The sequence below is a fragment of the Vulpes lagopus genome, chromosome 14 (genome assembly GCF_018345385.1).
Source record: "Vulpes lagopus strain Blue_001 chromosome 14, ASM1834538v1, whole genome shotgun sequence".
NCBI lineage: Eukaryota > Metazoa > Chordata > Mammalia > Carnivora > Canidae > Vulpes > Vulpes lagopus.
In genome coordinates, this window is record NC_054837.1 from 7,377,186 (window position 1) to 7,444,771 (window position 67,586).

Below are 67,586 nucleotides of genomic sequence, written 5' to 3' on the forward strand. Positions count from 1 at the left end.
AATGTCGTTTGGAACTCACCATAAAGCTGACTCGAGCCTAAAGCTGATGAGCAATATCTCAAGGAGAAATCTTTTTTTTTTTTTTTCCCAAGGAGAAAGCTTATTTCCCGTTTCAGATTTCCGTAGGTCCAATGCCTTCCTGGAAGTGGAATTACTTGGGGGAAAGGCTCCATTTCCCAGCTTCTGTTAACAGACCGAGACTCCTTTCCCCGGAGGTGCATCAAAGGCTGAGGGGCTCCTTTCCCTGCCCCCCACCAGTACTGAGGGCGGTGTTCATTTACATACCATCCTTGCTAATACTGTTATCCTACATTAAAAAAAACAATTCATGTCGGATTCATAGTGACATAAAATCTTTAGAAGTGTGTGTAAAGGGGAGCGTGGGTGACTCGAGGGTCGAACATCTGACTTCCTTCCCCTCTGGCCAGTCATGATCTCCGGGTCCTGGGGTCAGCCCCGTTCAGCGGGTGGGGTGGGGTGTGGTCCTTCTTGTCCCTCTTTGTCTGCTCCTTCCCCGTTTGTGTTCTCTCTGTCTCTCAAATAAATAAAATCTTTTTTTTTTTAAAGTGCAAGTAAAATTATGGAACACTTTAAAATTCCAAGATAAAAGCTGAACAAATCTACTTGTGCCCACTTCTCATTAATTCAATTAGTGAAAGGGAGGCCGGGCTGACACATCCTGAAAGTCACTGCATCGGAGTTTTGGTGGCAAACGCTGAAACCAGTTCCGATGACTTCATCAGAAGAGAGACGTCTTGGAGGGGCAGCAGGTAGGAGACCCAGGTTCATCACACAGGCAGGGGAACTTGGTAGTTGGCATCCAAACATGTCACAGCACCTGGGACGCCATTGGTATCGCCACTGGGTTTGTCCAAATGTCACTTCTGGCACCTCTGCCCAGGGCCGCAAAACCACCCCGTATATAATGACGATACTTTTTCCAGAATGTCTGTTGTGTGAGTCATAGACTCTGGCTTCAAGGGCCTGGATGGGAATCTCCGATGGGATGGACTTAGGTCACACGACAGCGCCATCGATGCGGGAGAATGGAGACAGGGAGCCTTGGGCCATTCTGGCTTTTATGAGAGTTTGGAGTCCGGGTAGGAAGACTTGGGTCAATGACCACTCTGAATATTTATGTAAACTTGTTTGTTTCATCATATTTTGTTAGAAATCTGGTTAATCTTAATCACAACTGATTTTTTTTTTAGGTTGTCTGATAGGTCATGGGATGTCTAGTCCAGAACAGCAGACTCAAGAGTGAATCACATCTTCAAAAGTCAGCGGTGGGGGGGGGGGGGTACAGGAGTGGGGGAGACTGTGGAAAACCCAGGAGCATCATCCCAGGGTAAAGGGGACAGCAGCGACCCGGCTCTGGCTGACCGTTACTAGAACCCGCCGTGAGGGATCCCTGGGTGGCGCAGCGGTTTGGCGCCTGCCTTTGGCCCAGGGCGCGATCCTGGAGTCCCGAGATTGAGTCCCACGTCGGGCTCCCGGTGCATGGAGCCTGCTTCTCCCTCTGCCTGTGTCTCTGCCTCTCTCTCTCTCTCTCTCTGTGACTATCATAAATAAATTAAAAAAATTTAAAAAAAAATAAAAATAGAACCCGCCTTGAGCCGAGGGTTACAGCTTGTTCAACGTTCCAGAACGTGCGGAAAGTCTGAGTTTCTGTGAAATCCTCTGATTTTAAAATTTGGAACTGAATCCGAAATCAGAAGAGCAATGACACCGTTGCTTTTCAAAAATGAGGGCTGCAGGCCGCCTCCAGGAGTTTTTTAATTTTATTTTTATTTATTTATTTTTAAACCTTTGCATTTTAAAAATTGAAACGGGGGGGGGGGGGGACGCCGGGGTGGGGCGGTGGAGCCTCGGCCTTTGGCCCAGGGTGTGACCCGGGTCCCTCCATGGGGCCTGCTCCTCCCTCCGCCTGGGTCTCTGCCTCTCTCTGTGTGTCTCATGAATAAATAAGTAAAAATATTTTTTAAGACATTTAAAAAGAAATGCAAACGCGGAGACGAGGCCTAGGAGGTGGCCGTGCTGGGCCCTGGCCACTCAGCCAGGGCAGCCCCGCCGCTCCCAGGGCTTGACCCGAGGAGCCAGGAGGAGCCGCGCCGCGGGGGCCCAGGGGGCGGGGCTGGGGCGGGGCGGGGGGGGGGTGCAGAGGGTCCTGGAGGCGCCCGGGGTCGGGGGGTGCAGCGGGAGCTGGAGGCGCCCCGGGTGCTGGGGGCGGGGCAGGGGCGGGGGGAGCAGAGGGTCCTGGAGGCGCCCGGGGTCGGGGGGGGGGTGCAGCGGGGGCTGGAGGCGCCCCGGGTGCTGGGGGCGGGGCTGGGGCGGGGGGAGCAGAGGGTCCTGGAGGCGCCCGGGGTCGGGGGGGTGCAGCGGGGGCTGGAGGCGCCCCGGGTGCTGGGGGCGGGGCTGGGGCGGGGGGAGCAGAGGGTCCTGGAGGCGCCCGGGGTCGGGGGGGTGCAGCGGGGGCTGGAGGCGCCCCGGGTGCTGGGGGCGGGGCTGGGGCGGGGGGAGCAGAGGGTCCTGGAGGCGCCCGGGGTCGGGGGTGCAGCAGGGGGCTGGAGGCGCCCCGGGTGCTGGGGGCGGGGCTGGAGGCGCCCCGGGTGCTGGGGGCGGGGCTGGGGCGGGGGGAGCAGAGGGTCCTGGAGGCGCCCGGGGTCGGGCGGGGGGGGGTGCAGCGGGGGCTGGAGGCGCCCCGGGTGCTGGGGGCGGGGCTGGGGCGGGGCGGGGGGGGGTGCAGAGGGTCCTGGAGGCGCCCGGGGTCGGGGGTGCAGCGGGGGCTGGAGGTGCCCCGGGTGCTGGGGGCGGGGCTGGGGCGGGGGGAGCAGAGGGTCCTGGAGGCGCCCGGGGTCGGGGGGGGGTGCAGCGGGGGCTGGAGGCGCCCCGGGTGCTGGGGGCGGGGCTGGGGCGGGGGGAGCAGAGGGTCCTGGAGGCGCCCGGGGTCGGGGGGTGCAGCGGGGGCTGGAGGCGCCCTGGGTGCTGGGGGCGGGGCTGGGGCGGGGCGGGGGGGAGCAGAGGGTCCTGGAGGCGCCCGGGGTCGGGGGTGCAGCGGGGGCTGGAGGCGCCCCGGGTGCTGGGGGCGGGGCTGGGGCGGGGCGGGGGGAGCAGAGGGTCCTGGAGGCGCCCGGGGTCGGGGGTGCAGCGGGGGCTGGAGGCGCCCCGGGTGCTGGGGGCGGGGCTGGGGCGGGGCGGGGGGAGCAGAGGGTCCTGGAGGCGCCCGGGGTCGGGGGTGCAGCGGGGGCTGGAGGCGCCCCGGGTGCTGGGGGCGGGGCTGGAGGCGCCGGGGTCGGGGGGCGGGGGTCAGGCCCGCGCAGCCACAGCCCCTCCCCGCCGCCCGCCGCGAGCTCTGGGGCCCCGCCCGGCCGGGTTCGGGGCTGGGGGGCGGGGCGGTCCTGCAGGAGGCCGGGCGCGGGCTGCACGGCCCGGATGCGGGCGCCCCCGGGGCAGCGCCGCCGCGGGGAGGAGCCGGCGGGGGTGAGCGCGCGGGAGCGGGCGGGGGGTCGCGGGGACCCCTCGGCGGGGGGCGGGGGGCGGAGGGCGGGGGGCGGGGCCCCTCCCGGGCCGGGGCGCGCGGTGACCGGGTCAGGCCGACGCTCCGCGGCGGGGGGGCTCCCCGGCCCCGGCCCCGGCCCCCGGCGCAGCGTCCCCGACCCGGTGGGGCCCCCGCGGGCGGGCGTCGCTCTGTGCCCCCCGGAGGCCCCGGCGCCATCCACGCGTCCGAGGCGGAGCCGGAGAGGCCAGGGCGGGGGGTGCGCAGCCAAGCACCCAGGAAACGAGCGGGGCGAGCCGGGGGGGGCTCCCGGGACCGGGCCGAGGTCGGCAGCGCAGGCCCCGCGGGGCGCGGGCCCAGGTCGGGGTGCGGGGCGGGGGGCGGGGCCGCCGCGTGGGCCTGGGTCAGCCCAAGGTCACCAGGGCAGGCCTGCGCGGAGCCCCCTGGACGCCGCCTCCTGCCCCGCGGGGCCGCCCGCTCCGGGCCCCTCGCTCCCCCGGCGCCCCCCCAGGGTCCGTGTCCCTGCGTGGGCCTCGGAGGACGAGGCTCCCGTCCCCCTCCCCCTCCCGGGCCGGCGGCGGGCGGCGGTCGGCGGCAGGTCCCGGGGCGCTGGCGGGGCTGGCGACCCGCTAGGTAGACGTTGTTACAACAGCCGCCCCCTTTTCACTCTTTTACTTTCCGTGCATGGGACTCGGCTGAGCAGGGCTTGGTCACAGCCCCGTAGGGACACTTCCCAGGCCTGCCTGACGGCCACGATCAGGAAGTCAGGTCGACTTGACAGGGGGAAAGAAAAACAAAAAGGAGAAAAGCCTAGTAGACCTTGCTCACAACAGGAGGGGGAGGAGGAGTGTGAGAGGCACCCGGGATCCCCCCACCCCCCACGAAGGTACATTCACCAGCAAGACACATCTTCATCCTCTGGCTTCATGACTCTGTGCGACACCAGCGCTCTGTACTCCAGCCTGTGCGGGATTTGCAAGTACCAGGGTGGGGAGGATGACAAATGAGTCAGTGTCATCCTCGGGAGTATTGGAGTCAGCGTGAGGTCCCTGGGGCTAGACGGTCACAGCTGCCCAGCCAGTGCTGGGGACTCTGAAGTGTGCACCGTCCTGGTTTGGCTTGACCACCCTCCAGTGCGGCTCGTTCCTCGCCCCAACGTGCTACAAGGTACCCGTCACTTCCTCCAACCGGAGCCCGACCCACCCAGGACGACCTCATCACCTCATCGGCCCCAGGCACGTCAGGACCCTGCCGGGACAAAGGCAGCGGTAGGCACCACATGGGCACCTGTCACCGTGCCCATTCCAGCCACCCGCACACGGCCGGGCAGCAGGACACATGAGCAACATTCAGAAGCCCGGAGCTGAGCCAGAACATCAGAACATCCAGCTCGGGAATGATCTGGATGTAGCCACACGGACACCGTTTTGCGTTCACAGGCAGGTCAGGTGAACTTCCAGTACAGTCGTGCACCCCCGCGCCGAGTGGGGAGCCAGGTAAGCGTCTGGCGGACTGCTAAGTCCTCCCAGCACGTGGTATCTGGCTTTCAAAAATTTTAAATGAAGTCCGTGTTGTTTGTCCGTGGATGCGGTTGCTCTAGGGACCTTAGATCCGACCGCGGGTTACTTGGTGGCTTACGGTTATCAACAGCAGCGCCTCGGTGTAAGTGCAGTGATTCATATCCGCCTTGGTTTGCTCCAGTCTTTTTTTTTTTTTTTTCCCCAAAGATTTTATTTATTGATTCATGAGAGACACAGAGAGAGAGGCAGGGACCCAGGCAGAGGGAGAAGCAGGCTCCCTGCGGGGACCCCAGGGTCACACCCTGAGCCCAAGGCAGATGCTCCACCCCAGAGGCCCCCCCACTCCCGCGGCGCCGCTCTACTTAGCCATTTAAGGTACTCATGGAAGTGGGTGCGGTATCTGAGCTCAACTATTAAGGCTGTTAGACCTTTTTTTTCTTTTCTTCTTCTTCTTCTTCTTCTTTTTTTTTTTTTTTAACAACGTCAGTTTCCATCCCCAGTCCCTAGACATTTGCCCTGTGGCTCATGATCTAGTTTCAGGGTCAAAGGTCAGAACGCTGCCTGAAATGTCCCCGGATGTTAGCCTTCTAGTGCACATCAAGAATGTGCATTTTCTCTGACGTCCTTTCCCGTGTGTCTTTCACTCAAGCTTGTTTCATTCTGAGCAAAAAAAATCAGATGAGATCCTGAAGCGTCTAAAATATTCTGCTGGGCTGTGTGCGAAGTAAATATGTCAAATAAAACATCGCTCATCACCATTTGGAGGTAACGTAGGCGCCGCTCTTGGCGCAGCCGTGGCCGGTGAGCTCCTTCTGGACCCACAGGCGCTGCAGCCCCACCCCTGGGCGGCCTGTTTGTCCCCCGCCCCGAGGGCCCCCGCGTGGCCCGGGAGGGGGTTTCAGGAGGTGAGGCGGCCAATTGCCGGGAGGTTCCTTGAGAGGTGTGGGCTGATGGTGGCATTGCAGGGGACGACGGTGGCCTTGCACGGGATGGTCTGGCAGGTGGAGGATGGAGGCGAGGGAGGGCGGTGGGACGTCGCGTCGCAGAGTGACAGGCCTGCATCCCGGCGACACTGGCGAGGGAACCACCCCGACCTGCCTCGGTGCCCGGCAGGAACTCGCCATCGCTGTCCCCCGGCCAGCTCGCAGACGCCTGGCAGAGGCCTAGGAAGAAAGGGTGGCCCTTGGACATGTGGCAGAGCCGGACGCTGTGTAAAACCGTCACGCGTGCCACCTCACGGGCCGCCGAGCGCCAAGAAGCTCGAGTCCCTCCTGCAGCCGATGGCCATGTGTCCTCGGGCAGCTCGTGGGCACCTCCGAGCCCGGGCCTCTTCATTTCTTGGCTGGGTGTCCCCAGCCTCGGGGCAGGGCTCAGTGGGCGCACAGGGAAGGGCGTCTCGGGGTTCCCGGTGCCGCTGGGTGCTGTCGGTGCTCTCACCGTGGCCCCTAGAGCGATGGCACGTGGTGGGCATCCCCGACAGATGAAGAACCTGCAGACCCGAGTGCCAGGCCACCTAGGGTGGCCGTGGGCTGTGGGCAGACGGCAGCCCGGCCCTGGCCCCCCATGCGGCCGGCACACGGGCTGGGCCTGCACACAGGCTGGGTCCACACACGGGCTGGGCGTGCACACGGGCCGGGCCTGCGGGCTCCGGCGTCCTGTCACTCCCCCCCTGGAGTCGGCCGTGTCTGCGCAGCATTGCTCTGGGGACCGCCCCCAAAGCCCCCGCCAGCTGTCCTGGGCGTCCGGGTGTTGTGCGGGGAGCTCCCGGTCACAAGGCTCCCGGTCACGTGTTCCCACGTGGGCTTGGGAAGCAGCTGGACTGCGGTTGGCGTGGGCACTGGTGCATCTCGGCCCCCGGGCTCCTGCTGGGGGGGGTGCTGCACACGAGGCCTCCGCAGTGCCAGGGAGCGGTGTGCGTGTGCGTGTGCGCGGACATGGTGTGACGCGTGTCGCATGCTGACCGTCCTCTGACACGCTCACCTGTCCGGGCCTCGGGACAGAGGGGCCAGGCTGCGCGCTGCTCCATGTCTATGGGGCGGAGCCGTCCGTGCCGCCCGCCCGTGTCCACCCCAGTGCCGTGCGCCCTCCCTTCCTGGCCACAGTGGCCTTACGAGGACGTGTCCTAGCTGTCGTTCCCACGGTGCCCGGCGCTCAGACCGCCATCGTGGTCACGGACTGAGCCTCGCGGGGCCTCTCCCTCTCCAATTAAAAGAAAATAACCATTTTTATTCAGAATTTTTTCTGGACTTAGAGCCGAGCGATTTTAGCTATTTTTAGACTCGTGGAAGGAACACCGTTTAGTGGTAAGAGGCCCGTTCTAACGGGGGAGGCAGCCAGACGGCGGGTGGGTGGGCGGGTGGGTCGGCAGGTGGCCCGGACCGCTGCCGCTCGACGCCCGCTCCCCTGAACCGCCGGGCTCTCAGGCCTGTTCTCAGAGCGGCTCCCAGGCAGCGCCTGGTGCTGCGCGCGGTCCTGCCTGCTCGCGGACGGAGTGACGGGGTGACAGGCGCTGCTTCGGGAAAAGCCCTCACGCCTCAAATCTCACCTGTCCCCACACCGCGCTGCGCGGCCTCATGTTCCGTATCAGTCACACGGTCCCATTTCACAGGCGTTCAGTTCCTCTTAAAGAGCTGTGGGGTCTCTTGTTTTTGTTTTTTTGATTTTGTGAGTTTAAACCCGACTTAAGAAAACGGCCGGGCTTCCCCGTAGGCTCCGGACGCGGCCTCCCGGGCGCCCGGGCCGCCCGCCCACCGCAGGGCAGGAGCCACGGGGCCTCGGTGTCTCTCCACACTCCCGCCCCCGCTTCTGGCCCCTCGTGCATCGCTGGGCCACAGGCCACGCCAGCCCATCGGTCCCTCCCCTGCAGCCTGGGCTCGTCCCCACGGCCCCCAGGACGCCAGCGAGGCAGGAGCCAAACGTCTCCTAAATCAAACGGGAAACCTTGTTAAGGTTGAAGGAATTTGGGCGCCTAGGAGCTCAGCAGCTGAGCATATCCCTGCGGCCCAGGGCGTGACCCCGGGGTCCCGGGATCGAGTCTCACGTCGGGCTCCCCGCATGGAGCCTGCTTCTCCCTCTGCCTGCGTCTCTGCCTCTCTCCGTGGGTCTCTTAAAAGAATAAAATAAAAGCATGTCAGACTTCTAAAAAAATACATGGAATTTCTGTATATACTTTATCCTCCTCCTCGAAATATTAAGTTTACATGATCACAGTAGTTATCAAAATCGGGAGAGTAATACCATCCCCTTGTTATTGTCCGAGGCACAGATCTTATTCGCATTTATTTCCCCAGCGTCCTTCCGATCCAGGATTGGATCCCCTGCAGGACTGTGCCTGGCATTCAGTTGTCTCATCTATTTTATTTTATTTTATTTTATTTTATTTTATTTTATTTTATTTTATTTATTATTTTTTAAAGATTTTATTTATTTACTCATGAGAGACCCAGAGAGAGAGGCAGAGACGTAGGCAGAGGGAGAAGCAGCTCCCTGCGGGGGAGCCTGATGTGGGACTCGATCCCGGGCCCCGGGGTCATGGCCTGGGTTGAAGGCAGCCGCTCCCCCCCACCCCCCAGCCTCCCAGGGGCCCTCAGTGGTGTCTTTGAATCTGAAACAGCCCCTCCCTGTCTTCCATCATCTCGACACTTGAGAAGAGCAGTAGCCATTGGCTTTATGGAACGCCCTCCACCCGTGTGGCCTGACGTTTCTTCATTTGCGTGTGAGCGCGTGCGCAGCGGCAGGCGGGTGTGGACCGGGCGGCGGGCACACGGAGCTGTCTCCAGGGCTCACCAGGTTTTGTGCGATTGACGAGCGGTTGGCGCTGTTCGGGAGGAGGGGACCTTTCCTCGGCGCAGGTCGCAAGTGCCACCCTGATGTGGTGACTCCGTGCCAGCGTCAGCGCTGGGGTTCCACTGCTTGCTTTTGCTCCGGAACCCCGGGAGGTCCGCTCAGCTTCCAAGGTTTGGGGCTCTCCCGCACACACCCAGTAGCTGTGTGTCCTCCTCCAGGCTTCGTGTCGCAGAGTTGTGAGTTACATAAGAAGCTCAGGGTAATTGAGGCTTCACCTGGTGCAAAGGGAAACTGTAGCCGTGTCTAAACTCCTCGCAGAAACGTGAATTCCACACAGATTCAAAACTATCCAGCTGCGGGCACCTGGGGGCTCCGTCGGTGAAGCGTCTGCCTTCGGCTCCTGTCATGCTCTCGCGGTCCCGGGTTCGAGCCCGGTGTCGGGCTCCCAGCTCAGCGGGAAGTCTGCTTCTCCCTCTGCCTCTGCCTGCAGCTCCCTCTGCTTGTGGGCTCTGTCAGATAAATAAATGACATCTTAAAAAATATATATACCCAACCACAAAACTACTGGAAGAAGAGATTGGTGGACACATTAAGAAATATTTCTGGCATTAGTGAGTTTGAAGACCTTTTATAAAAATGATGAAAAAACTCAGATACCATAAAGAAAAGATGGAACCATCTTACAGGCTGAAATGTAAACATTTTGTACAAAACTTAAACATCCTTCAACCCAAATGCCACCTAAACTAAGAAATGTCGGATGGAGGAGGGAAACACAAAATGCACCATTTTCAGACGCACCATTTTCAGACGCAACAATCATCTTTCGATGCTAAAATTAGGGGCCAAGGTGTATTTGCAGGTTCCTGAAGTAACTCACAAAGGAAAAATATAGAATCTTTACAAGGAAGGGGCCTGGCAGCCGTGATTTAAACAAGAGATCAAAGTTGACGTCACCAGTGATGAGGCAAAAGCTGCCTCCCTGTGCACTGAGGAGGACACGCTTGTTTCTGAAGGTTTGCTTTTTTTTTTTCCAGAAAAAGAATGCATAGCTATTTCTGTTTCCTGTATTTTGTCTTAGTAGCAGTTACCACGCATCTCTGCCTCACCCTGCCCCTTGCAGGATGTTTGTGTTGGAAGATCCATTAGGATCTGTCTCTCTGGTCACTGTTGCGCCGCTAGCGCCTAGCACAGGCCGTTGGTTCATAAATAACGTCGTACACATAAACCGACGACTGGATTTACTGGGAGCCAGCAGTATTTGCAGGAAAGATGTAGTTAGCCTTGGGGCATCCCAGGTGCAAGATCGCAGTTGGGTGTCCCGGTGGAAGCGGATGGAAGAGATTTGAAGACACGGTGCTGAGGCTCAGATGGAGCGTCAGTCTGAGTCATGACAAGACGTGTCCCGGGGAAGGAATAAAGGTGTTAACACACCTTTAGGTGTGTTTCCTGCAGGACAGGCAGAGTTGAGATGCAGGGTGACGACGGGTGTCAGGGGACAGACACCTCTGCTTTGCAGAGCCCACGGCAGGAGCTTGTCCCACGGCAGAAAATATGCAGCTGATCCAGGCCAGGCTTTCAGGAGGTTGCTCGTAACTGCCTTGGAGCAGTGTGGCCGATGTCCTGAGCCTCGGGTCTGGGTGTGCGTCCAGAACTGCTGGGCGGCCTGATGAGAATAGAGACCTGCGCCGTGTTCTTCCCAGAAGTTCAGACTGATGGGATCCAGAAGTCTGTTTTCTTGTGACAACCACTCTCCTGCTCTACCAAGGAGTTGTGGTGGAGGTGGTCGAGGAACCACACTTGGAGGCAGCCCCGCGTCAGAGCAGGGGTGTCGGCCGCGGGCCTGGAGACCGGAAAGGGTGAGAGCTGAGCACACAGGCCCAGCAGCAGCCCGGCCCCAGCAGCTGAGGCCGTGTGCATGCGGGGCTCCCTGAGCACTGTCAGAGGGGTGGCCAGGCTGGGCTGAGGAAGGACACGGCCTATTTTGCGTTGGCCTCCTGCCTCGATGATGTTTTCTCGTGCAAAGCCAAAACCGCGAGAGCTGCCGTGCGGGGGACGCGTGGAACGGCTGTGGTTCCTGTGGTCAGGGAGCATCGGAGACGTGCTCCTCCATTTCTCCAAAAGGAGAACTTTTGCTTTTGAGTAGTCATGCCGGGCTCAGGGCATCTTGGTCATGGCCCGTCCTCAGGAAATTCATGAAAATGAAATCAAGTTGATTAATAATGCCCGAGCACTGACCTTGCATCTCTGAGCTTCAGGCAACTGGCAGGCAAGAAGATGATGTTATTTTAAAAATTTATTCTGACTCACTGTGCCTCGTGGAATTAGGTAACTCCTGGATTGTATTTTGTTACAAACTTATTGCAGCAAAAAAGGGAAGTATGTTAAAATATACATTAAAGCTGAGTGGCTTACGGGTGGCTTCTTTTCTTTTCTTTTTTTGGGGGGAGGTGGCTTATTTTTAGAAGGCATCATTTCCAGGAAATTTTAGTACCTCTCTAACAGAATAACAAAATCAACATGCTCATGTGGATTTAAGATGACAAAATAATTGTGCACAAATGTGAATTTCTCCCCAAGAGCTCAAATTCATTCTCTTAAGTGTTTTATGATGTGTATCAATCAGACCGTCTCATTAAGGAAAAAAAAATATGGAATCCTAAATTAGCACATTTGTGATCACATGAAATGCTCTTTGAGCACTGAGGGGGACTCTTGATGGGATGAGCACAGGCGGTCAGTCCACAGCCAGCCAGTCATTCTGCATAAAATATAAGTGAAGGGAATGAACGCCCTTTTATCTTTTTGGGAGAGAGAAGATTGTGGATCAGATAGCTGTTATGCTGAACTGAAATGTCATTTCTTCCTTTTATCTGCTTAAGTACATTTACTGGCAAATCATAGAACATAGACAACAAGGAACAATCCTCAAGAAGTGAGGAGGATTAAGAGTCTCACTCAGTTGATTAAGCATCTGCCTTCGGCTCAGGTCATGATCTCAGGGTTCCGGGATTGAGCCCCACGTCGGGCTCCCTACTCAGCGGGGCGGCTGCTTCTCCGTCCTACCCCCACTCACACTGTCTCTCAAGTAAACAGAATCTTAAAAAAAAAAAAAGTAGCTAAAAATGAACTGGTATCTTAATTCTAAATATGGTGAGAGTAATGAAATAATAAAAATAAGGACAGAAGTTAATAAAAATAAGGTTGCACGATGAACCAACCGAAAGTTGATTCTTTGAAAAACATTTTCCAAAAAAGAAAAAAGAAAAACGTTACCAAAGTAGCTAAATTTCTGACAATGTTAACCCAGGAAGAAAGAGGAAAACCCATAAATAGCATTAGGAATGAATAGGGAGGCATAACTACAGACCCACTATTTACTTATTTAAAAATCTACTTATTTGAGAACAAGTGGGGGAGTGGGGAGGACGGGGCACACAGAGAGAGCATCTCAAGCAGGCCCCCCCCCCCCAGCATGAGCCTCATCCGAGCCCGTGACCCTGGGATTACAACCTGAGCTGAAACCAAGGGTTTGACGCCTCACTGGCTGAGCCACACAGGCGCCCCGGGACCCGTGAATAATTGAGAACGTCTGAAGAGAGCTCTGATTGTCTGCATTTGAAAAACAGATAAAATGAGACACAATTAGAAAACTTGAGCTAACTAAAATGGGCTGTAGGAGAAAGCAGAAAACCGGAATATTCCAATGACCCTTAAAGCATCCAGCCAATACGTGACGTTTCTCCCCAGCCGCCCAGCCCCCCACGCCGCCAGCCACCTCCCTGCGTGTTGACATGTGACGTCTGCATCCTGTCATTCTTATCCAAGCACCAAGACTGGCCTTGCCCTGATTTCAGCATCAACTATCAAATGCTGCTTGAGCCGATGCCAGGGATCCTCTGCCCCTACTTCGGAGTCCCCGCCTCGCCACTTGCTCGGGTTGCTCACCTGTTCTGGGCCCGGGCTTCCTCACCGGGGCACGCGGATGGTGCTGTGGCCCGTCGCTGACGCCGAGCATTGGGCTCTGGGTTACACAGCGTCCTTTCTCCTTGCCTGCCCTTCTCCGCCCCTGTGCAAGGGGAAGAGGCTGCCGTCCTGCAGTTTGTGCTTGGAGCCCAGGTGGGAGCCCCGGTGCTGGGACCCTGCACCTCTGGGCTCCGTGGGCCCGACTGGCTCAGGCCTTGGAGCCTGGGTGGGAGCCCGATGCGGGACTTGATCCCGGGACCTGGGGACACGGCCTAGGCCTGAGGTGGACACTGCACCCCGGAGCCCCCCCAGGCACCCCTGACGCTCCCTTTTCACTCCAGGGTGGCATCTAGAGCTGCTGCCACCCTGCCCTCCAGGGCCATGAGCGATACTTGGACCTCCCTTTGGGACCCCAGGCTCCAATTCAAGAGGAATCATGCTCTTGGGCCGTTACCCTGGGGAATGTGAGGTGTCGGCTGGGAGGCGGACCTGCCCCATCCCCCCAGTGGGACCCGCCTGTGCCGTCGCCTGGGCCCCGCTGGGGGTGCTCAGGGCTTCCACGGCTCCTGCCTGGCTCGCCTCTGCGGGTGGTGCTCACAGCTCAACCAACAACCCAGCCGCCCCGTCCCCCTTAGAAGTTGGTGTAGGCAGGAGCGAGCTGGGTATCGGCGGCCACGTGGGGAGGGGCCGGGGCAGCAGCAGAGAAAGCCCCTCGGGAGCTGCGGCGCCAGCTCAGGGTTGGGGCGGCACTGGGTGCGGTGAGGTCACAGCCAGGTGCCCCCCGGGGTGCGGGGAGGTAGGGGCGGCTTCAGGTGGCCCTGGGCGCTCCTGTGAAACGCTTGCCAGGGTTGGAGCCGCTGCAAGGGGCACCCTGTGTCCGTGCAGACCGTGAGCCTGGAAGAGCGCGGCAGGTACCCACGGCAGGTGGACGGGCGGGCAGGTGGATGGGGCGGCCGCGACTGCGGGACAGGCGCGGCCTTGAAGGCTGTGTCACCCTGCCTCTGCCCGAGCCTGGAGCCTGCACTTCCAGAGGAGCCAAGGTGTGACTGCAGGTGGTGGCTGCAGGTGGTGGCGGCACTGCCCCTCGCCCCAGGGGTCCTCCCCGCCCTCCGCATCTTCCCCGCCCTCCGCATCCTCCCCGCCCTCCCCATCCTCCCCACCCTCCTCATCCTCCCTGATCTTCTCCGTCCTCCCTGGCTCCTCCTCGTCCTCCCCTGCACCTGGCGCCCATCGTGCAGATGGCCCAGCGGAGCACCAGGCAAGGGGGCCTGCGGGGGCCCTGCTTGCTGGTCCTGGGTGGGGCAGGACGGGGATCCCGCTGCCCTGATGGACCCGGCCTCGAGGGGGGGAGGGGGGCATCTGCGCGGTGTGGACTGAGCTAAGCCAGCGGGACGCTGCCTTTCTCTTCTTGCTTGGCCGAGGCCTCCTGACAGGCGCCCCTGCCTGCCTGCTCCTGCCCCCCCCCCCCCCCCCCCCCCCCCCCCCCCCGTCTTCCCCTCTCTCAGTTTCCCCTTCTCTAACCCTCCCCCTATCCCCCTCCCCCTCCCCCCACCTGTGGAGCCCCCAGGGGGCCCCATATGGTTCCAACAACAGCTGAGACTCTCATCACCTCAGGTGTGCAAGGGACTTTCCCGGGCACCCCACTCCGCCTGCTGACCCACTTGAGTTCTCGGGAGGCTCTGAGTCATTCCTGCCACCGTCACCTGCACTTACTACCTGCGGGTTTGTAGCTGGGTCCTCCGCTTGGCGTTCACCTGGGAGACAGATGTAGGGGCTCATCGGGGCTGTTCCGACTCCTGGGGGCCAGGGGGATGCATCCGTGATCCTGCAGCTGAGCTATGTCCACAGCTGAGTCTGTAGGGCCGGCAGGGGAGCTGCTGGGCCCCCACAGCTTTCACCTGATTGGGCCAGGCCCACCCCGAGCTCTCTGTGGCTGGAGTCGGTGCGCTGGTTAGACATCCTCCTACATCCACACGACCCCTCATCTGGAGCGTTGCCCCAACATGTGGGCGAGGTCCCTCGGTGACAAGTCGGCTGCCTCTCGTCCACACTCAGAGGGAAGGTGCCACACCTTGGGGACCCAGAGGCAGGGCTCCACCTGCTGGCTCCAGGCTCCCGGCCCCCAGGGCCCGGCCTTTGTCCCTTGGAGCCACGTCCTGAGTGCAGGAGCTCAGCAGCGTGCCAGCAGGCCGCGTGTCCCCTGGCCGCTCCTGAAGGTCCGGGAAGAGGGTCCATGGCCGCCTGCGGCTCCGTCCCGGGCTCCATCCTGGGCTCCGTCCCGGGCTCCAGCCTGTGCTCCGGCCTCGGCTCCCGTCCTGGGCTCCATCCTTGGCGCAAGGCCCCCACGGCCGAGCACTCAGGGCGCACGGTCCCTGCCGTTTGTGTTCTGCTGTCAGATGCTCAGAAAGTAACTGTGGCTCTGCTTGTCTCTGTGCAGATGAAGTGACCGGGACACAGCGCGAGTGGGTCCTCTGCGGCCGACGACATGGACCAGCCATTCACCGTGGCCTCCCTGGTACGTGGCGTCCGCTGTGGCCCCTGTGGGGCCTAAAGCCCCAGCGACCAATCGGCAGGTGCGAACCGAGGCGGTGGCGGCGCGGCGTCCACCCTGCGCATGGTCCTCTGCCAAGTGGCTCCTAAGCCGGCTTAGCCCAGATGAAAATAACTCGTTTTGATCCACAAGAGCGTGAGCCTGCAGTGGACCGGGCCGCCCTCGGGTGCCGTCCTCCGTCCCGGCCGTGGGCGCCTGCAGTGCAGGCTGTGCGGCCGGCTTCTGACCCCGCGGCCCAGGGCTCCGGGGCGTGGCAGGACCGTGTGCACACTCGTGTGTCGTGCTTCCCTTTATGCCCATCATGCCCGCGCACTGGCCGTACAAGGAGCAGGAGCCCGAGGGCGCCAGGCCGGGGGCTCAGGGACGTGCAGGTGGCCCAGTCGCCTTGGGGAGGTGGCCCAGTTCTGCACACAGCACAGCCGAGCAGTATGTGGGACGCCCTCAGCCCATTGGGGCCCGATGGACGCACGTGGGCCTGACCGTCACCCCCTCGATGGTCGGCGGGATCAGGGACCGCAGAACAAACAGGCCCTGGCCCATGGCATCCTCCAGGATGCTCGGTTGCCCCAGACGCTGGCAGCCAAGCCCCATCGCACCCCTGTTGCACTCTCACCCTGTGGCCAGGGGCTGTAGGGCTACGGGGTCCCTCCCACCCGCAGGGAGGGCACATCCTCCAGCGGCCGGCAGGTTTCTAGGGTGTCTCGTAGGGACATCAAATGTTCACGGCAGGCTGCCATGAAGGGAGCATGAAGGCCTCTCCCCGGGAGATTTTGTATTTTCCTCGAGATCCGACGGAGACACTAGGCTCTTTCCCAGTTTCCTTCTGAAATCGCTTCTGAGTCTGGGAAGCTAGGACCAGTCAGTCTTGAGGTGCCCGCAGGAAACGGAAATCTTACTTTTACTTCCAGGGAGAAAGAGAACCTGGTTCTCTTGCACGTCTTGCACGTCTCCGTGTGTCCCTCCGTGCTCAGCGCCTGTGCTGCAGGGACGGTCCTGGGGAGCAGGGCTGGGTGGGCGCTGTGCACAAATAGCCACCGTTCGGAGCAGGCCGTGCAGTAGTGAAAAGTGAGCAAACCACTTGTGTGTGTCCCGGGGGCTGGAAACCCCCTTTGGAAAATGTGCTTACTTCCAGAGTTAGAGTTTTTTTTAAATTTCCGATCATTTTCTGATGTCACTGGGGCCCTGCGATCGGTCGAACCGCGAGGGGCAGGCAGTGGCCCAGGCCGCGTGCAGCCCCCCAGCGCCCGCAGCTGCACCCCTGCTTGGGGCAGCATCTGGGCCAAAGCCTGTGGGGGTGCGGCAGGTTGGCTACTCGGAAGCGTGCCCCGAGCTGGGGTGGTGCCAGAGGAGGAGCTGCTGTGGGTGCTGCGGCCAGCACCACCCCCCCCCCGCCCTGCACCGGGCCTCAGTTGCTTCCAGGTGCCGGAGTGGGGATCCGGGGGTGCCTTGGTGTCGGTGATGGAGCCCTGGAGGCTCCAGGTTGCCCGTGGCCGCGAGGGGTCGCAGGATGCCTTCAGGGGAGGCAGCGGGACGCTGGGGCCGCCTGGGGTGGGGACCGGCAGGGGTCCTGGTCACGCCTCCGCAGGGGTCCCTCCCCGCCACCGCAGGGGCCACCGAGAGAAGCAGCTGTCGGGTCTCTGGTTCTGTCGCTAGGGGGTCGCCACTCGGGTGCAGGGCCGGCTCATGACAGGCTGGGGGGTGTCCCCCGGCCCCCGTGCCGCCCCGTGGGTGAGCGCAGCCGGTCCCCGGCCTGAGGGTAGCGTGTGGCCGCCCGCCCCCCGCAGGGCTCAGGCCTTGCCGCACGGACCACGAGCCTGAGGTGCCCGCCAGGCGGCCATCGGCAGCAGGAGACAGAAAGCTGTCGGGCCTCGGCCTTCCCGGAGGCCGGCCTCTGCGCTGAGCGGGTACCCCGGGGTGCACATTGTGTTCTCCCCGGATGTGTGCAGGTGCTATTTTCATGCACAAAACACAAGCGTGTGACCTCGCGTCACTGGTTCTGCGGGTGGATCCCGTGCGTTGTCCCCGGCCAGGGCCTGGCACACTGTGCCCGTTGCGGCTGTGAGCACTCGGGCGCTCGCAGAGCCTTTTTTTTTTTTAAATTTTTTAATTTATTTATGATAGTCACAGAGAGAGAGAGAGGCAGAGACATAGGCAGAAGGAGAAGCAGGCTCCATGCACCGGGAGCCCGACGTGGGATTCGATTCTGGGTCTCCAGGATCGCACCCTTGGCCAAAGGCAAGCGCCAAACCACTGCGCCACCCAGGGATCCCTCGCAGAGCCTTTTTATGTTAAAAAGAAATCGGAGGGGGGCGGCCGGGCGGCTCGGGGTCTGCCCTGGGCTCAGGGCGTGACCCCGGGGTCCTGGGATCGAGTCCTGCCTCGGGCCCCCCGCTTGGGGGGGACCCGGCTTCTCCTAGGCTCCCGCCCTGCTTGTGCCCTCCATCCCTTGCTCTCTGTTAAGTAAATAGATAAAATCTTTAAAAAGCAAAACAAAACAAAAACAAAAACAAAAACAAAAACAAAACAACAAAATATGAATAGGAGGTGGCCCTCTGCCCAGAAAGGCTGCTCTAAGACTGAGGGGGGGGCTCAGTGGCCGAGGCCGCAGGGGTCCCCAGGGCACCTGTTGTGCGAGGGACGCCCATCCCTGGAGACCCTGAAGGAGACCTCGGCTTGGAGGTGCCCTGGGCCCCGCGCAGGCGACAGCCACCCCCCCGCCCCCCGCCCTCTTCTCCCGGCCCAGGGGGCTCACCTGTGAGGACACGCGTGGCCACGCCCGCGCCCCAGGGGGACACACCGCAGCACCTGCGCCTCCCCTCGGGGTCCCGCCCTGCGCGTCCCTGGGCTCAGCAGGCGCATCCCCAGGGTCCTGGGCTCAGCAGGCACGTCCTGAGAGGCGCGGGGTCGCCGTGCCGCGCCGCCTGCTGGGGCTCAGGGCCTCTGGCCTTGCCTTGCAGAGGAGGCTGGCGGCCCTGCCCGACCACACGGACGTGTCGCTGAGCCCAGAGGAGCGCGTCCGCGCCCTGAGCAAGCTCGGCGGCAACATCGCCATCACGGAGGACATCGCCCCGCGCCGCTACTTCCGGTCCGGGGTGGAGATGGAGAGGATGGCGTCTGTGTACCTGGAGGAGGGGAACCTGGAAAACGCCTTTGTCCTGTACAATAAATTCATAACGTAAGTCTGGCCTGAGAAGCCTCGCCCAGGGCCGCGTCGGGGGCAGGCGCCTTGCTGGGGCCGGGGACGTGCTGGACAACCCCGAGCCTGACCCCGCAGCCACGACCTGCAGACGCGCTGAGTGGCGGGGTTTATGCTGCCGGGTACTGTGTGCAGGGCCCCGCGGCTTCCCTGGGCTCAGGGACCGCCGTCCCCTCGCTCGGCCAGAGAAGTGGCTTCCAGGGCCCTGCCCTTGGCGGCCTCCCGGGGAAGCTTGTGGCGTGCTGCTCTGCGCGCGGGAGCGGGAGCGTCGTGGGCAAGAGCTTATCCAGATGCAGCCACGGTGCCCGGGCCGCCGCAGACCCTGTATCCGCGCTTGTAGGGCTGGCGCCGGGCCGCGTCCCACCACGGGGCGATTCCGGGCAGGGAGCAGCGCTCAGCTGCACTCTAAGTCAGTGGGTTTTTAAAGATTTATTTAGGGGCACCCGGGGGCTCAGGGGTGGAGCGTCTGCCTGGGGCCCAGGGTGTGCCCGGGGGGCTCGGGCGGGGGGGGGTGGTGGTGAAGGGGGGTTGGTGTTGGGCTCAGCGGTTGAGCATCTGTCTTGAGCTCCAGCCATGACCCCCGGGTCCCAGGATTGAGTCCCACGTCAGGCCCCCCCAGGGAGCCTGCTTCCCCGTCTGCCTTGGGCTCCAGCCATGACCCCCAGGTCCCGGGATTGAATCTTGCGTCGGGTCCCCGGAGCCTGCTTCCCGTCTGCCTAGGTCTCTGCCTCACTTCGCCTGAGAACACACAGAGGGGGATGGTTGGCAGCGCTCGCCTGCCTGGGCAACCCCTGGCTTCTAGGGAGCCCACAGGTTGTGTGAAATGGGAAGCAGTTGGGCATCCCTGATGATACGCATTTCCAAGAACCTGAGTTTCTGAGCCCTAAGTGACTGATTGCCCGGGTCTGGTTCCCTTCTGCTGGCGTTTTTGCACATGTTCCCGGGGGATCTAAGCAAGAGGACACCAGTGACAGAGGCATCCCCATTAGTTGAGCAGAGATGGCGTCCGCGGCCCATCGTGATCCATCAAGGAAGGACTCCTCAGGCCCTGAACAGATGTCTACTGAGCGCAGATTGTGGGCTGGACGCTCTTCTACGGGTTAGGGCTGCTCAGTAAGGACCACACCCCAGAATCCCTGCACCTGGGGATGCAAATCTTCATTTCACGGGGATGTGATCCATGTGGTTTGCTCTAAGGATTTCCCTTTACCTCTGCTGTCCTTTGTTCCTTGAAAAGGTGATGAAAAGTAGTGGGCTCCTAATTAGCACCTCGTAATCCACTAGGGACTCTGGCCATCGCGTCCCTTAGTGGGCTTCCCGTTAAGGATCCGACACAGACCCCAGGCCGCTCCTGCTTCATCAGGGGTCCAAGTCTTTTTCAGTGGTGAGGACAGATGACCTTGGTCTTCCCGACTCTTGACATTTCTACAAATCCTCTGTGTTGCCAGCGGCACACGTGCGCGGGGCGCTCTTGGGGGCATCAGGGGGTGCCCAGGACCTGACAAGGGCCAGGGCGTGGGGAGCATCCTGACCCTCTTAGCGCTTCATCCGCTGAGCTTGCCCCCCTGTGACACCAAGATCACACCCACCCCAGCCCTTGGTGGAAAGGCTGATGGAACGAATGTAGGTGAAACAGTAATGAGTCAAGGATGTTCTTTTTGAAAAGGAGTGTCATTCTGTTAGAAACTGTCACGGATGGGATGCCTGGCGGCTCAGTCAGTTGAGTGTCGGACTCTTGATTTAGGCGCAGATCGTGACCTCAGGGTTGTGAGTTCGAGGGCTCCGCGCTCAGCAGGGAGTCTGCTTCTCTTCCTCCTCGCTCCCCGGCCCTTCCCCTTGCTCATGAGCAGCCCCCCTCTTAAAATAAATGAAGTCTAAAAAAAAAAACCCTAAAAACAAAAAAAATTAAACTATCATTGAGCTCTTTTCTTTTTTTTTAAAGTATTATTTATTCATGAGAGACAGGCAGAGACCCAGGCAGACGGAGAGGCAGGCTCCATGCAGGAGCCCAATGTGGGACTCGATCTCAGGACCCCGGGGTCACGCCCTGGGCTGAAGGCAGACCCCCCACCGCTGAGCCCCCTGAGGCGCCCATCATGGAGCTTTTCCCCCCACATAATGCTGAGGATTTGTTCTCTTTGTGTAGCTTGTTCGTGGAAAAGCTTCCCAGCCATCGAGATTACCAGGAATGTTCGATCCCCGAGAAGCAGGATATTATGAAGGTAGGTGGGGTTGATGCTCCCCCGGGGGATCAAATGCTGCACGAGGCTCCCTTATTGATCTCCTCCTCCTCCTCCTCCTCCTACTCCCCCTCCTCTTCCTCCCCTCCTTCCTCCCATCCTCTGGGGAGTTGGAGCACAGAAAATTCATTCCATTAGCCAAGATGTTTCGATTTCTTCCTGGGCCTTTAATCACTGAACGGAGCCAGTGTGGGATGTCTGATTGAATCCTGGACAGGGTTGGGGGAGAGAGAAAAGAAAAAATCAAGAATGTGCTCAGTGGCTTTGTGGCGTGAAGAAGGAATCACTGGCTGTTCTCCCCAGAGGCGGCGAGGAAGGTGGTCCCAGGCCCCAGATCTGTCTGACAGTCACTGTGGCTGGGGTGGACTCTTCCATACGGTCCTGAGCCCAAAAAGGGTTTGAAAATCGGTGTTGATTATTAAGGCGGCCCCGAAGTTCTAGTTCTTGTCCCGTAGAACCCCCAAAAGCAGGGTGTTTATGAAGGTCCCGTGGGGGACTGGCCGAAGGCGGATTACGTATTTGAGGGGTGGCCTAAAGGTCTCAAGGAGAAGGAAGATGGTAGTTGAAAAGTCACGTATTCACCGTCCACATTGGCCACTGATGGAGCTTCAGGTATTTTTAGCTGAGACTATAGCCTTTTAAATAATATTTTAAAAATGTTTCCCACCTGTCTGTCTTTAGTTTGGGTCGCTCTTACACGGGGTAAGACAGTGGGCGCAAAGCCCGTCACAGCACGAAATCTTAGCGCCCAACAACACGTGGCCTACAGGTAGTGGGAGACGGGCTCTCACCAGCGTGTCCGGCCTGGGTCTGCTGGCAGGAGCTCAGATTCTGTCAAACGGTAGATGCTTTTCTGAAGGGCCACCCATCGCCAGGCCTCGTGTAGCATTTCCACTGAGTTCCCTCGTTCGTTCAAGCCCACAGGGGCCCCCAAGCCGACTCTCCTGCTCTCAGTTAGTTTTATTCTTATTTTTGCCCATAGGATAAAGCTCTCCCAAAGCGCATGGTTCATGCTTGTGGAGTGAAGGGGGGCGGGCGGGTGACGAAAGATTAAGAGAAGGGAAGTGTTAGCGGAAGAGCCTGGCCAGAGTCAGAGGACTTGGATCCTGATGGTAAAGGCAGTCGCTGCTGTGCAGGACCTCGCGTCTCCGTGGGCCTCCGTTCCCTCCTGAGAAGGAGGGTGGTGTTTGAATGAATCCGATTTTCTCGGAGAAGGCGTTTGGGATCCGGATCCCCCGCCCTTCCCCTAAGCCTGTCGATTAAGGGGACCTGGGAAGCAGCCCGGGGTATGTGGATCCTCAGGGGCATCCGTGCCTCCTCACGGACAAGCCTGGCGGCCGGGCCCCCGGGGCGCCTCTGTCCCTCCTGGTGCCCCGCCGACCGCACACCGTGAGTGTGCGGCCACAGACCCACTACCCGGGGACAGGTGCCACGCGGACTGCCTGCTGGCCTCGCAGAAGGGGCGTCGCTCTCCCCGGCCTCTCCTGGGTCGTGTGCCGGAGCCACGGCAGACGGGCTCTGTTCCCACCATCACCTCCGGTTACTCGTGTCCCGATGTCTAACGCACGTGCCAGCTGTTTTTCTTTCTCAGCTGATGACCTGAGAGACTGTACCAAGGATCCTGCTAACCAATGTGTGTACATATATTTTTAAAAGAAACTGAAGGAGATTGCATTCCCGAGGACAGATGAATTGAAAAAGGACCTTTTAAAGAAATATAACGTAGAGTACCAAGAATATTTGCAAAGCAAAGTAAGTTCAACTGGTATAATTGTTTCTTGACTGTTTTCTGTGCGAATATTTTTTGAATTTCATTTTCATGTGAGTTTGGCAAGTGTCGTGTGCATTTAAATTAAAAATTAAAGACGCAGTGATGTAAGAGCAATAAAAAATTCATGTCGACGTGCAGGTTAAGCACTTGCACCAAACATGGCGTAATTTTATTTCCCTGCAATATCTGATCATGTGATGCATTAGAAAATAAATTTCCTACAGTGATTTAAATGGAGCCTTTGACCAACTCTTGCCACTGGGACTGTGGGGCGGGCGGCCGCTCTTTGGTGGTGACTGGAGGCGGCAGAGGCAGGGGAACGGGAGGTGGTTTCCAATGCATCTTATTATTTTGGCCTTGGAAATGCCAAGGTTGCCTTGAGAGGGAATAACCGCTGACCCTATGAGATGTGGTCGTAGCACCAATGGCTGGTGGCTTCTGGGTCGTCACCACAGAAAGAGGGACAGTGACAGTGAGGTCTCGGGTTGAGAGGCCTTGGAGAAGCCATCGGCCCGTCTCTAGGACCTCCAGTTTAATGCTTGAGCTCCTCCCGTGTTTGCCATCGTTGTGTAGGTGGCTCTGCTTTTTGTTCCATTGCACGCTTGTGTGCTTTGGACTTGTCACTCGTGCTGTCACCTTGGCTCAGTGTCATGAACTGCGAACACGGCCCGGGAGCATCGCTGCGAGTCAGCTGGGAGTGCAGGGCTCGGCCGCAGGGCAGAGAGGGCGTCCCTCGGGTGCGGAGGGTGAGGACTTGGGTCGACTTGCCCCGTGAAGAGAGGAGGATGTTCTCGGAGGCTTAGGCAAGGCGACCGCGCAGAGAGAAGGGCCCGGGCCGGTCTCCCTTCACGCTGGCGAGCGCAAGGTCATCCCTGCAGGGTCCTGGGCAGGAGGGCCTGGCCAGCCCTAATGCTGCCCGTGTGTCACAGTGGCCAGCAGGATCCCCGGGGCTCCCTCGGGAGGCGTCTCGCAGAGACGGAGCACAGCCCAGGCAGCAGGCGTCCCCCGGGGCTTGTTGGACCCCTGCACCTGCTGAGTCGGGCCCAGCCCTTCCGACCAGACTGCAGTGGCTCGGGGCCGCCAGGTGCTGCGCGGGGGTGCCTGCCCCCCTCAAGCTAGTTTTCATCAGAACCACCTGAGGAGCTAATTGAAGATTCCTAGTCTCTGACCAGATACTGCCTGGAGGGGTTTGGACCCCGTGATGTCCTTGGGAGCCCCAGGGAGCGGAGGGCTGGGCGGCCGCGGCTCGGGGATCTGGGCGGCCTGGCCTGCTGCCCTGAACAGGCGGACGGCGTTGGCCGTGACGCTCGCGTCCCCACGGGCACATCGCAGCGTCTGCCTCTCCGCTGCCAGCCTGGAACCGGCTGGTCCCAGTTTGGTGGCATTGCCTTGGAAACTAACTCTTGTTCGGCAACCGTGTTTTCCAGAACAAGTATAAGGCCGAAATCCTGAAACAACTGGAGCATCAAAGCCTGATCGAGGCCGAAAGGAAGCGGGTGGCCCAGATGCGGCAGCAGCAGCTGGAATCGGAGCAGTTCCTTTTCTTCGAGGACCAGCTCAAGAAGCAAGAATTAGCTCGGGGCCAGATGCGGAGCCAGGAAGGCCCGGCGCCGCCGGAGCAGATCGACGGGGGCGCTGTGTCCTGCTTCTCTGCGCAGCACGACGAGTCCCTGCTCGGTGCCTTCGCAGACCTGCCCGCTCCCAGCCGCGCCACCAGCTGTGCTGGCCACTCTCCACCTGTGACCCGGGCCCTGAAGCCCGCCGCCACCCTGAGCGCCGTGCAGAGTAAGTGACCGTCCCCGGGCGGCCCCTCCTGGGACCCGAGCGCGCAGCGGTGTCGTTGCCCCTTGGCGCAGCCCTCGGGTCGCGGCCTGCAGCGTCCGGTACAGAGACGGGGGAGGGGGGAGGGGCATTGCAAGCCTTCAGTTTCTGGCCTGTGTTCAACCCCGAGCCGCGGGAGCGTTAGAGGCGAACACCCGCAGGCAAGGTGCTGGGCAGGTTGCGTGACCTTCGCTTAAACCCGCAAAGCCAGTGCCCAGGCTGCCGTGCGCGGGGGCTGTGGCCAGCAGGTGGCCTGCGGGGGCCCGGCTTCGCCCCCCTTCCCAGAGCCCAGCAGTGGCCGCCCCACCCGAGACGTGGCCGGATGGCGTTTGCTTCCGGTCACCTGAGGAGTCAGGAGAGGCAGCCGCTTAACGTGTTCCCCTCCTGCTAATCGCTGCTAAGATCAGCGCCCCTAGTACCCACCCCGGCGTCCGCGGAGACGCGGGGTCACAGGGGAGCCGAGCGGGGAACGTCCGCCGCGGCCCGAGGTCTGTGCCGCTGTCTGTGGCCCCTGCAGCTGCCCCGCGGGGGCAGAGTGGGCCCGGCTTGCGCCACCCGCGTGGTCATGCCCGGGCCCCGCCGTCCTCGCTGAGCTCGCCTCTCGGGCTGCGGAAGCACAGGGAGCACCCGCCCGGGACGCCACGTCCCTGTATTTCCCTTGGCCCGGTCGCGCTGACGCAGCTCTGGTGGCCGGGACGCGGGAATGTGTCTTTAGCTCTTTCTGCCTTTGCTCTCTCGTAGACTTAGTGGTTGAAGGCCTGCGGCGTGTAGTTTTACCGAGAGACCTTTGCCACAAATTTCTGCTGCTGGCGGAATCTAATACAGTGAGAGGAATAGAAACCTGTGGAATTCTCTGTGGAAAACTGGTACGGCCTGTGTTCCTGTCCCCCTGCCCAGCACACACGCGGGGGCGCCACTGACGGGTGACGAGCACAGCAGGGTAGAATCACCCCGAGGGCCGCACACATGACGACGTGGCCGACGTAGTCCACTGACAGCTGTCGTCGCTAACGGACTGACGCTTCCAGGACACGGGACGCAGAAGCCAGTCGTAAATGCATCAAGCCACGTATTAAGTCTCGGTCTAGAAAAATGAGGGACCCGGGGCGCCTGCGTGGTGCAGCCCGTTGAGCGTCCGAGTCTTGGTTTCAGCTCAGGTCATGATGTCAAGGTCATGGGATCCAGCAGGGAGTCTACTTAGGGTCTCTCCCTCTGCCTCTGTCCTGCACCCTGCTCACTCGCGCGCTCTCTCTAAAATAAGTAAATACAATCTCTAAAATAAAGAACAATGATGGACGTCAGGTCTTCGGATTCCCTAGACCACATCCCTGCCGCAGCTGTCCCTGTGATGGACGGTCACGTCGTTAACTCTGCAGGCGTTGTCTGGCCTTCCTTTCGCAGAAACACGCGGAGTAAGACCAGGGTTTGGCTGTTTTCCTTAGTTTCAGGCGGTAGTTTCGGCCAGCTGACCTCTCAGCACAGGCCCTATTTACGTTACGGAGAATTTTATCTGAAATATGTGATGAAAGATAATGTGAATATAGAAGGACAAGCAACAGAAGACACATTGGATCTGCACCTGCAAGGAAGGCGAGTCATGTCTTGTGGAAAGTGCCCTTCGTGGAGTCACTTGGGTCCGGGCACGTTTTCCCCCTAAACACTGATCCGGGGAACTGTGGCTTAACCGACCGTTTCACTGAGCACACGTCCTCCCTGCCGCACTCCCGCTCCTCCCTGGTCCTCCAGGAGACGGGGTGACAGCAGCTGCACACCTGCTGCATCCTCACCGCCACCTGGTTCACCTCCCCAGCGGCGTGCGGTGGTTGCTCCCTCAAGACATGGGTCCTACCTGGTTGGCTTGATGGTGCATCGCTGTCCGCGCGCCACTCCCTCCATCACACAGCTGCGCCCAAAGCAGCTGTCGGCAGCCGTAGCCTCACGTGGCCGTGGCCTCGGCCCTGCAGTGCCCCGGGGGCGCCTCTGAAGGAGCGGCCGGGTGCCTCCTGTCGGCGGGGCTGGCCTGCTCGTGGGAGGACGGGGTGGCCCGGCCACTGGGGACTGGGCGCGGCTCTCCTCTGGGACGTTGGGGCGATCCCGAGATGGGCCGTTCACCCGGGCCGGAAGGCATAAAGTCAGCCAGGACGGGGTGACAAGTGTGGAGGGGAGAGCCGCAGTGGAGGCCGCAGGACGTGCACCCCGTCTGCAGGAGAGCCCCGGCCCCGAGGGAAGGTGGCGCGGGGGTGGATAGCCCGCCCGGCATGAGCACCCCCCGCCTGAGCCCCCGCCGCCCCTTCCCCTGAAGGCAGTAATGTGGGGGCTTTCCTTTTTCTCTAAATGCAAACCCAAAACATTACCTTAATGGTGGAGAACTAAGTCCCTGTGAGTCCACCCAGTAGCAGAAGAGATTTGGGGAAGGATGTGAAGTTACGTACAGTCACATATGAACGAGACCTTCGACCCCCGCACACCGCAGAGTGCCCCCAGCACAGCCACGGACTCCCCATAGCATCCCCCCTCCAAATGCACCTGCTGTTTTGTTGTGATCTCTGAGTTTTTCCATCGCAAATGTAACATATCAAGACATTGTTTGTTGACTGACCTCTCACGGACCAGCCTGGGACGCTCACTCCTGTCTACGTTTTCCATCGTGGGAATAGGTTACGGGCCCCCGAGAACGGCCCCCGGACTTCTGGCAGGTTAGCCACTGTGACATGTGAGGCTGATTCTCAGGGTCCGCGGCGGGGGGCTGCGGGCGGCGGGTCGTCTCTCGTCTCACCGCGAAGCGCCCTGCTTCCAGCTCAGCCTGTGGGGTCTTACCATTTTTCTCTCTCAGATGCTGGTTATTCTTTTCGCTACTTGTTTTTCAGACGCACAATGAATTCACCATCACGCATGTGATCGTGCCAAAGCAGTCCGCGGGGCCGGACTACTGCGACGTGGAGAACGTGGAGGAACTATTCAGTGTGCAGGACCAACACGGCCTCCTCACGCTGGGCTGGATCCATGTACGTGGGGCCTCGGGGTTCGGTGTCTTTTCCACAGGTGTGGGGGGGCGGGGGCTGCGTTCCTCCTCGAGGAAATGGAGCTTCCTTGGAATCGTTTCTTCTTTCTGGTTGTTTCAAGTGCCATGAGTGTCCCCACAGCGTCGGGCCGGGTCTGCTGCCGAGTCCGATTGGGCAGCGCTCTGCTCTGCTCTTTTCCCTCACCGTCCAGTGTCGAGACAGAGAAACAGTTGGAAATTGGGTGACCCCCTTCAATGATTTTATGTGGCCTGACGGGGACCATGTCAGGTTTTTAATGGACTTGATGAGACACTCTTTGATATTCTCTTTCTCTTTACCGTGGGCCAACAGTGCGTTGTTCTAAGAGAACTTCCAAAACATTTTTTTTGGTATTTTATTAATTTATTCATGAGAAAGAGAGGCAGAGGGAGGAGCAGTCTCCCCACGCGGCAGGGAGCCCATGCGGGACTCAATCTCAGGACCTGAGATCACGACCTGAGCTGAAGGCAGACGCTCCCCCCACGGAGCCTCCCAGGTGCCCCAGAAAAAGTTTCTTTTAAGCAGATATTTTTATATACCAAACAGGGGCCATGCATCCTTCTGCTTCTCCCCCGCGGGCCAGGGAGGAAGGTACCACTGTGTAAACAGCCGTGGTGGAGCAATCCTGGGTTCCAGCACCTACCAGGCCATCGTAGGCGTGAGAAAGGGCTTATGAATTTTTTTTTTAAAGATTTATTCATTCATGAGAGACCCAGAGAGAGGCAGAGACCCAGGCAGAGGCAGAAGGAGTCTCCCTGCGGGGAGCCCGATGTGGGACTCGATCCTGGGCCCCCAGGGTCACACCCTGAGCTGAAGGCAGACGCTCAGCCACAGAGCCCCCCAGGTGCCCCGAAAGGGCTTATGAATGAAAACACCCGCGTTCAGATCTTAGCTCTGCTCAGAATTCATTACAGGAACGTGGGCCCGTTAGGTAAGCGGTCCGCGGAACAGCCGCCACGGTAACCAGCTTACCCCGGCCTGTGTTAGAGGAGAGGAGTCCGTGAATTCCATGGCATGATTCCTAGGTGAACACAGCACTTTCCTCGTGTCCTAAGAGTCAAATGAGATAACGCGTGGGGTGACCCGCTCAGAGCCCGGCCCGCCATCGCAGCCAGTGGCATCTGCGGCCATCAGTGTCCGGGGCACGGCCATGCCTTGGTCCTTCTATCCGTGGGGGTAGCGGCTGCATCGCTCTCCATGGAGGAGCGCTTTTTCTGGGGTGCATGTGACTGCTCCTGGCAGAAAGGAGGGGCTCGGGCATGCGCCGCGTGCATTCAGTCTGTGAGCCCCGGGGCCGCTGAGCACTGTGTATGTCCGACAGTCACTTGCTGCCGCCCGGAGCTCTGGAGACCTCTGCGCAGTTTGTACAACCCCCCCCCTCCCCCCCGCCGATGGCATTGATGGCTCCACGTGGTGACAGCAGGTTTGCACAGGTCAGCAGGCGGGCAGACCCTCGTCCTCACAGCCTCACGAATGCTCTGGGTTAGAAAAGGTGGGATAATCCCGGTCCTCAGTTGGCCTGTGTCTTTGTAGACCAAGAGCACCAGATACTCCTTCCCCACAGAACACTTCTCATCCGTAAAGAGATGTCAACACCTCTTCCCTTCGTTCTCCTAAATCTCTTAAGTCCAGTGAGTGGTAAGAGCTCGCGTTCCCCCAGCAGGCCGTCGCTAAGCGTAAGGCACGAAGCTGTCTTACGGCTCCACACCCTGTAGTTGGCGATGGCGATGCTGGGCGCCGGGCGGCTCAGCCGGTTAAGCCGCAAACCCTTGGTTCTGACTCAGGTCACGATCTCGAGTCATGCGATCGGGCCCTGCGTGGGACTGCACTCAGCGGGGAGTCTGCTTGAGACCCCCTCCTTCTCCCCGACCGCCTGCCTCCATAAAAATGACAATATTAAAATAACGGGAGGAGGGGCAAGACGGCGGAAGAGTAGGGTACCCAAGTCACCTGTCCCCACCAAATTACCTAGATAACCTTCAAATCATCCTGAAAATCTACGAATTCGGCCTGAGATTTAAAGAGAGACCAGCTGGAACGCTACAGTGAGAAGAGTTCGCGCTTCTTTCAAGGTAGGAAGACGGGGAAAAAGAAATAAACACACAAAAGGCCTCCAAGCCTTTTGGGCTTGGAGGGGCCCCGCGAGGAGCCGGGCTGAGGCCGGGGCGAGTGTCCCCAGGACAGGAGAGCCCCGTCCCGGAGGAGCAGGAGCTGCACCAACCTTCCCGGGCGGAAAGGGGCCCGCAGGGAGTTGTAGCAGGACTCAGGAGGGCGGGGATGCCCTTGGGCTCCCGGGGACACTAACAGGCACCTGCGCCCCGGGAGATGCCCCCAGCTCCCTAAGGGCTGCAGCGCGCACGGCGGGACCCGGAGCAGCTCGGAGGGGCTCAGGCGGCGGGTCCGAGGAGGGGGCTGCGGGGCGGGAGCGCGAATCCACCAGCGCAGGCCCCGGAGCACAGGGCGCCGGGACACAACCCAGGATCAGGCCTCCCCCGGGACAGGCAGAGGCCGGGAGTGCCCAGGACAGCGAGGACGCTCCTGCCCCGAGCTGAGCAGATCAGCGGCTCCGCCCCGGAGCCTCCAGGCCCTGCAGACGGAGAGCCCCGGAGCTACTGCGGGAGCTGACTCCAGGGCTGCAGAGCTGCCCCCGCCACTGGGGCTGTTCCTCCTGGGGCCTCATGGGGTCAACAACCCCCACTGAGTCCTGCACCAGGCAGGGGCAGAGCAGCTCCCCCAAGTGCTAACACCTGAGAATCAGCACAGCGGGGCCCCTCCCCCAGAAGACCAGCGAGACGGACCAGTTCCAGGGGAAGACAAGGGACTTAAAGTATTCAGAATCGGAAGATACTCCCCCGTGTTTTTTGTTTTTGTTTTTGTTTTGTGTTTTTTTTCTTTCTTTCTTTTTGATTTCAGATTGCTTCCCCCACCCCCCTTTTTTTCACATTCCTTTCTTTTTCTTTCTCTTTTTCTTCTCGTTTTTCTTTTTTTCTTCTTTCTCTTTTTTCTTTTTCTCTTTTCTTTCCTTCTCTCTCTCTCTTTTTCTCCTTTTCCCAATACAACTTGTTTTTGGCCACTCTGCACTGAGCAAAATGACTAGAAGGAAAACCTCACCTCAAAAGAAAGAATCAGAAACAGCCCTCTCTCCCACAGAGTTACAAAATCTGGATTACAATTCAATGTCAGAAAGCCAATTCAGAAGCACTATTATACAGCTACTGGTGGCTCTAGAAAAAAGCATAAAGGACTCAAGAGACTTCATGAATGCAGAATTTAGATCCAATCGGGCAGAAATTAAAAATCAATCGAAAGAGATGCAATCCAGACTAGAAGTCCTAACGACGAGGGTTAACGAGGTGGAAGAACGAGTGACTGACATAGAAGACAAGTTGATGGCAAAGAGGGAAACTGAGGAAAAAAGAGACAGGCAATTAAGAGACCATGAAGACAGATTAAGGGAAATAAATGACAGCCTGAGGAAGAAAAACCTACGTTTAATTGGGGTTCCCGAGGGCACCAAAAGGGACAGAGGGCCAGAATATGTATTTGAACAAATCCTAGCTGAAAACTTCCTAATCTGGGAAGGGAAACAGGCATTCAGATCCAGGAAATAGAGATCCCCCCCCCCTAAAATCAATAAAAACCGTTCAACACCTCGACATCTAATAGAGAAGTTTGCAAATTCCAAAGATAAGGAGAAGACCCTTAAAGCAGCAAGAGACAAAAAGTCCCTGACTTTTATGGGGAGGAGTATTAGGGTAACAGCAGACCTCTCCACAGAGACCTGGCAGGCCAGAAAGAGCTGGCAGGATATATTCAGGGTCCTAAATGAGAAGAACATGCAGCCAAGAATACTTTATCCAGCAAGACTCATTCAGAATGGAAGGAGAGATAAAGAGCTTCCAAGACAGACAGGAACTGAAAGAATATGTAACCTCCAAACCAGCTCTGCAAGAAATTTTAAGGGGGACTCTTAAAATTCCCCTTTAAGAAGAAGTTCAGTGGAACAATCCACAAAAACAAGGACTGAATAGATATGATGACACTAAACTCCTATCTGTCAATAGTAACTCTGAACATGAACGGGCTTAATGACCCCAACAAAAGGCGCAGGGTTTCAGACTGGATAAAAAAGCAGGACCCATCTATTTGCTGTCTACAAGAGACTCATTTTAGACAGAAGGACACCTACAACCTGAAAATAAAAGGTTGGAGAACCATTTACCATTCAAATGGTCCTCAAAAGAAAGCAGGGGTTGCCATCCTTATATCAGATAAATTAAAATTTACCCCGAAGACTATAGTGAGAGATGAAGAGGGACACTATCTCATACTCAAGGGATCTATCCAACAAGAGGACTTAACAATCCTCAATATATATGCCCCGAATGTGGGAGCTGCCAAATATTTAAACCAATTAATAACCAAACTGAAGAAATACTTAGATAATAATAGACTTATACTTGGTGACTTCAATCTAGCTCTTTCTATACTAGATAGGTCTTCTAAGCACAACATCTCCAAAGAAACGAGAGCTTTAAATGATACACTGGACCAGATGGATTTCACAGATATCTACAGAACTTTACATCCAGACTCAACTAAATACACATTCTTCTCAAGTGCACATGGAACTTTCTCCAGAATAGACCACATACTGGGTCACAAATCGGGTCTGAACTGATACCAAAAGATCGGGATAGTCCCCTGTATATTCTCAGACCATAATGCCTTGAAATTAGAACTAAATCACAACAAGAAGTTTGGAAGGACCACAAACACGTGGAGGTTAAGGACCATCCTGCTAAAAGATGAAAAGGTCAACCAGGACATTAAGGAAGAATTAAAAAGATTCATGGAAACTAATGAGAATGAAGATAGAACCGTTCAAAATCTTTGGGATGCAGCAAAAGCAGTCCTGAGGGGGAAATACATCACCATACAAGCATCCATTCAAAACCTGGAAAGAACTCAAATTCAAAAGTTCACCTTACACATAAAGGAGCTAGAGTAAAAGCAGCAAATGGACCCCACGCCCAGTAGAAGAAGAGAGTTAATTAAAATTCGAGCAGAACTCATCGAAATCGAGACCAAAAGAACTGCGGAACAGATTAACAGAAACAGGAGTTGGTTCTTTGAAAGAATTAATAAGATAGATAAACCATTAGCCAACCTTATTAAAAAGAAGAGAGAGAAGACTCAAATTAATAAAATCATGAATGAGAAAGGAGAGATCACTACCAACACCAAGGAAATACAAACTATTTTAAAAACATATTATGAACAGCTGTACGCCAATAAATTAGGAAATCTAGAAGACATGGACGCATTCCTGGAAAGCCACAAACTACCAAAACTGGAGCAGGAAGAAATAGAAAACCTGAACAGGCCAATAACCAGGGAGGAAATTGAAGCAGTCATCAAAAACCTCCCAAGACACAAGAGTCCAGGGCCAGATGGCTTCCCAGGGGAATTCTATCAAACGTTTAAAGAAGAAATCATACCTATTCTACTAAAGCTGTTTGGAAAGATACAAAGAGATGGAGTACTTCCAAATTCGTTCTATGAGGCCAGCATCACCTTAATTCCGAAACCAGGCAAAGACCCCACCAAAAAGGAGAATTACAGACCAATATCCCTGATGAACATGGATGCAAAAATTCTCAACAAGATACTAACCAATAGGATCCAACAACACATTAAGAAAATTATTCACCACGACCAAGTAGGATTTATCCCCGGGACACAAGGCTGGTTCAACACTCCTAAAACAATCAATGTGATTCATCATATCAGCAAGAGAAAAACCAAGAACCATATGATCCTCTCATTAGATGCAGAGAAAGCATTTGACAAAATACAGCATCCATTCCTGATCAAAACCCTTCAGAGTGTTGGGATAGAGGGAACTTTCCTCGATATCTTAAAAGCCATTTACGAAAAGCCCACAGCAAATATTCTCAATGGGGAAGCACTGGGAGCCTTTCCCCTAAGATCAGGAACAAGACAGGGATGTCCACTCTCACCACTGCTGTTCAACATAGTTCTGGAAGTCCTCGCCTCAGCAATCAGACAACAAAAAGACATTAAAGGCATTCAAATTGGCAAAGAAGAGGTCAAACTCTCCCTCTTCGCCGATGACATGATACTCTACATAGAAAACCCAAAAGCCTCCACCCCAAGATTGCTAGAACTCATACAGCAATTTGGTAGCGTGGCAGGATACAAAATCAATGCCCAGAAATCAATGGCATTTCTATACACTAACAATGAGACTGAAGAAAGAGAAATGAAGGAGTCAATCCCATTTACAATTGCACCCAAAAGCATAAGATACCTAGGAATAAACCTAACCAAAGAGGTAAAAGATCTATACCCTAAAAACTATAGAACACTTCTGAAAGAAATTGAGGAAGACACAAAGAGATGGAAAAATCTTCCATGCTCATGGATTGGCAGAATTAATATTGTGAAAATGTCAGTGTTACCCAGGGCAATTTACACGTTTAATGCAATCCCTATCAAAATACCATGGACTTTCTTCAGAGAGTTAGAACAAATTATTTTAAGATTTGTGTGGAATCAGAAAAGACCCCGAATAGCCAGGGGAATTTTAAAAAAGAAAACCATAGCTGGGGGCATCACAATGCCAGATTTCAGGTTGTACTACAAAGCTGTGGTCATCAAGACAGTGTGGTCCTGGCAGAAAAACAGACACATAGATCAATGGAACAGAATAGAGAACCCAGAAGTGGGCCCTGAAATGTACGGTCATCTAATATTCGATAAAGGAGGAAAGACTATCCATTGGAAGAAAGACAGTCTCTTCAATAAATGGTGCTGGGAAAATTGGACATCCACATGCAGAAGAATGAAACTGGACCACTCTCTTTCACCATACACAAAGATAAACTCAAAATGGATGAGAGATCTAAATGTGAGACAAGATTCCATCAAAATCCTAGAGGAGAACACAGGCAACACCCTTTGAACTTGGCCACAGTAACTTCTTGCATGATACATCCACGAAGGCAAAAGAAACAAAAGCAAAAATGAACTATTGGGACTTCATCAAGATAAGAAACTTTTGCTCAGCAAAGGATACAGTCAACAAAACTCAAAGACAACCTACAGAATGGGAGAAGATATTTGCAAATGACATATCAGATAAAGGGCTAGTTTCCAAAATCTATAAAGAATTTATTAAACTCAACACCAAAGAAACAAACAATTCAATCACGAAATGGGCAAAAGACAAGAGAAATCTCACAGAGGAAGACATGGACATGGCCAACATGCACATGAGAAAATGCTCTGCATCACTTGCCATCAGGGAAATACAAATCAAAACCACAATGAGATACCACCTCACCCCAGTGAGAATGGGGAAAATTAACAAGGCAGGAAACAACAAATGTTGGAGAGGATGCGGAGAAAAGGGAACCCTCTTACACTGTTGGTGGGAATGTGAACTGGTGCAGCCGCTCTGGAAAACCGTGTGGAGGTTCCTCAAAGAGTTAAAAATTGACCTGCCCTACGACCCAGCAATTGCACTGTTGGGGATTTACCCCAAAGATTCAGATGCAATGAAACGTCGGGACACCTGCACCCCGATGTTTCTATCAGCAATGGCCACAATAGCCAAACTGTGGAAGGAGCCTCGGTGTCCATCGAAAGATGAATGGATAAAGAAGATGTGGTTTATGTATACAATGGAATATTACTCAGCAATTAGAAACGACAAATACCCACCATTTGCTTCAACGTGGATGGAACTGGAGGGTATTATGCTGAGTGAAATAAGTCAATCGGAGAAGGACAAACAGTGTATGTTCTCATTCATTTGGGGAATATAAATAATAGTGAAAGGGAATATAAAGGAAGGGAAAAGAAATGTGTGGGAAATATCAGGAAGGGAGACAGAACATAAAGACTCCTAACTCGGGGAAACGAACTAGGGGTGGTGGAAGGGGAGGAGGGCAGGGGGTGGGGGTGACTGGGTGACGGGCACTTCGGGGGACACTTGACGGGATGAGCACTGGGTGTTATTCTGTATGTTGGAAAATTGAACACCAATAAAAATTAATTTATAAAAAAAATATTAAAATAACGGCAGCAAAGACAGTGACAGATGCAGCAGACGATCTGGTTCCTTTCTGTGTTAGGCACTGTCCTGAGGATTTTACGTGGATGACCATATTTAATTTTAATGCAGCGACCTGATGAGGAAATAATAATTAAATAATAATTTCCTCGCTGTCCTTGAGCAGCGAGGAAATGGGCATGTGGGGTTAAGTGGCCTTCTCAGCCTCACACAGCCAGCGAGCAACAGGCACAGGACCCAGACACTGCTTGCCAAGACCTGGGTTTCCTGATTAAACCGGACTCTTTCCTTTTTCAAGAGTAATTGGGGCTGACTGTGAATTCTAAGTTCATGATGGGTGCACGTGCGTTTCACACTCGTGTGAGCCTCCGATCGGTGTCTCGGAAGCACAAGTCTGCATATGGCCCCAAAGCTGGAAGATACACTTCCCAATGCAGACCCCGTCCTTGTCACCGTCCGAGTGTGCACTTGCTGGGGGAATGAGCCCCGACAGTCTCCAGGCGCCCCGAGGCTTCTGCTTTCCTGCTTGTAGGGAATGACGGCCCACGGATGGCGCACAGTGCGGGGTGGTAACCCTGCGAAAGGCCTTCCTCTCGCGGCTGTGGGTTTGCCGACAGTCGCTCTGGATTTCCGACCCCAGCTGTGCCGCTGAGTGGCTGTGTGAGCACGATGGGCAACTGACCTCAAGGCGCCGGGCCCCTGTGGGAGACGACGGGGTGCTGGGGCGACTCCCCTGGCTCCTGGCGTGGCGACCTGGTGTCCCTAGTAAGCAGGAAGCACATGGGCACGAGCCAGGGCTCCCCTCCCCGATCGTGGTCGTTCCATGGGGGCGTGAAGCATTTGTAAAAGTCCGATTTGATGAGTGACGGTCAAGAAGGACCAGGCCAGTCCCTGGAGACTTCTTGCAGGGTGGTGTGGCCTGGGCCGCAACGACCACCCGATAAGGCCCTCCTCTTTCCTGTTGGCAGACGCATCCCACGCAGACTGTCTTCTTGTCCAGCGTGGACCTGCACACCCACTGCTCCTACCAGCTCATGCTGCCCGAGGCAATTGCCATCGTCTGCTCCCCAAAGCACAAGGAGTAAGTGCCGACCACGCCCGGGGGGCCGGGGGCAACCCACGGCAGGTGCCGGCAGGCGGGGCGTGGGCTCTTGGCCCGGGACGCAGGGTCGCCGCCCCCACCTGCAGCTCTGCAGGCTTGATGTCACTTAAGGTCCTTTCTGCAGAATGCCCGGTGCTCCTGGGAGCGTGACCGCCAGCTGTATAAATGGGGTTATTTCGGTGTTGAGAAGAGTCCCAGCCTTAGCTGGTGACCTCCAGAGCCTGTCCACAGGGTTGGAGACAGTGACTGCTAAGGACAGATTACGAGCCGAGGAGTGAGACAACTCCGGGTGGACCTTGGCTGCGGCCCCGCATGCGCGAGGCCAGCAGGACACCTGCCCCTGGAGCCCCAGGCCCCTCGGGCCCACCCGTCAGGAGGGGTGGGAAGGAGCCGCTGCAGGGGGTCGGGGTGGAGGGCTGTGCCCAGGTCTGGCAGCCGCTGCCACTCACGCTTGTGCTGCTGCTTTGAACGGTGTGTGCATGATTACAAACAGGAGCTGTAGGTGCCGCCTGGGGTCTCCTCCCACAGGGCCTGCTTCTTCTCTGGCCTCACGGGACAGTTCGGGTCCGCGGCCCCCACCCCGAGGCCCATTGGGCGCCTGCAGCTGGTGTCAGCCCCTGGGAACCCCCCATCTGCACCCCTGTGGTAAAGTCGGCCTAAAAGACCACTGTGAGGGCACGCAGGTGGCTAAGGTGGTGAAGCGCCCCAGTCGCGTTTTCAGCTCAGGTCACGACCTCAGGGTCGTGGGACCCAGCCCCGCATGGGGGTCTGCGCTGGGCGTGGGACCTGCCTACGATTCCACCCCCCGCAGCCCAACGATCTCTGACTTTGTCCCTTTTGTTTGCACCCGGAAACAGCACTGGCATTTTCAGGCTCACCAACGCCGGCATGCTTGAGGTCTCCACTTGTAAAAAGAAGGGCTTTCACCCACACACCAAGGACCCCAGGCTGTTCAGCGTGAGTACACTGTGCTGGCTGTTGGTCACACTTACTTATCACCTCTTCCTTTATTTATTGTCCTTACGGATCCGGGGAGGGTGCACTACGGCCTAAAACGCTGCACTGCTTCGCCCGGAGCTTCCTGACCCTGAGAGGTCATCGGTCTTTGTAGTTACTCCAGATTTCTTGCCCTGTTACTGCACGTGCAACGCCAGTATCCCTGCAGCCGGTCAGTCGTGCACGAGCCCCCTTTCCATTTATGTATCGTCCTGACGCTTCACGAGCTAGTTTCCTCAGACCCCGGGAGGAAACAGTGAAAGAAAATGAGATGACTGTCCCATGGATCCTTCTGCTCCGTGTGGCCAGATTAATGTTTCCGTAACAGTTCAGTGAAAACTGCGACCACACGTCTGGGCTGGCTTCCTTCAGCCCCAGAGGGACACCCGACTACATCTTTTCTAACTGCTCGCGTGGTGCTTCTCCAGCCGTAACATCAGAGAAACATTAAAGTCAGAATCTACCTAAAATGACAGTTACTTGGCAACCTCTGTACGTGTGTGTTTGTTGGAAGTGAATGAACACAATTTTATTTGTTCTGATCGGAAACATTTTCAAAAATTAGGAACATTTTAAATTAGGAAATTCATATTCCCTTTTGCAGAGAATCGTGTTAAACGTTCTGACGTAAAACCAATTCTTTTTCTTCCCTAGGTCTGCAAACATGTGTCGATAAAAGACATAAAAATAACCATGCTGGATCTAAGGTGATGTGTTCTGAAGACGAGCACCATTAGCACCGGATACTGGTCCCTGGACCTGAGGTTGCAGGATTTTCATAAGACGTTTCCTGAAATGACTGATATTTTATATTTATACATTTTAGATCAGAATGTTTGATATTTATTGTTCTTGCGCATTTTGAAGTTTTTCCTTTCAAGTTGCTCTGTCTGCAGGGTGATCACAGTGGTGTGAACTTCAGTACACAATAAACGATGCTGCAAACAGTGTATCTGCTAGTCCTAGAAATGTCTACGCATGTCTTCAGAGCTTTTGATGCTTCCCTGAATTTTGTTTTCCCCTCGTTCCTATAAAACATGATCTAAACAAGAAGTTCTGAGTGCCAGGCGGTCTCCGAGCCCGGCCCTCTGTTTCTGCCACCCTTCCCTGCAGTCGAAGATGAACTGTTTCCACCTGTGAGAGGAAACGTGGCTGCAGCCAGTGGAGACGTCCTGCGTTGAGTGTTGGCAGGTCCGGCTCAGAGTTGCGTCTGTGGTGGACCCCAGGGGACAGAGAAGAGCGAGCCTCTGCTTAGGAAGCAGGTGCCAGACGCCTGGGGTAGCACGTGATGCCTTAACCTGATGAGACGAAAAGCAGAGACGCCTGAGAGAAGGATTCAAAAAGCTCAGATAAGAGCGTACGGCCTGTTGCCGTGAGAGTCGGGGTGACAGGGAGAAGAAATGAACGAGGGAAGGAGCTCCTACCTTGCAGCCCAAATGATTAACAGATTAATTTGAAAGGGGCACCTGCAGTGGAAAGGGTCTGTCTATGAAGCAGGGCATGGGGACTACAGAAAAATACTTTCAAGCTGAATAAGGGAACATAAATACGACGTTAGGTTTTATCGAGGCATGGGTGGGGACTCGTGACTGGTGTCTGGATAATAAAAGCATTTACCTGGATCAAAAAATACGGATTTTTTGATCAAACAGAAGAACGGGAGGTTTGTGTACTATGTTGGCACGTTGGAGGAGTAGGAAAAACCTAGGAGTGGTGACCGCGGGGGACAGAATGTGACAGCATCGGAGGTGGGACGATTAAAGAGGTGATTCAGGTCAACGGAGGCCACCGGGCCCTGACCCAATGTGACAGGTGTCCTGTGAGAGAGGGATGAAGACATAGACGCAGAGGGCCGACCGGGTGGACAGGGGCAGAGGACGCCCCCTCCTGAGGCAAGATGCTTCCGAAGAAACCAGACCCTTGATCTCAGACTTCCAGCCTTCAGAAAACCGGTTTCTGTCGTCTACACCACTCAGCGGTGGTAGTGTATCGCGGCAGTGCAGCGGCCCCACACAGCACCTTGTAAATATTTGCTGAAGGTGCTGCTGGTTTTCTGGAAAGGACTCTCTTGGTTGCCAGGCAGGGGTCACCTTCTTCCCCGCGGGCCTTGGCCCTCGCAGGACAGCAGGGCAGGGCGTCCGTGGTCATTCTCGGCTCCTGCAGCGGCTCCTGGATGCTGTTGCCGCTCCCGTGGCTGGTTCCGTTCCTCTCCCAACCTCGTTCCACGCTGTGGACACGCAGGTCACGACAGAAGCTGTACTATCACGACTGTGGGGACCGGGCCTGGGGTCATGGTTGGGAAACCAGCCACGGTGATCCCAAAACGTGGAGAGCAGATGTCATGTGCCTGGCATGTTGTGACGGGATCACGTCGTGAGAGAAAGTTTCCTGTCCAGAGGATGCTTGAGAAACGTCGAGTGCTTGGCGTTGATCGAGGGAGGGAGGGAACATGCGGCTCCATGTTCCTCATAGAGGCATCTGCTGTGTTCTCTGTTCCAAAGACAGCAGAGTCTCCTTCCTTTAAGGAATGCGCATCCTCTTCTAGGGCCTGTGCTCCTGCTCCTTGGGGACGGCTGCGTCAGGGGTCCCAGAGATTCATCACACTCATGTCCAAGGAGCCTCCTCAGTGAGGGAAGGCATATCCCAGTGGGTTGCCCTGATCAAAACACCAGACACGGGTGCTGAGACGACAGGTCCTCGTTTTCCACAGTTCTGGAGGCCTAGGGTCAGGCCAGCACGTTTGGGGGCTGTGTGGGGGCTGGCTGCCGGGTTTACAGATGGCCACGTCCTCATGAGGTAGAGAAAGCTCGTCTCCCCAGAGAAGGACACTCATCCCACCATCAGGGATCCCCCCTCGTGGTGCAATTGCCCCAAAGGCCCCACCTCCACAGTCCGTCACACTGGGGACTGGATTTCAACATGTGGAATCGGGGAGGGGGGGTGGCGTACAGGCACCCACATCACAAGGCAGGTGCCAACAAGCAAATACCGTATCCGTTTGTCATGCTTTATGGAAGTGCTGTTGTACACGCCCTGAAAGCCCATGATCACACGTCGGTGAGAATATGAAAGCTGTTACTCTCCTCCCCGTGATCTGGTGCTGAAGTGCCTTCAAGTGGATTGACGGGCTTCCCCACTGAGAAGGTAGTTTCCCAACAGTCACCAGTAGGAAGTCATACTGGGTACTGGTTGCCAAGAAAAAAAATCAAGAAAGGGTTTTTTTTTTTGGGGGGGGGGTCTTTAAAGCCATATATTTTATATTTATGTTTTATCCGTATGATTTTAATTTTATACTGTTCTTAAAATTAAAAGGATTTCATAAAGTCCATATTCCTGTGTATGTTTGAATAATCAGAGAGAAGCTAAAGAAGTGGAAATGGTGGCGAGAATCCAGGGGAGAGAATTTCACTATTTAGCGAGGAAGGTACCAGGATCCGGGCGTAGCTGGGGCCGCGCAGAGGGCAAGGGAAGGGCCCAGGAGGTGCGCCTTGCGGACCGCCGCACCGAGCGTGCTTGCAGCCCGTCCCTGGCCGTTGTCTGGGCCCAGGGCCCTTCTGACTCCGGGGAGCAGCGTCTGCGCCAGGCAGGGTCACCCGCTCCGCCGCCCGGGCGCTGCTCACCTCGCGGTCGCCGGGGCCCGGAGGTGCCCTAATCCCGAGTCGTGGGGTGTGGGAAGTTCTGCGCCGTGACTCCACAGAGAAGCACCGACACGCTGCCCCGAAGACGCAGCTTAAGGTTCTCCGTCACCGAAGGGCTGACGGAGGAGACACGGAGCAGAAGACGCGCCCTGTGCCCGCGCGGCTGCTCGGCCCGGAGACGCGGTGCAGGTGCAGGTGCAAGCCGGCCGCGGGGTCCTTGGGGCTTTCCGCCAGGCAGCGCGGCACCTTCCCTGCTTGAAGGTCCGTGTCGGGAGCTGCTGCGACGGGGCAGCGACCGCGGGGCGGCGGCGGGACAGTGTGCAGACAGCTCCTCGGCCTCGGCCCCACCCGGGCGCGCCCACCGCCGCCGCCGCCCTGCTCCGCTCCCGAGAGCTGGCGCCTCCGCCCCAAAGGTCTCCCAACGCCCGGTCCTGGGGGCTTCGTCGGGGGCACGTGCGCCCGCGCCCCGAGGTTGGTCCCGGCTTCCCGCAGCCCTGAGCCCCCGCCTGGGGCGGGGAGGCCCCCTCGGCCACGGCAGCCCGTCCCGTCTGTGACCTGGCCCAGCGTCCTCCTGGGTCACGCAGCCCGTCCCCGTCCCCGCAGCCCGTCCCCGCAGCCTGTCCCCGCAGCCCGTCCCCGCTGTCCGTCCCCGCAGCCCGTGCCCGTCCCCACTGTCCGTCCCTGCTGTCCGTCCCCGCAGCCCGTCCCCGTCCCCACTGTCCGTCCCTGCTGTCCGTCCCCGCAGCCCGTCCCCGTCCCCACTGTCCGTCCCTGCTATCCGTCCCCGTAGCCCGTCCCCGCTGTCCGTCCCCGCAACCCGTCCCCGTCCCCGTCCCCGCAGCCCGTCCCCGCAGCCTGTCCCCGCAGCCTGTCCCCGCTGTCCGTCCCCGCAGCCCGTCCCCGTCCCCGCAGCCCGTCCCCGTCCCCGCAGCCCGTCCCCGCTGCCCGTCCCCGCAGCCTGTCCCCGCTGTCCGTCCCCGCAGCCCGTCCCCGTCCCCGCAGCCCGTCCCCGTCCCCGCAGCCTGTCCCCGCTGTCTGTCCCCGCAGCCCGTCCCGCAGCTCCGCCGGCTCGTCTGCGCGGCCTCCGCGGGCCCGCACACCTCCCGAGGGGCTGTGCGCTCCGGGCAGGGGCGAGGGGGGAGGGGCGGGGGGGAGGGCAACACCCACAACACCCAGCCTCCCCTCCCCCTCCTCCCGGGGCTGCTCCTCCTGTCCTCCTCCCAGGCTCTCCCCGTTCCCCCACTGTGGGCTCCCTCGGTGCCCTGCCCCAGGGGGCCCCCCCAGCCCGGGGCCCTCACAGCAGGTGCAGCTGCCCTTTCTGGACCATGTGCTCTGGTGCCCTCCTCCCTGCGGAGGTGCCCTCGGTGCAGCCCCTGGGGCACCCTGGTCCCCGGGGATGGCGGGACCGCGAGTCCGGTTGTCCCGCTCTGACGAGGAGCAGCCACGTCCACGGCTGCCCCACTCCCTCCTCCTCCTCCTGCTGCTGCTACTCTTCCCCCTCCTTCTCCTCCTCCTGCTCCTGCTCCTCCTCTTCCCCCTCCTCCTCCTCCTCCTCCTCCTCCTCTTCCTCCTTTTCCTCCTCTTCCCCCTCCTTCTCCTCCTCCTGTTCCTGCTCCTCCTCCTCCTCCTCCTGCTCCTCCCCTTCCCCCTCTTCCTCCTCATCCTCCTCCTTCTCCTCCTCCTCCTCCCCTTCCTCCTCCTCCTCTTCCTGCTCCTCCTCCTCACCTCCTTGTCTCCTTGAAGAAGCACAGGTGCAGCAGAGGCTCCTGGTGGGCCCATGCGTGTTGGCTCCGACGGCCTCCTCCCTCCCGGCAGCCAGGCCGCTGTGTGTTGCAAAGCCCAGGAAGATGCTCTCGTGAGCCTGTCATGGGGGTTATTTGTGGTCCCAGAAGGGTTTGAGGGTCTCGTTCCTTATTATCAGGAGAGGAAAGGGGATTCGAGAAGCAGCCAGCTATACACCTGGTCATGTGTCCTCGAGAATCCTAAGGGGCTCATCCGCAAGACTGTGCCACCTGCCCAGCCCTTCAGCGCGCTGGACGTCTTGCAGACTCGGGAAAGGTGTTGACTTAAGACTGGGCCAAGCGCTCAGGCCCTAAAGCTGCGCGCTCACACAGAAGGACCACTTCACGGACGCCCATTTGCTGAACGGTCCTGGTTCCCCCGCTCGCCTCTGGCCGTGGTCTCGATCCTGCCCCCGAGAGCTCGTGTCCTCTGGTGGTGGATGCAAAGTGCCCTGGCGACGTGGATTGGTTGTACCTGGGTGAACCTTGCAGCGGTCGGTGGTCTTTGCCTGAGTTCCAGAAGCCTCCTGGCCGCGGGTATCTGCACTAAAGCCCCAGCTCCCGTCCTACTAGGTCTGGAGAGCCCTCGTCTGGTAAGCGGAGATCTAAACTGGGAAATCTCCCTCAGTCGCCGTAGGGGACGGTGGTTCTCAAACTCTGACGTGCAAAAGGAGCATCCGAGCGATCTGATTACACTCGGGTGCCCAGCCTCGGCGCCAGGGACTCTAGCTCAGCAAGCTTCGGCTATGATCCAGGAACTGCCCGCTTCCAGTGAGCCCCCGCCAAAGCTGCCCTGCATGGCCTGTGCCTGGGGACGCTGGCCCAGTGGCTTAGAGTTGGGCCTGGAACCAAGGTCCAGGGGCCCCTCTCTGCCTGTAGGATAGGATAGCGGTAGGTCCACCCACGGTCTCATTCACTCCACCCGGCAAAAGGGGGTAAGAAAACCACCTCCATAGGGTCGCTTCAGGATAAAACGAGGGCGTCCTATAGAGAGCTGGGCCTGTTCCCCGCACCTGCCAACCCCCACTGTTCTAGAATTGGTGTTAATTAGCTCAAGCTACCGAGCCAAAGAAGACCACGGAAAGCTTGGATTTTCTGGGCCAAACAGGCATTATATCTTGGGTAAATCTCTGAAGGAAGACGCTGCGTTTGACAGAGACTCCCCACCCCCCGAGACTCTCACACACAGGAGGCCCTCACGGGTACAGAAAGTGTTTCCATGCGCCTTTAGACCTCTCGGGCCGAGCGGGTAGAAGAGAAAGTGAAGGTGATGGCTCCACTATGTGATGATGTCACAGGAGCACTTGGTTTCCTCATCCGTACAATGGGCAGGGTGAGCGCATGCCCACATCGTTCTGAAGAATGGATGAGGGAGGGGACGTGTAAGGCCCTGCTGTGGTCATGGCGCCAGGGGTCCTCGGGGGGCCCGTTGGCTTTCCCATCCCGGCCCTTCTGATGTGTGTCTGTAGCCACTTATTCAGACAGACGTTAATCGGGAGAAAGGAACCGATGAGCTTTCACAGCAGCGTGTCCTGCTTTTTTGAGAATCTGTTTTCCTGAAAGACGTAAAGTCCTACTTTCAGTACCATGGCTTAAGATTTTTCGACTTTATGATGGTGTGAAAGCAAGGGGCATGCGGTAGAGACTGTACTCTGGGTTTGAACCTGGCTGTCTGCCGAGGCTGCGTGGGGACACGGCCCCCAGGGCCAGCGGCCGACGCTCGTCCCGCCGTTTGGGACCCGCGCAGCCGTCCTGTCTTTCACTTTGCAGTATTCCGTAAGCCACGGGCTCGCCAACGCTCTGCTCTGTAAGACAGGCTGGAGTCAGGGGGCTTTTTCCACCCGGAGGCCACTGTTGAGTGCTGAGCACCCCCCGGCTGCTGGGCCCGATCCGCCACTTTCGGTGGGTCAGGTGCCTGAAGCGCATGTCGACCAAACGGTGGTTTAACTCAGGTTGGGTTTGTCGGATGCGACCCCACCGCAGGTGGAGGAAATGTGTGTATTTATTGTTTTGTGTGCATATTGTCATCGTGCATCTGCGTACGTGTAACACGGAGTTACTGCTTCCGCTCACCCGGGGCCCAGGACCCAGCCTGCAGGACAGCGACGCCAGGTCATGGCCGGCAAGTGGCGAGTCAGCCCAGGCGGTCCTGTCCATATGCCTCCATCCACGTTCCCGTTTACACACACACACACACACACACCCGTGTACTTTCAGATCTTTGCACGGCCGCATTTAGCTGAGGGAGCCGCGTCCTAGTGGGCGTGCCCCGGAGGCACCACGAGGGGGAGCCACGGCTGCACCTCCAGAAGCAGGTGCGCCCCACGCCGCCAGAGGCCAGGCCTGCAGGTAGCCAGTAACATACTGCAGATTTATTAAAAAAACACACAGGTAACAAGTCAGAGCTTTGCTGGGAATGATTTGGAAAAGAATGGAAGGCATTATTCCACAGAACATTCATAATCGCGCGCCAGACACAGAGCAAGGAAGCATCTTAGAAGCATTTGCGGTGCACGATGGACGGGCCAGCCTCGTCGTACTCCTGTTTGCTGATCCACATCTGCTGGAAGGTGGACAGTGAGGCCAGGATGGAGCCGCCGATCCACACAGAGTACTTGCGCTCCGGAGGGGCGATGATCTGCGGGCCGGGGCGACAGAGGAGCACGGTTAGTGCGCCGGACAGGGCTGCGTTCCGCCCCCTCCCGCCCGCCAGGCTGCCGGACCTCACTCCAGTTTCAGGGACGTGGGTATGGCGGGCGGGAGGCAGCCAACCCCGGCCCTGTCCTGACTCTACCCAGCTCGGCCCCCAACCCCAGGGCTGAGACTCTCCAGTGAGCACGCTTGTTTCTGCAGCTTTACACGACCCCCTCCGAACACCGCACCGCTGGGGTGCGCCTACCCCCTGCACGGCCTCCCCCGCAGAGCCCTGACGATGGCTCTGTCCCCCTATGCTGTGCCAGGAACTTAGCACGACACGCGCTTTCCACAGAGACCGACAGCGGCACCTGAGCACCCACTACCCAGGGCTTCTCCCACCGCTTCGAGTCCACTGGGATGCACCATGTCCCATGGGGGTGGGTCCCGGGGAGCCGCACTGGCCGGCTTTCCGTGCTGCACCGGCCTGACCTGCAGGGCGTGCTCATGTCCCTTGAACGGTGGATCAGGCCAGGGGCCCCAGCTGTGTGCGGTGACCCCCAAACACAGCGGCAACCAAGCGAGCCCCAGTTCTACTCCCGACTCAGACACTTGGGTGGAAACCAACGTGGACGCCTGGGCAACCAGCCTGGGTATTTATGGAACCCCGGGGGAAGGCCTGATTGCTGTTCACCCCCCAGCTCTGCCTGGACGCTTATTCTCCACGCAGGTAGCTGATACCGGTGCGCACCTACTGCGTGCCTGGGCCTGTGCTAAGCGTTTACACGGGTCGCCTCGAACTCCAGAGACCATTGGGTTCAAGCTGATTACACGGGGATAGAAGGCCTGAGGGAAGGGTTAGTAAGTGACAGGGTCACCCTGTTAGATCCCTAGTCACACCTGGACCTCGCCCGGCTATTGTTTGTTTTGTTCTGCTTTAGAAGCAAACTTTTCATTTGGGGGTAATTTTCCCATATTTTTATATTTTTAAGATGTTATGTATTTATTCATGAGACACACAGAGAGAGAGGCAGGCTCCTTGCGGGGAGCCCGACGCGGGACTCGATCCCGGGACCCCAGGGTCATGCCTTGGGCCAGAGGCAGCCGCTCCACCGCTGAGCCACCAGGGGCCCCAGATTTTTAGTGAGTCTCCTCTCCTTGGAGCTCTGAGTTCCACGTTCACTTTATTCGAGAACCCTAGGTTGGAGCAGTGGGCCTGGCGGCTCTGGCTGCCACTGCATCTACACCACACCCCACCCGGGCCCCTTGTCTTGAGTGCAGCGCTGGGTGCAGGTCTCGCCCGCAGGTGAGGGAGGGAGGGGGCGTCCCGGCGGGACACCGACCTCTGGAGGCAGCGTCCTCTCAGCGTGTGGGGGTTCAGAGCCTGGGGGCGGGCCGAGGGCCCCGGTCCAGCTCTCCCTGTGCTGTGTCGTCTGCACACAGAGGAAGCGAGTGTGCATAACAGGGACTGTGTGATCTGGGTCTTGTGTGTCCCTCCCCGGGGCACGGGGCGCAGTCCCCGCCTGGCTTGTGGCATCACATGGTGACAACAGCTTCTGAGAGGCCACCGGGCCTCCAAGGGCACTCTGATGTCTGAGCTCCCTCGGCCGGATTCACGGCACACGGTGTAGGGGCTCTGGGGGCTCTGGGACCGGGCGCGGCCGTCGGGGGGTCCTGTGCTTCCGTCACCCACACCAGCAGCAGGGCCGCACAGAGCAGCGACCGTCCGGCAGCCCCTGGCCCCCGAGCCGTGACCAGTTAGTGGAAAAGGGCGACAGAAGCTGTGGCTCTAAGCCTCTTGGGCGGTAGGTCTGGCTCCCTGATCACTCGTGCTGTTCGGGATGGGAGAGGCGCTAGTTCTGTGACGGGAAAGGGACATAACGCGATGGAGGGACGCCCGGGGGGCTCAGGCCGTGACCCCGGGGTCCCGGGATAGAGTCGCATGGAGCCTGCTTCTCCCTCTGCCTGTGTCTCTGCCTCTCAGTGTCTCCCATGGATAAATAAATAAATCTATATAAAAATATTTAAATTAAGTTAAAAAATAAAAAAAAAAAGAGACAGGTGACAGAAATCATCAGGGCGCGCTGTGCCGACTGCATCACACGTGCAACCGTGAATCATGTCGCACGCCTGCATCTAACAGACGTCTCCATAAAGCGTCAAGGGACCGGCACGGGCGGGCGCTCTGCTGCACCTCAGTCCAGACGGCAGCTCGAGGACAAGGGCGCCCAGACTGAACCGTGGACGACACAACCTCGCTTCCCCTGGGAGCAGGACTGAGTCATCACAGCTCCCAAGAGGCGTTGGCGCTGCGGGTGGCCCTGCATGGCACCTGCCCCCGGCCCTACCTTGATCTTCATGGTGCTGGGCGCCAGGGCGGTGATCTCCTTCTGCATGCGGTCAGCGATGCCGGGGTACATGGTGGTGCCCCCCGAGAGGACGTTGTTGGCGTACAGGTCTTTCCTGATGTCGATGTCACACTTCATGATGCTGTTGTAGGTGGTCTCGTGGATGCCGGCGGACTCCATGCCTGCGGGGGACACGCGGGCCGTGACCCAGCCCCGTCCCGGGGCCCCCTCCCCTTGCTCACGGGTGCCCAAGATCAGTGTAAGGCGGGAGGGGCCCCCGCGCTTCTTCCCCAGCCCCTGTGCCTCCCGACATCTGGGCACCCGGCACGGCCCTGCCGTCCATTCACGCCCCCGTCTGACTTGCTCAGCGTCCCCCCCCCCCCCCCCCCGCGTCACGGGTGCTTTGAGTGCGACGGGACACGGACCCGCTCGCCCAGAGAGAACACGGCCCTGGCCTCCTGTTCTCCCCAAATGCGACGCTTCCCCCCTTCCCTGGTTTGGAAGAGCGCCTGACACGGGCCCCACCCACCAGGCTGCTCACGGCCACGGGCGCCCAGCACCATCAGTGGGCGGCTGACATCAGTGGGGGGGAACGCGGGGACCTACCGATGAAGGACGGCTGGAACAGCGTCTCCGGGCAGCGGAAGCGCTCGTTGCCGATGGTGATCACCTGCCCGTCCGGCAGCTCGTAGCTCTTCTCCAGGGACGAGGAGGACGCCGCCGTGGCCATCTCGTTCTCAAAGTCCAGGGCCACGTAGCAGAGCTTCTCCTTGATGTCACGCACGATCTCCCGCTCGGCTGCCGAGACACAGACGGGGGGCTGGTGCGGCCCTAAAAGCCCTGCTTACTTGGTGTCTCCGACGGCGCGGCTCCTTCCAGCCCCAGCCCGGGCTCGGGATGCTGAGGCCCAACATCTGGGACGGCAATGACCTGTGCGTCTGCAGAGAGCCCCTTCCGTCCCCAGCATAGGGCTCGGCCCCCAGAAGGGTCGCAGGGGTGCGCGGGCCAGAGCCCAGGGGGCCGGCTGGAGGCACAGAGCGGGGCGTCCGTCCCTGTTACGTCCGAGGCCCTTTCCTTTCTTTTCCAGGACTAACTATTCCCTGTGTGTGTGGTGTAGTTGTCCTATAACCGCTGGTTACGCGGGGTTCTCGGTCGTCAGGTGGTCCTATGCACCCCCCGCCCTGTTTTCATAAAGCCCCAGAGAGCCCTCCATGCTCCTGTCGCCGCCCGGGAGGCCGAGGCCCTGGCTGGGGACCGTCCCCACCTGGGAGGCTCAGGGACCCCTGCGGACAGAGCTGTGGGCGCCAGGGGCGAGGAGCCCCCAAGACGCCGCACCCTGAGCCCCTAAGCCACGGGTGCCATGCCGGTCCCGCCCCGTTAGAGACCTGGGTCCTCACGGGAGCAGAGGCGGCGCGTGGGGAGGACCCCAACTCCCTGCCCGGGAAGGGGCGCTGCCACCACGGGGCTCCAGCTCGGGCCGTAGGAGCCCCGGGCACGTCGGGAAACACGTGGACACCGCCAGAAGGACAAGGGGCGCCAGGGACGGCGCGTCAAATGCCATCATTTGTCTACGGATCACCCCCTGGACACTGAGGTGAAAGAGATTGCTAAAATTGACTTTCTCTGCTTCTGTTTGCTCCCGCAGTGTGGCTACGGGCAGGACTCGCGGTCCCGCCAGGCTCCCGTCCTCCTGCCCCAGAGCCTGGGGGAGATGGGGGGTCCAGGGCCCCAGAGCCCAGGGGGGACAGAGGGTGCAGGGCCTCAGAGCCCAGAGGGGACAGAGGGTGCAGGGCCTCAGAGCCCAGGAGGGGATCTGAGGGCCCCAGAGCCCAGGGCATAACCCGGGGAGGGGGGTGCAGGGCTCCAGAGCCCAGGGGGGATGGGAGGTGCAGGGCCCCAGAGACCAGGGGGGGCCCAGGGGGGATGCAGGGCCCCAGAGCCCAGGGAGGTATGGGGATGGGGTGCAGGGCTCTAGAGCTCAGGGGGGAAGGGGGGTGCAGGGCCCCAGAGCCTAGGGAGGGACGGCGGGGGCACACTCTGCTCTGGGGTTTGCGTCAAGTCTTGGCATCTGCGCCCCCCATCCTCTGCCTGGACGGCCACCGCGGCCCCATGCGCCCCCGTCGCTCCCACGCCTCACCGGTTGTCACGAAGGAGTAGCCGCGCTCGGTGAGGATCTTCATGAGGTAGTCGGTGAGGTCGCGGCCGGCCAGGTCCAGGCGCATGATGGCGTGCGGCAGGGCGTAGCCCTCGTAGATGGGCACATTGTGGGTGACGCCGTCCCCGGAGTCCAGCACGATGCCTGGGGGCCAACGCGCACCGTGGACGTCCCCGCGGCGGGTGCCTGGGCCCTGGCGGCCGCGGGGAGATGACGGGCTGGAAGGGCCCCGGGGCTCCGCGGGTGGGGGGGCGTCTGCGTGGGCTCAAGTCCTGATCCCGGGCCCGGGGCCCAGCTCAGCGGGGCTCTGCCTCTCCTCCGGCCTCTCCCCACCCCACCCCCGCTCCCTCTCTCTCAAATTAATGACAAGTCCTGCTGGAAACAGGGCCAGGAGGGGGCCGGCCGCCTGCTGCCACCCCACCCCGCGCTGCAGCCTGCGAACCCCGCGGTGCCGCCCCAGCCCGGGTGCGCCCCTCGGCCACCTACCGGTCGTGCGCCCAGAGGCATAGAGGGAAAGCACCGCCTGAATAGCCACGTACATGGCTGGGACGTTGAAAGTCTCAAACATGATCTGCGAAGCAACCGGGCAGCGGGGTTAGAGATGCCGCGGCCTCAGCAAGGAGCTCCGGAGCGCGGCCCTGCAGCTGGGCTCGGGGACAGGGCGCCTGCCTGGCTCGAGGTCACCCGGTGGAGCAGGGTACCCCCCCGGCCGCTGGCAGGCATGTGGGGTCCAAGCGCGCCCTAGCAGAGCTCCGCACCCCCGCTGACCCCGGGGGCGTCACCCCGCCTCCACCGCGGGCGGAGGGGCTTGCACACCGAGCTGCAACGTGAGCTGCCTGGGGCCCCATGGGTGACGCCGGAGCCCAAGAGCAAGACAGGACGGCACCGGGCTTTGGCCTCTCTGTTCTACGGAAGGCGACCGGCTTGGGGTCCCGCCAGGCTGCGGTGTCTGCAGCGCTGCTGGGCTGTCCAATGCCGGCCCTGGGATCCAAGGCCCGGGGCCACAGCGGGAGGACCCTGGAGGACGGCCCCTGGCCGCTGGCCGCGGACGACACACATGGACGCCAGGGGCCCCCTCGGCTCCCGCAGGCTGGGGACACAGTGTGAGCCGAGCCCCTGCGGGCCATGCACGGGAGATGTCCCCGGGCATCCGCCTGTCCCCCCCCCCCCCCCCCGCCCCGTTGGTCCCCCGGGCCATCTGAGGCTGACCGCCGGCGGCCGGGCTTCCCATCACGCTTCCCCCTGACACCGGCCACGGGGACGGGACTGGCTGTTGGGGACGACGTCGCCTGCCACATGGGTGACTCCCAGGCACGCACACGTACCCCCGGCAGAGGACGACGCGAGCGTATTGGTGTAAACCAGGAACAGGCCCTGCAGGACTGGCAGGTGTTCTATCGGGGCCAGGTCGGCTCCAGGCACTGCGGCTTCCGGCCGGTGACCTGGGGAGCCCCCTGATGCCCGGGGGCCTGGATTGTTCACTGCTTTCCCCGACATGCCGTCGTGCGATGGCTTACATGACGCGCCACTGTTCCGGCACGACCTGCTCCCCGTCCTTAAGGCCCAGAGGCAATGGCTCGGCACCTCCCAAGCACAGGCCCACCTGCCTCTGGCCAGACGCCCCTCTGCACACCCCCCACCCGCACCCCGCTTGGCCTCCCTGACCTTCATGTCTGCACTTGGAGAAACACCGGCACTGGGCCTTTCGGGGGTGGGGGGGACGGAGGAACCAGGAGGAGGGAAACGGAGCGGAGTCACTCGCAGGGCAGGGGACACGGGGCTGGTTTGCAAACCCAGCTCGGACCCAAGGACCAAGCTCCCGCTGGATGTTGCCCCACAGGTTGACACGGCGTAACCTCGTGCGTCCCACCGCGGGACAGAGGGCAGCCCCGCAGGCAGGGGGTGAGCCCTGTGGAGGCGCCCGCATCCGGGGTCCCGAGGTCCAGAGGCTGTCGCTATGCGAGCGGGCGGCGGGGCTGGGCTTGCCCTGCAGGGGGCGGGGTTCCGCAGCAGCCGCCTACCTGGGTCATTTTCTCCCGGTTGGCCTTGGGGTTCAAGGGCGCCTCGGTGAGCAGGGTGGGATGCTCTTCGGGGGCGACACGGAGCTCGTTGTAGAAAGAGTGGTGCCAGATCTGGGGGGGCCAAGGAGAAACACGGTGACGTGACCCCAGGGAGCGCAGACCCCAGACGGGTCCGAATGTCCACGTTTTTACCGACTCAGAGACTGGGGCTCAGACTACGACTGACCTACCCAAGACCCCCATGGAGTGGGTGCCCGAGCAGCCTCCCAGCCCTGGCCCGTGGGCAGGACGCGGTCTGCAGAGTCGAACACGAGTGCAGACCCCGGCTCGCCGCTCCCGGCCATGAGCTGAGGACAGTCGCCCCATCGTGAGCAGGGATCACGGGGACAACCGGGCGTCGCGGCCACAGCCCGCGCGGCTGTTCAGTCCAGCGCCTGGCCCACAATAAGGGGGGTCGTCATCCTTCGGCTCTGCGTCCTTAAAAAGTGATGTCAATGCCCAAAGTGGAGTCTGACCTTGCGACCCCAGACCCAGGGGCTCGCGCTCTGCTCCTCGGACTGAGCGGGCTGGCCCGGCTGTGTCCTTCCTGACCCTGACTGCCTCTGGCAGGGCTCGCGGGGACACGGCTTCCCTTAGCAGGGAAAGGACAAGCCGGGGATGCATGAATGGGCGGAAGCAGGAAAGTGGCCTGAAAAGGCCAGATGCCATTTTTTTTAATAGAGGTTTTATGGGTGTTTTTTTGTTTTTAGATTTAAAAAGTTTTTTGATTTATTTGACAGAGAGAAAAAAACAGAGAGCACACAGGGGGAGGGAGATGCAGACCCCCCTGAGCAGAGAGCCCGACCAAGGGCTTGACCCCAGGACCCTGGGACATGACCTGAGCCGGAGGCAGACACTCAACTCACGGAGCCCCCAAGCCCCTGCTAGTGACCATTTTTCTTACCTTTTGGGAAAATTTCCCTGCACAACCTGATAGGGACCCCGGGAGGGTTTCTTACTGTGTCAGAGCCTCTCCTCCATGCATGTGCACGCATGTACCTACAGGGAGCTGACCAGTGAAAGCCAGATATCATGGTTCTAACCCCTTTTGCTACACTAAAAAAAAAAAAACTAATGCCATTTTCTCATTAGTCTGTCTAATGTTCCCAATCACTTGTGTTTCTATGATGCCTAATAATACACATTAACATCCTAGGATTTGGGGGCACCCGGGGGGCCCAGCAGCTGAGCGTCTGCCTTTAGCTCAGGACGTGACCCCGAGGTCCCGGGATCGAGTCCCGTGTTGGGTCCCTGCATGGAGCCTGCATCTCCCTCTGCCTGGGTCTCTGCCTCTCTCTCCGTCTCTCATGAATAAATAAAATCTTTTTAAAAAATCCTAGGATTTGGGGCATCTGGGCAGTTCAGTTGGTTAAGTCTCAGACTGTTGATTTCTGCTGGGCCATGACCTCGGGGTGCTGAGCTGGAGCCCTGCCTCTCCCCCTCCCCTCTCCGCCCTCCTCCCCTCCGCAATCCCTCTCAATCTAAAAAACAGAAACAAAAAATCCCTAGGACTGAACTCTTCTCATAAGCTCTTTTATGTGAAATCAGGAGATAAGGTTCACCCGCTGCCACACGGAGACGCACTCTCTAAAATACGCCTTTAGGAAAGCTCCTCAGTGGCTTGCGCCTGCACATGCTGGGGATGGTTTCGGGGGCAGTTCGGGGATGTACCAAATCCACACTGTCTACAGTGTGAGAACCAAAACACTTAAAAAAAAATGTTCAGGGTGAGTTAAGGGGAAGCCTGGCCATGCAGTCAGGCTGCTGCAGCTCCTATGCGCTGGGAGGCTGGGCCTGGGCCCCTGGGGAGCCGGGTGGGTGGGTGGGGGGCCTGGCTGCAGGCCCCGGAGGGTGCGGGGGGGGCTCCTAGCTGCAGGCCCTGGAGGGTGCGGGGGGGCTCCTAGCTGCAGGCACCGGAGGGTGGGGAGCTCCTGGCTGCAGGCCCCGGACGGCCCACCCGGTGTCCCGGCGACAGACCCGCAGCGCCCAGCAGTGGCAAAGGGCTGCGTGCTCATGGGCAGCGCAGCTCCCTGGAACCACTTATGCACCTGCTTGGGCAAGGGGAGCGTCTCAGGATTTATTTTTCACCAGTAGCCAGACGTTCCGAGCCACGGAAGGTGATGGCCTGACGACTGCACCCGCAGAGACCCTCCCGGTACCTTTTCCATGTCGTCCCAGTTGGTGATGATGCCGTGTTCTATCGGGTACTTCAAGGTCAGGATCCCGCGCTTGCTCTGAGCTTCGTCGCCCACGTAGCTGTCCTTTTGTCCCATCCCCACCATCACTCCCTGCAAAGAGCCACACGGCGTGGGCTTGAGAAGCCAGCAGCCGCCAATTGTGAGGGAGGCCCTGCCATCGAGGGTCCTCCTTGGGTGCCAGCCGCTGGCACCCCTGCCCGAGGCTGCTGAGCTGTCGGGGGCGCCCGACTGGGTGTCCAGGGGGCCCAGGGGCCCGGCGGGTACAGCATTTTACACTGGGACTTTTGGATTTCTAATGGCTGAGTCCATGCCAATCAATGTTAAGACACTGACAGAAAAAAAAAAAAAGACATTGGCCTAAACTGCTCAGAAGTATTTTTTGATCATCAAAGTGAAACTTAAAAAAAAAAAAAAAAGGCAACACAAGAAAGGGAATCCCCGTCCCTGGATGTGTGATCGCCCCGCAGCGGAGGCTTCAAAGTCACCGAGCAGTGGCAGGTGCCAGGGCGCCACGGCGGCCGTTCAGCGGAGACGGGCCTCAGATTCCACGCGGGGGAACAGGCCGTTACTCACGCTCAGTGTCGCCCACCGCGCCGAGGCCCGAAAGTACCGGGCAGGCCCGGGGAGCCGCTACGTTTCTGGCGTCTTCACGCCGTGGCCGCCGCCAACACCTCGCTTACACAGACGGTCGGTGAGCTGGGCCGTGTGCCTCTGCACGTCGGCGCCACCAACCCTAAAACACGCGAGATTACATCTGGCAGCAAGGCCTCCTCTCTTCTAAGGTCCAGATCCCCGCCAGGGAGCGACCTCGGGTCTTTTTTATTTTTTTTTTATTTTTAATTTATTTTTATTTTTTAGCAGCCTTGGGTCTTATTTTAGCTCCTTTCCAAAGAGCAGCTGTGGTGCCCTCACTGGGGCTGCGTGACGATGATGCGACGATCATCTTGAGAAAAACAGGAATTGGGGGAAAAGGGTGACATCATAGCATCCCCCCGCCCCCCAGCAGACAACCTGTCTCCCTGGTACTTGAAATCTGCACTTACTGACATCATCAGAGCTGCATTTTCGACACGGCCCTGCCATTTCTGGGCAGAGTCTAGACACTTGAGGACACGCAGACGTAGGGGCCCTAATCTATAGCCCGGTTTCTCTCTATTCCAATCGGAGTTTTTTTTTTTTTAATTGGACGGATTTGAGGTGCAGCACCAGGTGGAGGCGGGCAGCTGCTACCTCGGTCCACCTGCACGTCCCCGGGTAGTGAGCGCGGCGACCGAGGACCACACGGTGTTGCTCACCTGATGTCTGGGGCGGCCCACGATGGACGGGAACACCGCCCTGGGCGCGTCGTCGCCGGCGAAGCCAGCCTTGCAGAGCCCGGAGCCGTTGTCACACACCAGGGCGGTGCTGTCCTCTTCCTCACACATGGCGGCTGCAGCTGCTTCACCAGGTCCTGGGGGGACCGGGGGGGGGCGCTGTCACTGGCTCTCGGGGCCCGTGGCTGCCGTCTCCTCCTGCGGGCGCCCCGAAAGCGCACACCCTGGCCCCCCTGGGTCTCCAAGCCGCCAGCCTCCCAGCGTTGTACAGGCCGAAGCCCAGGCGGCCCCGTTCACCGACCGGCCCCTGACCGGCCCCAGCAGCCGGCTGGTCACGCGTGCTCCGAGGATGTTACACAACGGCCACGCCCGTGGGGGCCCGGCTGTGGGCATGGACTCAAGGCACCCGTCATCCGTTACAGGAGCCCCTGAAATTCGCTCCCTGAATCAACCCAAACGCATTTTTCTAGACATGTTGTCACTTTGATGTATTTTCTTAAAAAGGTGCATTTTGAGGGACGGGCAACGTGGGAAAATTTGGAAACGCTGTGGTGATGGGATGCTTAATGTAAAGTGTTTAAGAGGAAAGTCTCTTTTGGGTCTGGAGAACTTTCATTTTACCTTTGGAAAAAGATTTAGAGCCGATGGAAAGTGTCTAAGGAGGTGCTTTGGGGTCTAGGGGCCCCAGCTCCTAAGCTTGGATCCCATGACAACATCTGCAAGACGGGAGCAAACGCGGCCACTTTATGGGTCTGGGGGACTGAAGGTCCTACAAAACTGTCCGTTTTCTTTCAATGTCTCATTTTTATTAATGAGAAGACCCAGAGGCGGGGTTTTGCTCAAGGGCACGCGGGCTCCGAGCTGAGGGAGAGGCGAGGTCCTGGCCTCCAGGTCACAGTCCCTCCACTTCCCCCAAAGCTGAATTAGGTGGGAATATCCCGCAGACAGAGGGGGATGCGCAGGCTTCTAGGCTTGACTTTGAGGTTGCAGGAGACGCCCTGCTGAGCAGGGGCCCAACGTGGGACTCAAACCCGGGACCCTGGGATCGTGAGCTGAGCCAAAGGCACAAGCGTCACCCCCCGGGCGCCCAGGACGATGCATTTTAAAATCTGGGACCAAAAATAAAAATGAAAATAAATAAGATCTGGGACAGGGACTATTCGCTCCGATTGACAAACAAGGAAATCAAGACTCAAGGAGCTGGTGTGACCAGTCCAGGAAGCGAGGACGCCGGGACCTCGGAGACGAACGGGGGCGCTGGGCAGTGGGCTTGCGCTCTGCAGACACGGGGGTGGCGCCTGGGCCCCACGCACAGGCCGGGCCGCTTCCTGAGCCCCCACGTCTCGGAGTCACAGCTTCCCTCTCTGCCCAACGGCGAGGACGCCACATGCGCTGTGCAGAGGCCAGCGTGGGTGCCACACTTTTTAAAAGCACATGGAATAATATGCAGTGGTGGGGACCTGGGGGCTCAGGGGTGGAGCGCCCGCCTGCGGCCCAGGCCGTGACCCGGTCCTGGGATCGAGTTCCGCGTTGGGTCCCCGCAGGGAGCCTGGTTCGCCCTCTGCCTGGGTCTCCGCCTCTCTCTCTGGGTCTCTCAAGAATAAATACATAAAATATCAAAAAAAAAAAAAAGCGATTTGCAGTGGCGCACCCATGAGGAGCTCTCCCCACACGTGAGATTTAACGTTAAGGTTATTAGCGTCATTACGTAATTATTGCCCAGATCGCGTCACTTCTCGTCTTTGCCTGCAGCTGTGGTGCGGAGACCCTTGACCTGTGGACCCCACTTGTGAGAACGCAAGAAGAGCCGCATGGACGGCCGGCTCTTCCCATCCCCACCCTCCCTGCCCTTCCCCTCCCCTCCCTGCTCTGCCCCTCCCTGCCCTGCCCTGCCCTTCCCAGACACTGGATTCTGTTCTGCGTTCTTGGGATTTGGCTTCCGTCCCAGCGGAGTAAGAGGCTAGAGGAGGAATGAGACATGGGGACAAGACAAAACCCGCGGGAAGAGCCGGCGCGCGTGTGGGAGGCGGCCAGCTCCGGCTCCAGGCTTTCCACCCATGCACTAAGCAGATTTTCCAAACCAAAACAGTTGAGAATAGGATGAGTTCTTTGGAGATAGGGCCCCCCGGAAGCTGTGAGGAGATGCATTCCGTGAGCGCGCCCGTCCCTACTGAGTGCTGTCCGAGCGAGGGCTTGGGGTGGGGTGCCCCCTGCACCGCCCCTGCACAGCCCGGCCTCAGCACCAGCAGCATGCAGGGGGGCACCCGACATCAGTAAGCCTGCTTTTATTTGGAAAAAAAAAAAAAGTGCAGGAGGGATTTTCTGACCATCAGAGGGGAAGTTTCTGCGTCCTCAGAAGCCCTGCCGGAGGTTTGCCCTCCGTATCTGCAACTTGGAGGAGCCCACGGGGTTGGAACGAAGCATTTCCTAATTAGGTAAAACACACTCAGTGTCCCTTTGGAGCTGCCCCCGGCTGGGAGGGGCTGCTCCCAGCGCCCGCGCAGCTGGTGCCAAAAATGAGTAGTTAGTGTCTTGGGGGGGGCGGGGAGGGGTCTTGGGTTCCCAGCTCGTCCCTCCTGAGATGCAAACCATATTTAGTCATGGATCGCAAAATGGCAGGAGAGGGTCAGCGCAACAAGAGTGGTCAGACCCTGGGGCTCAGCTGGGGTGCAGGGTGGTCAGACCCCGGGGCTCAGCTGGGGTGCACAGGATAGCCAGACCCTGGGGCTCCGCTGGGGTACACAGGGTGGTCAGCTCCCGGGGCTCAGCCTGGGGTACAGGGCAGCCAGACCCCAGGGCGCAGCCTGGGGTGCAGGGTGGTCAGACCTCAGGGCTCAGCCGGGGCACAGGGTGGTCAGACCCCAGGGCTCAGCTGGGGTGCAGGACAGCCAGACCCCGGGGCTCAGCCTGGGGTGCAGGGTATCAGACCTTGGGGCTCAGCCTGGGGTGCAGGATATCAGACCTTGGGGCTCAGCCTGGAGCAGGATGGTCAGACCCCAGGGCTCCGCCAGGGTGCAGGGCAGCCAGCTCCTGGGGCAGGTGCAGGAGGCAGGTGGCCGCCCGAGGCCCCGCAGCTGTTGCGCAGCCCCCGCCCCCCCGCAGCCACAGGGCAAGGCTCCGATGGCTGCCTGCCACGCCCCTGTGGCCCCGCGACACACCTGGAGATGGGCCCTCCCCACCCCGCGCGTCAGAGCCACAGGGACTCCGACTCCAGAGGCTGAACCCCAGCCGCCTGCCCCCTGACAGCCGCCTGCACAGCCGGGGCGAGATCCGCAGCCGCGCTGGGCAGCCGGCGCTGGAGTCCCCACCCTGGGGCAGGCGACGGCGTCCTGGGCACCCTGGCTGCGTCTCCGGGCTCCGCTGCAGCTGTGGCGCTGCTGGCCCGGCGCCCCTGCCCCCGCCGCCTGTTGCCTGTCGCCTGTCGCCTGTTGGGGCTTTCCACCCCAGCCCCGGCAGCGCGGGGCCACAGCCTTCTCGCCGCCGCAGGACGTTCCTTCAGGGATCCCCGAGAGCCGCTGGCCTGCGGGGGGCGGGGGGACTGGGTGGCTGCCACTTACCCCGACGGCGCTGGCTGGGCTCGCGGCTGGTGCGCGGGCGGCCGGGCCCCGGGGTTATATAACCCCTTGGCCGGCCTCCCTCCCACTGGCTTCCCAAACAAGGAGCAGAGCAGCTCGGGCGCGGCCAGGCCAACACGACCATATAGGGGCCTCGGCACGAAAGCCTCCTCTCTGCGGGGCCGGGTCTGGGCTCTTCCACCGCATTCCACTGCTGGCTGCCGGCGCCTGGGGACCAGCGGCCCGGGCCTCCAGAGCTGCCGCCGAGGGCCCAGGGCCACGAGCTGGGGCGGGGGGCACATGCGGCCCGGGGCATCCTTGGGGCCCAGACACACAGTGCCCACAGCTCCTAAACACGCCGACGGCGGGCCGTGATTTCACGGTGCCCAGCCCCGGGGCGCGAGTGGCCCGGCCATCCACGCGCAGACACGGCCGAGGGGCCTCGGCCACAGGGCGGGGAGCTTGGGAGCCAGCATTGGGGCCGTGTCCACCTGAGCACACGGCCAAGGCCCGGCTCCAGCAGCACCCACGCCGCCCCATCACAGGGCAGCTCGAGGCCTCTGCCCACCGACACCCCTGCCGCTGACGCGGGGACGGCCAGGTGCCCACGCGGGTCCCGGCCACGCTGCCCGGGTGCTTGCAAGCGCCGCCGCGCTGGGACGCTCCAGGGTGACCTGCGCTCAACGGCGGCGACCCCTGTCCACCGCGTGCCGGCCCGCGAGTGGGGCGCAAGCCTACCCCTCTGCCTCGTCCCTGTCACCAGCAAGCACACGGCCCGGGTGTTGAGGCAGGAGGGCTGCACAGCACAACGCGCACATGGAGCGTCCATAAGAGCAAATGGAAAAATGTATGAATAAATAAAAATGAAGAAGCAAAGTGAGGCGACGCACGTGCTCACCCAGCGGGGGGGGGCCTCTCCTGCCTCGTCTCCAATCCTCACACCCGCACTAGGCGAGCTTGCACGTATGTCCGTGCGCACGTGTGACAGTGAACTTTGTTGATTATAATTAAAAAGTAAAAACAATAAAATTGGAGACACTAAGCCGATGGCTTTGAGTCCCAGGGCCCGAGCAAGGCAGGACGTCAGGTCTCCCTGGAGAGAGGACCCGGGGCCTGAGGCCGCAGTCGCCTCCAGCTGGTTTGCGAGGGGCCTGGTGACTTCCCCTGGACACTCCTCCAAGGGCCACGCACGAGCCGAGGGATCCTCGCCCTCTCGTGCCCACCCGCTGTCCTCTTGGTCCAGGGCGCGGGGGCGGGGGCGGGGGTGGCAGGCGAAGGACCCTGGTTCACTTTGCCTGGGGGTGTTTTCCCCTCCCCTTATTCCCTTTCCCTCTCCCTTCTTTCCCTCCCCTCTCCCCTCTCCTTCCCCTCTCCTCCCTCCCCCTCCATCCTTCCACATCCCTCCCTCCCTCCCCTCCCCTTCCATCCCTCCCCTTCCCTCATCCCCCCACGCCTCCCCTTCCCTCCTTCTCTCCCCTTCCCTCTCCTTTCTTCGCTCTCCCCCTCTCCCTTCCCCTTCGCCCTCCCCACCCCTCTCCTCCCCTTCCCCCTTCCCTTCCCCATCCCTCCTTCTCTCCTCTTCCCCCTCCTCTTCCTTCCCCCTCCCCCCTCTTCTTCTTTCCCTCCCCCTCTCACTTCCCTTTTGCCCTCCCCTCCCCTTCCCCCATCCCCTTCCCTCCCCTACCCTCTCCTTTTCTCTCTTCCCCTCCCCTTCCCTCTCCCCTCTCCATCCCCTCTCCTCCCTCTCTCCCTCCCCCTCCATCTCTCCCCATCCCTCCCTCCCCTTCCCTTCTGTCCCTCTCCTTCCCTCATCCCCTCTCCCACCCCTCCCCCTCCCTCCTTCTCTCCCTTCCCCCTCCTCCTCCCCCTCCCCCTCCTACTCTCTCCCCTTCCTTCCCCTCCCCCACTCTCCTTTTTTGCCTACCCCCCTCCCTTTTTCCCTCCCCACCCCTTCTATTCTCCTCCCCCTTCCCTCCCCTACCCTTCCCCTCCCTCCCCCCTCCCCCTTCTCCCCTCCCCTTCCCCCTTCTCTCCCCTCCCCCTCTCCTTCTTTCCCTCCCCCTCCCTCCCCCTTCGCCATCCCCTCCCCTCTTCTCCCATTCCCCCTTCCCTCCCCCCTCCCCTCTCCTTTCCCCTCACCTTCCCTCCCCCCTCTCCTCCCCTTCCTTCCCCCTCCCCTCTCTCTCCTTCCCCTTCCCATCCTTCCCCCTCCCCCCTCCTTCTTTCCCTCCCCCCTCCCTCCCCCCCTCCATCCTCCTCTTTCTTCCCTCCCCCCCTTCTTTCCTTTTTTCATCTATGATACTAACCAGGGAGGACCCATAACTGAAAATAAATTTCCAAGCAAGTGACTGATGGCCTCCTTGTCTGGCTCTGTCTTACACGCCCCGCTCAGGTCCCTTTGCTGAGAGAAGGCAGCAGCCCCGCGTGCGTAGGCGATGCCCTGAGGAATCTCCAGCCAAGTGGCCACACACCTTCCGCATCCGAGGAGTCACGAGCCCATCAGAAAAACACTAGTGTCCGAAGAGTTGGTCGCAGTTCAGGAAAACTGAAACAAACTCCAGGCCGCGAGCACACAGTCCTGGATCATCTCCAGACGTGCTGTTGTGGAACGTCACCCCGCCACCTCCCTCTCGTTATCCAGGGATCATCTACTGCAAACCCTTAGGATCTGGGGCCAGTAGGATCCTCTCCAGGCCCATCTGGATCCGAGGAAGCAGTGCGTACTCCACGTTTCCCAACAACTTCTTGGTGGCTCTGCAGCCTGTCACCTCGTGGCTGAGTCGCCTGTGTCAATCCTGCCTCACGTCCGCACAATCCGGTCTGGTAAGGAACCTGATCTGCTGCTGCTGTTGAAAACTGGGGCTGTAGGAATCTCTTTGTCTACACTGAAGACACTCCCTGGCTCGTTCGTACCGTGTTCGGCTCCTAGAACTACAAGTCCACGCCGGGTCTCACGGGCCAGCATCAAGGCGGCTGTGGATCTTTTGGAGCTCTGGGGGGACGCGATTCAGGCCTCTGGTTTCCAGAGGTGGGATGCGGTCCTCAAGGCCACCGCGGAGCATCTGCAGACCTCATTTTCTGGCTCCAACCATCCCGCCTCCGCCTCTGAGGAGGCCTGTGGTCCTGCTGGGCCCCACCGATGCCACAGGGCCGCCTCCCTGCTAGGTACCTCCGTGAGGTTCCTTCGCATGCCTGTCCCATCTCAGGTGACCCCCGGCTCTCTGGGGCCCCTCCACCCCTTCCCACCCCGCCACGCGTGCTGCCTCTCCCGTGCCCCCAGGAATCGGCAGCACTTTCTCCATTTAGAACATTTAGAACGCGGCCCGAGCGCCCAGTGCGGTCACGGTCACGGTCATGGTCACAGGGAGGAGACGGGCCCGCAGTGCCTCGGCTCACTTCCACTTCATTGAGGTGCATTGGCCCAAGAACGAAAGATTCGCCCCTCCCTGTGGGACGTCCCGGGTCCTGAGAGGTGAGGCTGACCCTGGCAGGAGGGAGCGGGTCCCCGGGTCCCCAGAGCCCGGAGGAGAGGCTGACCGTGGATGGACAGAGGGGTCCCCGGGTCCCCAGAGGACGGAGGAGAGGCTGACCCTGGACAGAGGGCGCTTGAGCTGGGTTAAGTCTGGGGGGAGGCCGCTCTCTGCCACCCGTGCCTCACGTCTCCGGCGTCGCCCTCCGACCTCCTGCCCTCCATGGACCCCGCCCCTCCCACTCCGATCACCCTGGATGGTGCACCCTCTGCCACTGGACACAGCGCCCAGCACCCAGCACACAGCTCAGGGCCTTTGCTCACGCTGCTCTCGACCTGGAGCAACTTTGCCTGTTTGCTTCTCTCCTTCGGTGTCTGCTCATCCCCACCCCGACCCCCACCCCGACCCCTGCCCACTTCCACCCCCCACCCCCACTCGCATCCTGATGTCCACCCCCACCCGGATCCCCCCTCTCCCACCCAACCTCCTCCCCCACCCCCACCCCAATGTCCACCTCCACCCTGACCCCCACCCACCTCAACCCCCACCCTCACCCCCACCCCAATGCCCATACCCCCGGATCCCCATCCCAGCCCAACCCCCACCCTGACCCCTACCCTTCCACCCCCACTCCGACCCCCACCCCGACCCCCTCCACCCCCCCATCCCAACCCCTACCCTGGCCCCCATCCCTACCCCAATGTCCACCCTCACCATGACCCCCACTCCCCTCCCTACCCTGACCCCGTACCCCACCCCCACCCCAATGTCCACCCCCAGCCCCCCAACCCTCCTCTCTCCTCCTCCCCCCACCCATACAGAGCAGCCTCCTCTAAGAACTTCCCGCCACTGGTGATCACTGACCCCTGAAATGTGGGGACGAGTTGAAATTTTTATTTTATCTTAATTTGAATAACCCATATGTGGCTGGTGGCGGCCACACTAGGAAGCACACGTACAGGAAGTGACTTTTGTTTCTTTTTAAAGATTTTCTGTATTTATTCATGAGACGCAGAGAGAGGCGGGGACGCAGGCCGAGGGAGAAGCAGGCTCCCTGCGGGGAGCCCGATGCGGGACTCGATCCCGGGACCTCCTGGAGGGCTGAGTATCTACAGGAATCATCCAGAATGGAGCCTATGTTTGCTTGGACCCCTAATGACTCATATCTGTAGACAAATTGGAAATCACAGGCCCGAGGGGCAGGATCACGTGTGTCCTGGGGTCCTTCCCACCTGGTGACAGGTGCGCCGGGTGTGCCTGACCTGGTGGACGGGCGGGTTTGCTGGGCTCACGGGAGACCGCTGGTCACTTATTTAGTCTAGAGACCACGTCGCGGATCCTCGAGGCACTAAATAGTGAATAAATACAGGATTGTTGGTGTTGCCACCGTGGAGCGTTTGGGAGTTGGAACCGTCTGCATCGGGGGGTGGGGAGGAGAGGCCGAACCACGGGCGCCGACCCGGGGTCACACACTGTCGGGGACTAAACACGGAAAGGGTGCTGCTCCGTGGCAGCCAAGGGGCCTGGGACACGGGGGCGGAAAGAGAGGTTCCTTAGCTGTCGGTGGCCGAGGGCCCTGGCCCGAACCGCAACCATGTCTATTCCCTGACGCTACAAAGCTCAAACTGACCTTCAGCGACCTCCCCAAGGTCAGAGCAAACGGAGTCAGGTCCAAGCTCAGGTCCCAAGGACCTCAGGCCTGGGCGGGAAGCAAAGGACGGGGCCAGCCACGCTCTCGGAGGACCCGTGCAGCCCCCGGGGACGCGGACAAGGGGGGATCCGGCCACAGGACAGAAGCAGCCCCGTTCCCACCCAGGAGGGCAGAGGGTGGAGGCGCCCCAGCTCCCATGCAGGAAACGGAGCCTGAGGCCGGAACCGGAGCCCCAGGCTGCCTGCAGGATGCGCCGCTTCTAAAGTGAAGGTTTGAGGAGCTTCTTGTGTTTTCTGCCGGGCCTGACGTCCCATGCAGGCTTCCCCTTGTCCTTCCCTTCAGTTTGCTGAGTCTCAAAGAGAAGGAACCGGACGTCCCCATTGGGTGAAAACCACAAGAAGCCTGGGGTTTGCTGACGGTGCTCCAGAAAATACCATCCACGAGGCTGCTCCTGCCACGTAAGGGACCTGGCGACTTGCGCGTCCCGGCGTCGGCATGGGTGCCAAGTGCCCCTCATCGGTCCGGGGCTCAGAACTTAGGGCAAGTCCTGCAAACCCAGATCCCTCCAGAGGCAGACGTACCTGCAGATAGCGATACCCTGGGGCCCCAGGCGGCCCGCGGGGGTCAGCTACCCCATGTGCTGGGTCAGGCTTGAGGGGTTTCCCGCTGTTTAAGACAAGGCCAAAATGGCAAGTTTCGTGTGCAACTCCCTTGTTTTTCAATGTAGGCAACTAATTCACTTTATTTATTTATTTTTCTTTTTCTGATTCACTTTAAAAGAAAAAAAAAGCAAAGGAGGCCAAATGCATCCTCCTGCGGGCCTTCAGTGGTAAACTGAGGCACAGACGATCATAACCAATCCCATCGCAGCCCCAGGGCTCCCGGGAGCCTGACAGTGTTTCATTGGATCATTAATTCTAGAATGAGTGAGGGGAGTGGGAGTGTAGGTGCCACCAAGACTTAGTCCTAAAAAGCGGCTTTACATGTGAGGCGCCCGGGTGGCTCTGTCCACAGAGCCTCTGACTTTTGGGTTCGGTTCAGGTTGTGATCTTGCGGTCGTGAGTTCGAGCCCAGCGTCAGGCTCCCAGCTCAGTGTGCAGCTGCTTAAGATCCCTGCTCTCTCTCTCTCTCAAATAAATAAATAAAATTTAAAAAATCGCTTGACATCCTCTAAGGGAACGGGGTAAAAGGGCATCCAGTCCGGTGGACGGCTGTCTGCACGGAGAATGCCTCGGATCTGCACCCTCCAGCGGCGTCAGGACCAGCTGTCAGAGGTGGCCCACAAGGGCGGGATGGGGCCGCCGCGAGAGACTGGACCAGAGTGGGGCCAGGTCAGGGCAGTGAGCGTGGCGGGACACGCCCACCCGCGGAACGGCAGCTCCTCGGTGGCACCTCGGGGTTGCCGCTGGTGCTGGCCGATTAGCAGCTCACCGAGGGCTGGTGCATCGCGCTGAGGCCCGGCTCCGAGCTCCCTGCCCGACCATCAGCCTCATGTCCACTGTTCCGAGGCGCGGCCTCCGGCACAGACCCGGGCATCAGATCCCTTGGGCCCCGAGCCCGGTGTCCTGCGTGGGGCCCGGCCCGGGGCGTCGCGGCCGCCCAGCTGTCAGAGGCCTGCAGAAGCAGGGAGGCCGGTCGTCCTCCGGGGCTCGTTGGCAAGTCTTGCGGACTCAGGGGCCGGCACTGCCCTGGAGGGCACGGGGACACCCGGGGGGGGGGGCGGGGGCAGCTTTGAGCAGATGGCCCGCCCGTGAGCAGAGCGTGTGGCCCTGCATGTTTCAATGTCCTGTCACTCGGCCCGGCCCTACGTCGCTGAAGGCTCAGACATGGAGCGCCCGCTGCCTCTGGGGGGGTCTATCCTGCATTGGCCACCCTGCGGGGCCCCGAGCGCACCCCGCATGCAACACAAGGACCGTCCAGGGGTCTGGAGCCTGCAGGGCAGCCCAAGGCACAGCCCGCTGTCACCCGGGTCAGAAGCCACTCAGGCAGCGGAGATGTTCTGCGATGACCGTCCAGAGGGACGTGGGGCCTGGGAGCTTCCACCTGAAGGCCCCACAGGGAGCACCGCGGCCCTGGGGGTGCAGGGGGTGCAACAGGAGGGACCCTGGGACGGTTCCTCGGTTCCTCAGTTCCTCGGGTGCCGCAGGAATTCCAAGTGCTATGCCTTGGAATTCCAGGCATTCACTTCCTTTTCCACCCAAACTGAGACCCTATAGGGTAATTTCACGAGGAGCAGCTCCCGCTCCTTTAAAGGCCGGACCTGGGGGAAGGTGGCACGGCCAAGGCGCTCACCCCCTGCACTGCGGAGGAGCAGGCCCCGGCTGCACCCTTGGCTCGTGCCCCAGCCCCAGTTTTCCAGCTTCTCCTGAGGCTTCTGCACACGGGGAACAATGCGCCTCGGCCTGCGGGGCCTCCGGGAGGAACGGGACGCTGGTGACGTCTGTCCCCTCCGTGCCCGACCCCACAGGGACCCAGCCGCAGCCGCCGCCCCGGCCGGCGTGCTCCATGCTCCACGTCTCCCCATGCGCAGGGCCCACACTCCTGAGCTCCAGGGCTGGGGACGCTCTGTTTCACGTGCTCCTCCCTTTGGGTCACGTCCCCCAAAGGCCAACGGAACCTGCGAGCGTCGCCTCAGCCCGCCCAGAGGCCTGGGCGTCCATGTGCCTGCACTTGTTTTATTTATTTATTTTCTGGTTCTTAATTTTTAAAAACATGTTATGTATTTATTCATGAGAGACACACAGAGAGGCAGTGACTCAGGCAGAGGGAGAAGCAGGCTCCATGCAGGGAGCCTGACACAGGACTCGATTCCAGGACCCCAGGGTCACGCCCTGGGCCGAAGGCAGACGCTCCACCGCTGAGCCTCCCAGGCGTCCCCTGCACGCGTTTTAATTGTCACAAAACGGTAAGATGGTTGACAAGGGTCTCCTCTCCCCTCCCTCTGCTTTGGGAAAGTCCCCGGAATATATGTAATTTTAAAATGAGACGTCTCAAGGTTTTGTCGGGATGATCCTCATGCTGCAGGTTCCTATTTTACCCCAAATGCAAATGACCACAGGGCCCACATCCCGCCATCTGTGCTACCTGCCACTCATCCACCCAGAGTCTTGGGTCGCCTTAGGCTCCAGGCTCACAACAATCGAAAGCCTGTTTGTTCTCCTGAATCCACGATGACAACGAGAACTTCACCCCGAAAC

General features: G+C 59.4%; 2 protein-coding genes across 4 annotated transcripts; one reads left to right on the forward strand and one right to left on the reverse strand.

Moving 5' to 3' along the window:
• Positions 1-3,373: 3,373 nt before the first annotated feature.
• STAMBPL1 (STAM binding protein like 1) lies at positions 3,374-40,831 on the forward strand. 3 transcript variants are annotated; one of them, XM_041729299.1, is made up of 11 exons: positions 3,374-3,480; positions 15,206-15,283; positions 18,277-18,494; positions 20,662-20,737; positions 22,412-22,507; positions 23,954-24,311; positions 25,089-25,213; positions 27,215-27,352; positions 36,458-36,570; positions 37,449-37,548; positions 38,242-40,831. In XM_041729299.1, the coding sequence occupies exons 2-11, from the start codon at positions 15,254-15,256 to the stop codon at positions 38,296-38,298; spliced, it is 1,311 nt and encodes a 436-aa protein (XP_041585233.1). In that variant the 5' UTR covers positions 3,374-3,480; positions 15,206-15,253; the 3' UTR covers positions 38,299-40,831. The 3 variants fall into 3 exon arrangements, with proteins under 3 accessions (XP_041585233.1, XP_041585234.1, XP_041585235.1); XM_041729300.1 differs by lacking the exon at positions 37,449-37,548; XM_041729301.1 differs by lacking the exons at positions 36,458-36,570; positions 37,449-37,548; positions 38,242-40,831 and adding an exon at positions 28,710-29,387.
• Positions 40,832-45,358: 4,527 nt separating this feature from the next.
• ACTA2 (actin alpha 2, smooth muscle) lies at positions 45,359-59,423 on the reverse strand. Its single transcript, XM_041728977.1, has 9 exons — positions 59,272-59,423; positions 55,697-55,851; positions 54,363-54,491; positions 52,165-52,275; positions 50,630-50,714; positions 50,126-50,287; positions 48,595-48,786; positions 47,989-48,170; positions 45,359-45,644 (listed from the first exon to the last, which is right to left on the reverse strand). Exons 1-9 carry the CDS (start codon positions 59,411-59,413, stop codon positions 45,501-45,503), a joined length of 1,302 nt encoding a protein of 433 aa, XP_041584911.1. The 5' UTR covers positions 59,414-59,423; the 3' UTR covers positions 45,359-45,500.
• Between the last annotated feature and the right edge of the window lie 8,163 nt (positions 59,424-67,586).

Excerpts from the sequence above, each read along its gene's own strand:
- ACTA2 (XM_041728977.1), bottom strand. The coding sequence starts at position 59,413 with ATGGTCGTGTTGGCCTGGCCGCGCCCGAGCTGCTCTGCTCCTTGTTTG. Across the intron at positions 52,276-54,362 it reads ACTGGGACGACATGGAAAAG|ATCTGGCACCACTCTTTCTA; the intron begins GTACCGGGAGGG and ends TGGCCCCCCCAG. Across the intron at positions 50,715-52,164 it reads ACCGGGAGAAAATGACCCAG|ATCATGTTTGAGACTTTCAA; the intron begins GTAGGCGGCTGC and ends GTTGCTTCGCAG.
- STAMBPL1 (XM_041729299.1), top strand. The coding sequence starts at position 15,254 with ATGGACCAGCCATTCACCGTGGCCTCCCTG. Across the intron at positions 18,495-20,661 it reads CTGTACAATAAATTCATAAC|CTTGTTCGTGGAAAAGCTTC; the intron begins GTAAGTCTGGCC and ends CTCTTTGTGTAG. Across the intron at positions 37,549-38,241 it reads AGGACCCCAGGCTGTTCAGC|GTCTGCAAACATGTGTCGAT; the intron begins GTGAGTACACTG and ends TTTCTTCCCTAG.